We start from the raw sequence: 71,577 nt of genomic DNA on the forward strand, positions 1-71,577 counted from the left end.
AAAACTTGAAATATTACCTGGAGGTGTTGCTTATGTTCCTCTAATGAATTAGAGTAGATGATAATATCATCAAAGAACACTCCAGTGAAGGTTCGATGAGGTCTGAACAGCTTCTCCATCAAGCGGTTAAATGTGGCTGGTGCATTAGTCAAGCCAAAAGGCATGACAATGTATTCGTAAAGACCAAATGTAGTACGAAATGCGGTCTTTACAATGTCTTGATCAACTATCCTTATTTGATGATAGCCACTTTTTAGGTCAATCCTACTGAAGTAGGTCGATCCTTGTAGCTTATCAAATAGGTCTTCTACCCGTGGAACGGGAAACCTATTCTTGATAGTGATCCTATTTAGTGCTCTATAGTCGACACACATACGATATGTGCCGTCTTTCTTTTGCACTAATAGCACAGGTGAGCAAAATGGAGATGAGCTAGGCCTAACCATGCCCTTCTCAATTAACTCATGCACTTGCCGCATAATCTCCTCTTGTTGAGCTTGAGAAACTCTATAAGGAGGTTTGTTAGGCGGTGAACTTCCTGGAAGAAGTTCAATTGCATGGTCGTCATTACCTCGTTTAGGAGGTAGCTCACAGGGATGTCGTCAATAAAGACATCTTGAAACCCCTTGAGAAAATTGGATAACTCTAATTCCTTTTGGTTGCTTTTATTTTCTTTTGCTAAAGCATTAGGTTCATTTTGAGAATCTTTAACAAAAATCATGTACACGGAAATAGAGCTCTTTATTGACTTGTTGAAAGCTGGTGTATGTACAATGGGGATGGTGTTACCCATCTCCCTAGCATCTATATACATGTCCTTTTCCCTGAACTTAAAGGAGATTCTCCTTTCAGGAAATTTAACATGGGCAGCCAAACGGTCAAACCATGGTGCCCCTAGGATTACATCCTCATGCTTGAGAGGAGAGATAAAGAAATCCTCTTTGTCCACATAGCCTTGGACATGAAGCCTCAATTTCCCGATTAAGGGAGTGACTGAAGCTTCTTGCCCCTTGAAGGCACTGTCTGCGGGTAGGATATCTCCCATCTCGTAGGATTGTATGCCTAGCTTGGTGGCTAACTCCATAGATATGAAATTGTGAGTAGAACCAGGGTCAAAGAGAATAAAAGCATCATGTTCTCTTACCTTTCCCCAAGCATGGCATAGAGGAGATCCTTTGTGGTGAGTTTGGTGAATCTCCTCCTCTTGGATTTCAACCAAAGAAGCTCTAGGAGGATCTTGGCGGTTGTTCTTTTGGGGACAAGCGCGGTACGCATGCCCTTGTTCGCCGCACTTGAAACACCGGTTATCTTTACGATAACGCTCAAGCTCTTCAGGAGAGAGTTTTTTCTTTCCTTTGTAAACTCCCTTCTCTTTAGCTTTGTTGGAATTGCCCTTAGGAGACTTTTGGACATTGTCCTTCCCCTTAGGCTCATTGGAACCTTTGTTTTCCGGGGGCTTATTATTTCTTTTACCCCCCGTTTGGAAATTGATTCGCGAGGCCACCATAGTATGGTGTATTACCGCCGATATGGTACGTGGCCTTTGGGAGTTGACATACTCCGCCATTTCTTCGGTTAAGCCCGCACAAAATTGTTGCTTTTGCTCTCCAAAATCCAACTTTTTGAAGACAGTGGCTTTGAGTTGTAGGTCCCAAAACTTGTCTACATATTTGTGGATGGATTCATTGGGAGAGAGCTTTAAGCTTCGCCATTCGGTGAGTACTTTGTCTTTGGCATCGGTGGCCAAAAACTGCTTCATAATGGAAGCTCTTAAAGCCTTCCATGTTCGTGGAGCTTCACCGTTGGCTCGTAGGCTAGACCACCATTGTCTGGCGGACTTTTGAAAGTGCATAGCTACATGGCGTAGCTTAGAGGACTCCGTGAAGCCCTCATCTCCAAACGCCGCATCGAATTGCTGGATAAAGGCCAAAACTTTGTCTGTAGCACCGAAGGTACCATCATAGGTAAGGAAAGAGATGCTCTTCCCTCCCTCTTTGAATTTCTTCAGCTTGGACGACCTCTTCCATGCGGCATAGGATTTCCTATGGCCTCTTCTTTTTGATGGTTCAAAAGTTGCACCATCACTTTCTTCAGAAGATGAAGAATTTGAAGAAGGTGGAGAAGAGGGTGACCTCTTTCTCGCCTTTTTCTTGTCTTGATCTTTGTCGTCTTCACCATAGCTTTCATAAGAGGAAGAGGATAAAGAAGATGGAGAAGAGGGTGTCCTCTTTCTCGCCTTTTTCTTCTCTTGCTTTTTATCATCCCTCTTTGAATTATGGCGTGGAGAAGAGTGTGATGGTCTTCTCCGCTTTGGTGGTGATGGAGAGCGTTTAGCCCGCCGTCTTCGTGGAGCCATCTCCGCCGAGGTGGCGGGAGACTCGCTTCTTTCTCGTTCCTTCGGTGGAGGCTCTTGAGTTCTCCTTTGGGAAGGAGATGCATCATCAAGAAGTAAGTTCTTGAGCCCTTCATATGGATTCTCTTCTTCTTCCCGAATCGGAGAGAGACCTCTTTTGGTAGTCTCACAAGGAGGCTTCCTAGGTGTTCTCTCGTCATGGTGATGAGCTTGGAGAATCCCGTGAGCACGGAGCTGCCGTTGCACTTCACTTTGGAGAGATGGATTGCCCATGGCTTGTTGAAGCCTAGAAACAAGATAATTAACAAGCATTGAAGCATCATTAGTAGCTTGCTCATGAGCAAAATCAAAGTTATCAACATTAATTTCACTCTCTTTAATATTGTCAGCCATTCTAACAATTTTTAGGTGTAAACTTTTTAGGTGTACTTTGGCACTTCAAGCCCTAGTTGCTACTCCTCTTTACCCCTTTAGAAAAAGCACTCAAGCTACTGTACCCGCGGCTCGAATACCATTAATTGCAAGGAATAGAAGAGAGGGTCTTTCGACACCAAAACAGCACCGGCTCCTGTCAAGCTTCTAATAGCTCAATAGTGGTTAAGCCGTAGGCAAGCCCCGTAGGACTCCACTATTAAGACCATAGCTCTCGACGGTGATGCCCCGTTAACTGCACAAAGGCAGGCGCACTGCAAGGCTGAAAAATCCCTATTCTACTTACTCACAGGCAATTAATAATACCAACCATTTGTAGCTAGCTTGAGGACCTCCCTTCTTGAGCAAGAAAAGAGAAACCTTGAGCTCTGATACCAATGTAACATTTAATGGCCTAGAATCTTATTTGTAGCGGAAATTAGCATGAACATAGTGGGCATTTCATTAGAATAGATTCCTAATGATAATTACAAGAGTGCTTGGGTGGAGAGAGCAACAAAAAGCATAACACCTAGTTAGATAGCATCGACAATACTTTCAAAAGAGAGAGCAATTAAACTATTGACAACAGTTGAGGACCGGATTTGCATGGAGCCGGTCCCCCCTCCAAAAGGCTTTGTATTATGGTTTCTCCCATCAAGAGAGACATTGTACAATACAATTCTTTGTGTTCCTTCAAGACTAGCTAGTGCAATGAAGATGGAAGCTTCATACACCAAGCAAAACACTTAATCAAACACAACTTGAATTATCCCCGTTCTCAGACCCAAGACCTCACACACCTTCGAAGATGGTGAGAGCTAGCAGGGTATGAGAGTAGATTGAGAGGAAAAAGAAGTATCTTACGAGAAAGAAGTACATCTCCTCACATAATCACTCATATTAGCATAGCTTAGCTTAGTAATTAGCTTGGTAGAGAAGATGAGCATGCATTGAAGCTTGGCTCTTGGTTGGATTTGCATCCACATGCCAAGAGAGTGTTGATGTAGGCTTCTATCTCACAAGCTTGGAGTAGGTGATGAGCTCTCCATTAAAGCTTGGGAGGAGATAGAGTGTTTTCCCTTCACACATGGTCAAGTGTGAGAGTGTGAGAGTGAATGCCCAGCAAAAATCAGCCCCCCCTCTCTCTTGGGCGAGCCCTAGCTGCTAAGTTAGGCTGGCTTTTTCCTCATTGGACCTCCCCAGGTCAAGCCAATAGGAATTAAGCAGCATAAGTGATAGCCTTCTGACATGTGTCCCCCTTTCCCCTTTTGTGAGAGCTTTAGATAATTAAATAATTAAACTAAACTCTCATTGGACCCCTTTGCCTCCTGGCCAATAGGAATCAGGCAAGCCATGGGGCTTCTGAATGCTCATTGGACCCCTTGGGAGACTGCCCAATAGTCTTCTAGGACACTTAATTCTTATTGGTTTCTTTTATTAAATGTTTTTAAATTAATTAAACTAGATTTACTCTAGCTTAATTCTCATTGGTCCACTTCAAGGGTCTTCCAATAGGAATTGGGCACACCTTGTGGGCATCTGGCCTAGGGAGCTGACATGTGTCCCTCATTCCCTTTGTGTAAAGGGAGCCTGTGTGTGTGTGTGTGGTTTTCTCTCTCATCCCCTAGCTTTGGGGCTCGCCCCCTCCCATGTAGGGATGCAGAAAGACTTTTTGGGCACACACACTAAGCATCCAATTTTCCCTTAAGGTTGACCTTTGGACACAACCTTTGAATTTTGGAACCTTAGCATTTTGGAAGTCTTAATGGGCTGAACCTTAGGGTCTTTTTAGCCCGTTGTTTCACATGGCTCTTTTGCAGATGGCCCCCCCTTTGGATCCCTATTTTCCCTCCTTTGGATCCCTACTGTGGCCGGTCTGCTAACTTAACCAATATTCTAGCTTTTTCTCCCTTGGCACTTCCCCACATTAAATGATCAGTTTAATATGAGAAAATCATTTAGGAGAATTAGATATTGATTATTATGACACATACAAACAACAATTAAAAGAGCAGACCTAAGAGTTTAGAAGTCTTGTGAGGAAAGCAATAAGCAAGCTAAAGAGGACCTACTTAAAACCTGAGGTGGTCAATCAAGCACAATTCTTTAGGGCCATCAAACCTAACAGATGTCGGGGAACCATCAACATGCTCACGAATGAAGGTACTGTGATGCGAGACCCCAACGGTATGTCCAAGATAATGTTTAATTACTTAAGCCATATTATAAGACAACCAGAAACCCGCTCTAGAGAAGTGGAAGATGCGGGAGCCGCACTTTTCAACACTACTAACAGAACTGTAACACCTTCAGAAACAAACATACTAAAAAGGCCTTTACCAAAGAAAAATACACACTTGCACTACACTCTTTGAGCAAAGAAAAGTCTCATGGATGGGACGGCATGGCAAATGATTTTCTCAAGGAATGCTAAGCAGACATAAAGACTCCTATTACACGATTGGTAAACAAAGCTCTTGCCGATGGGTGTTGTGAACAAGAGTGAAAAAGGGTCTCATCATACCTATCACAAAGCTTCCCTATTGTTCTTATGTCTAACGCTAGAGATCGATCACAATGATGACAGTTGCATATAAAATCATTGCCAAAGCAATTTCCCTTAAGCTACCTCCACTATTTAATAAACATTCACTCCCCACCAACACGACTTCCTCAAGGGAAGACCAATTTATGATAACATAATGGAAACTATGATTAGCATCGAGCATGTTAATTTCACTGATCAAGAATGTATCCTTTTATAGCTTGACCTAGACAAAGCGTATGACCAGATCGTTCGGTTATACGTAGACGATGTTATGAAAGTGTTGGGCTTCCAACCTTGAATATGCCAAATAATATGCACCCTAGGAGTTGGAAACCTTTCAGAGAATTGTTGTTTGATAACAGAATTTTGGGAGCCTTTCAAGTTAAAAGGTCAACCAAAAAAGGTTGCTCACTAGCGCCAGTATTGTTCGCAATCAGCTCTCATCCGCCTGTCATAATGTTGGAGGCAAGCATTGCAACAAGCGAAATTCAAGGGTTTGGGTTGAAGAAGGCTCTAGAAATTATCCAAACGTTTGCCATTGCCTTTAGATCCAAGTGTAATATGGAGAATTTGAGACTGATTTTACTGACAAAAAATGACTCGGTTACCCCTTTGAGTGGTCAGGAGAGGTTGTCTCAAAAGGAAAAATCTCCCACCATCTTGGAGCCCCCTTAGGGGTGAGGACTTCTCAAAAAGGTTTCAGTGGGCAATGGACAAAGTTCAAAGCAAGATGCGAAGGTGGGCATATGTCCTCCTTTCATTCCACAACAGAGTGGAAGTGATAAACTCGTTTTTGCTCCCATATCTTTCCTTCACATAATGTGAGCATAGCTAAAAAAAAGTTTTGTTATTTTAGAAAGCTCGTGTGAGTAAGTCAAGCAACTCTCTCTCTCTCTCTCTCTCTCTCTCTCTCTCCATATATATATATATATATATATATATATATATATATATATATATATGTGTGTGTGTGTGTGTGTATGTATATATATATATATATATATATATATATATATGTATATGTATACGACCTACATAAGGGCTTAGTAAACCTTGGAATTCTTAGGAGCAATTGTGGACCATTGGACAAAGCTTGTAGATTCGTGCCACAAAGTAAGCTTTATCTTGTATTCCTTGCTTGTATGAGGGCTTTAACTAAGCATTGCCTTCTGCATATTTAGACCATGTGAGAGATAGTTGATAGTTGTTTTCCTATTTCTTAGTTGTTCCCTATTTCTTCTTTTTTAACAGTCTGTGAAGCAATGAGCATCAACTAGTTCTACGGGATTGCACCCTCACAATGACACCCATGTCGTAGAGGTTGAACCATAATGGTTGCGCTTAAAGCCACACGTCTTTACAGCTATGCCAACACCCCTTCATTGTTTTGTTTTCTTATTTCATAACAGAGGGACATTCAGTAGTGGGTCACACACACTCTTTTTTTAAATCCTCTTATGTAGGCCATTGTGATTTTTCACCTTGTTAGAATGGTGCATACAGTGTTCATGTACTGCGTTGTCACAAGAAGTTTTGGACAAATTCTCACAATAATTCCCACATTGTGACTTACCTCAACATCATGACCTTCTGTGAGGGAGGGCACCGCATACCTAGCTAGGTACGATTGGGGGCAGGGGACCGCCGGCCCGGTGGGGGGGGGGGCACCACCGGGCCGGCGGTCCCCTGCCCCCAATCATACCTAGTTAGGTATGCGGTGCCTCTCGAGCAAAAGCTCATGATGTTATTCATTGTATGCAAAACACTGGAAAAGACACCGTTTTTCTAAATGAGAAAATTTCTAAATCTTCTCGTGTGTGTGTGTGTGTGTGTGTCCACCCCCATGAGTGAACGTGGATGCCGAAGTTTGTACTAGAAAAGCTTAAGCCTGCTGGAGGCCATGTTAGAGGCCTACAAAGTGAGTAAGAAAAATCGAAGTGCTCTCAATGTCAAGCGAAAGTGTCACAATGCAAATTCCTACAGAGAGAAAAGTAGCGCTTACTTACTTCACCAAATGCAAATAGGCATAAATCAAATCCTATCCTGCTTCAGTAGTGGGGCTTTTACATATAAGAAATGCAAAGAAGTGCCATAGCCTTTTAGATGGGGTAGGCACGAGCATGACTAGAAGTTGTAATTTTTTGGTTCTACAAATACAATATAATTGACTCACAATTGTGAGTTGTGCCCCAAAAAAAAAAAAAAGAGTGACATAGCCTTAGATGGGGTAGGCAAGATGGAAACAATTGCTCAAAATCACAAGGCAAGATTCTTGTGTCATTCCTATAAAAGTGCAACTTGCTAACACAACATACACGACCACCATCTTTTGGAAGCATGGCTAGAGCTAGGATCCATGGATCCATGAAGAGCTTCTTCTTGCATTCAAGAGAAAGCATGGCCTTGGTGCTTGCCTTCATGGTGGCAATGTTAAGCTTCAAAATGGTTTCCGCAATTCAATACACGGTGGGAGACTCCGTCGGATGGGGCCTAGGCAATGATTTACAAAGTTGGTCGACCCAATTCAAGTTCTCTGTGGGCGATGAGCTATGTGAGTTCTCTCCTTCCCTCACTTTGTGTCCCAACTCTCTCTCTCTCTCTCTCTCTCTCTCTCACACACACACACACACACACACACACCACTTGCACAATCTCTCTCCCTCTCCCCAAACAATGGTTTAAGTGAGTAATCTCTAGATTTTACAATTTTGATTTAGAATCAGTTGATTGGAATTATTGGCAGAGTTGAAACCATTGAGCTTGCTTTGTAGTTTCCCTCATAAAAATAGTTTTTCCATCTCTAGAGGGGTGTGTGTGTGTGTGTGTGTGTGTGTGTGTGTGTGTGTGTGAGAGAGAGAGAGAGAGAGAGAGAGAGAGAGAGAGAACAAAGAAGCATGAGTGGATGGTAACTAGGATAGTGAGCATGAATTGATGAAGAATTCTTTTTTGGTTCCTACAATGTAGATTTTCCATATCCGGCTGGCCAACATAGCGTACTATTGGTGACCGAGGAAGACTACAAAGGTTGCAACATCAAGAAGCCCATTACATCAGACAATGGAATGGGGAACATGGTGATCACATTGATTAGTGCAGAGACATATTATTTCATATGTGGTGTCCCAGGACATTGTGAGCAAGGGTTGCGCTTGAGCATCGCGGTGGAGCATGAAGCACCTTCAACAAGTGACACAACATCGCCTCCTAAGGAAGTTGACAATGATTCACCAAAAGTACTAACCCCCCCTCTTGATTCCCATTTAGATGATCCAACCCTTAATAGCGGCAATAATTTCCGTCGAAATTCATCATCAAAACTCTATTTCAGCACCCCAGTCTGCATAGCCTTGATGATCTTGTCCATATCTTGCACTCTTCGTTTGGTTTAGGCTCAGGCCATTTGAGCTACCCCTTGTACATATAGTTAGTATGCATGCTTTATTTAAAATGCTTTTGGTAGGAGCCACATTTTACTAATAAGAGAGACATTGGCACAATCCCTTGTACTCAAAGCAAAAGAAGAATTGGACATTAGACAGATCTCCAATGCTTAGAGATTTCTGGCTTTAGGAGCCCAAGAAGAAGAGGTTGATACATTTCATGATCCATAAGAAGAGGTACGCGTGCTATCTTAATAAGACGCTCCCAAAAGAACAGAGATTAGGGTGGTGTCTAGTCATCATTTTGTAAGAATAAATTTGTTCGCCGACAATTGGAGAAAAAAAATGTCAAGAAATTCGAAACTTGTTTATATCATGGTAGCATAAAGTTGTAATCTCAGCATATCTCTCAAGGATTGTGTGATTTAGAGCATACAAAATGGTTTAGGTTGTTTATTTTTTAGAATGGACAATCTTGTCTCAATACTTGGCTCACTAAATCTGTAACAATCTTGTCTCAATCCACTTCTTTGGTATGCACAATTTGTGGAAGGACTTGCAGTTTTTTGGTATGTACAATTCATGAATGTAGAGCGTGCGCAACGCTCGTGAAGGCCTCCATACACTCTCTCACTCTCTCTCTCTCTCTCTCTCTCAATGTTGACCTGGCATGCTAAAACATGCCTTGGAGAAGGGAGAAAGGCATACAAATTTTGGTTTGAAAATGGCCCCTTCATTTAAGGCTTCAAATGACTTTCTTTAAGAGAAATGCCAACTTTTTGTTATGGGACCTTTCACAAAAGGGCCACATTACCTAGAGCCCCAACCTCCATCATAGCAAGAAATTAACCATAAACAACCCAGCCTCCGACAAGGAACAAACCACAAAACCATAGCAGATAGAGTTGCTAACTACAAAGCAAAAGAGAAGTACCATCGCATACGGGGGGGACTCTGGCAACTCCATCATCGAGAGAGAAGCTTCATCCATCCGGACCACAACCATGCAGGGTTTTTCATGTAATTCTTTTTTGTTTTGCTAATTCTATCTAACTCACTATTGTGACTTTTTTTGTGTGGGGGGGGTGGGGGGGAAGAATAAAGGGCCACATTACCTTTACATTTTGCTAGATCGTTTTAGAATGCCTTAGGGTAGTGTTTGAAAAAAACCACCATAACTTTTTTATTATTTAAATACTTGATGAGGGAGACATTTTATACCGAAAGAGTTTCACATCAGCTATCTTTTGACATCATGTTGATTCAAAATCATAGCATATTATGGGAGATTGAATTAGAAAGATTTAAATTTCCTTGAATTGGTGCATACAATTTGAGCGTCTCTAAACCGGGTCCTCTACCCTAAGTGAGGCTTCACCTTGTTTTATAAGGTAGGGAAGCATCTAAAACTAACCTCACTTTCTGCATGCTAGACATGGGCAAAGGCATACAAGTCCAAAGTCTCTTGACATGTATGTATTGAATTTATCTATTTGCAAGCATGAACGCTAATTGAGGCTAGCTATGGCTATTCTTTGAGTGAGATCGTTTGCAAGGCATAGGCAAGGGGGCTATGAGGGCCCTTTAAAGGTGCATGTAGCCTACAATTGCATGTAGCCAACTTTTAAGATCTTAGTGTAGGGTAATCGCTTATGAAACCATCCCATCCCATCTCCCCCCCCCCCCCACACACACAAACCACCACCAAAAAAACCCACCCAAAGGTCCATTTTGTTGGTCCAAACACTAACCGAAGGCGGTCTGCCCTTGTCGATTATTGGGTTGAATTCCCAAGACTCCCCATGCACTACCCATCTCATCTAGGTTTTCAAACTGGGTAGATTTTTAGGGGGAAGACCTAGTGTAGAGTATATTCCTTCTTTTTTAAGAAAAACAAGAAATGTTAAATTAGAAAGGAAAGATTACAATGTAACCTTAAAGGAAGGGAAAGAGGCTTTGCAAGGAAAAAGCTATCGTTTCTCATGATACCTCTCTCTTTGGAGTAGTAGTTGAGCATGGCAGCACTCCAAGCTTTCCAACTAAAAGTTCTCTAATGAAGATGAAGGGGACCAAAAAATACATATTTGATAAGATGAAGACTGCAATCAACAGTTCTTTTGCGCTCCCTAAGAAGAAGATGACAGTAGACTTGAAGTTGGTTGCCAAACAAGGTAGCATTCCTTTGACGCAAGTTGAACCACAAATATTTGATTTCTGCAAATGCTCCATAAGGGGATATCAAGGTGAAAGCATTCTCCCAAAAGTAGCTCTTTGAAAGTAAATGGTTGTGGGTGAAGAGTTTGACAACAGTGTTGAAGGACCTAAAGAAGCTTCCTTGATTGGGGCCACTTGAGGAAAATATGTTGAATGTCTTCATTCTAAGCACATCTATGGCACTTCCCATGACCTATATGGGCTTTGAGAGCTCTCTGTATAGTCCAAATACCTTGATGGAGAATACCTTGAGAGCTCTCTGTCCAAATACCTTGATGGAGAATGAGCCAACTCAAAAAAGTGTGCTTTATTGGTCCAAATACATTTGTATCTATAAGACCATTGCTTGGCACTCCACTGGACTTCCCATTTGAGGTTAAGTTTCTTCTTTAAAGCTTCTCAAAAAGGTGGATGTGTTGAGAAATTCTAATATGCCTTCAATGCAAGAGTAGACAAATTCCAGGCTTTCCTTGGTTTCCCACTCTTCAGGATTTCTTTCATCCCAACTAGCCTACATAGACGTCTTGGCCAGGATCTTTGATCTTGAAGAGGGAAGTAACCGACCCCATACTGACAAGTTGGTCTAGACCTTGTAATCTTGCAAAAAGAATCTATGGGAGTGTCTCTTGATAAGACACGCCCAAAAATCAATAAACGAGATGGATCTAAGAATCCATTTTGTTGCCAATTTGTTGTCCATCTTCTCCATTGGGTAGGCAGCATACATCCCAAGCCACTTTAGGAATTTTGGGGACTTCGTCAAGCCCTCCCTAAATGAATCTTCTAGACAAAGTAGTGATTTTCATAAGTTGGCAACATACATCCCAAGCCACTTTAGGAGTTTTCTAGACTTCATCAAACCCTCCCCAAGGGAATCTTCTAGACAAAGTAGTGATTTGCATAAGCTAACACTTTGTCAGTTTCCAACGAGAATGGAAGAAGATAATTGAGGGCAACATAACAAAAGTCCTTGAGCCTAGTTTTGGGTGATAGGATTGCCAAGAGAAAACCTTTTTCCTGAATTTATCCACTACCCATTGCCTCCTTTGAGATAAGCTGACTTTAAATCCCATAGGAATCCCAAGGAACCTGAAATTTTGCCATCCTGTAAAATTTGACAGCCAGCAGGCAGAGACCTGCGCTAGAATATTTCCATCAGATCCCTGAAAGCCATTTTAGGCATGATTGATTACAAGACTACTTGCTTAATAGAATATCTGAAGACAATTTAGAAATGCATCAGTGCATTGAGAATGAGCTCTAAGCAATGCATTTGTATCATATGCAAACATTTGTAAACATAACTCTTTGTCTAAGCCTACAATATTGAGTCCCTTAATCTGACCCTATTGTTGCGGACGTTTGGGTATGTGCAAGATCAGGTGTACCTAGTTTTGGCAGTTAGGTGGAAAGTGTGACACTCAGGGTTTTTAACACATTTATCTACACCTCGTATGCTAGCATGGCCAACTAGGATTGACATGCTATAATATACCCTTGGAGAATGAAAAAAACTCGATTTTTTAATCTTTGATAAAATTTTGACCCTAAGATGTACACTAAGGATAATCTAAAGGTTGCACATAAGTAAAATGGATAAAAGATAAGCTTATGAAGCCTAACTGCACACTATATTTTTTCTATGGGCTCCTTGTACCACAAACTATAATATATATCAAATCCATGAGAAAATATTAATTATTTTATTTATCATATTTTTTATAAGAGTTTAATTTCATCTAATGTATTCAATGTAAATTTTCCAAGGAAAATCTATCAAAATTCAACTGTTAAAGTATAGTTTTTTTCGTCTCACCACATTCCGCATAATTATATACGCACATGACTGTAGGATCTTGAGAAATTAGCCTTGCATCTATAGATATCTTGTGTAGAAATAGTGATGTAAGAATTACTAGAATTTTTCACAAAGATAATTACTAATAATTTAAAGAAATGAGCAAAAAAACTCCAATAATTCCAAATATTCTCTTTAAGCATATGCAAGATTCATGTGCAAGTTTAATTCAAAATTAAGTGAGTGACAAGAGACTTATAAAAGAATTTATCTTAAGATCACAATGTTGTGACAGGGCATAACAGGTCAAACCAACAGATTCCTTACACACAGTAGGTACTATTTTCTTTAGTTTGTTTAGAAATCAGGCCTTTTTGGTGTGTTAGTACATATGGCTTTTATGTGACCACCAATTCTTGGCTCTTAGAAATGAGTATAGCTAGGGTATCATGCAATAACATTTGCATAAAAAGCTTTCTTTTTTGCACTCTAAAGTTGCATAAACTACCAAAACTGGGTACATCTGATCTTGCATACACCCGTTTCTTGACTAGCCATCCCAAATCATCTCAGGAGATAGCATAGAGGAGGAGGGCTAGAGGGCAACCTCGCCTAATGGATCTCATCAGTTTAATAAGATCAATGAGTTTTCAATTAATAGAGATCTTAGCAAAGGCATTTCCAAATAAATGTGAACAAGACTAATAAAGTTTTTGCCAAATCCAAGATCAAACAAAAACTGCAAAATAAAATCCCACTTTACCCTGGGCTTTATCAAAATCCACTTTAAAGAAGTAGAAAGCCAGTTGCATGCTCCATACCCTCACAAAGAGAAATTGTGGCATGTAGAATAGACCTTCCTTTAATAAAGCCCCTCTGCTCTTAAAGAATGATGTTATCCATGATGGGGCTTGATCTTCTAGCTAGGGACATAGCAAAGATTTTGTAAATAGAAGTCAGACAGGTCATGGGCCTCCAGTTACTGAGATCCTCCTTGGTCTCCCTTTTGTGGATAAGCTTGACTACCCTAGTGATAATGCTAGCAGGAAGAGCTCATTTTCTAGTAACTTCTTCCCAAACCTTGAGAAAGTAAGGAGCCAAAAATTCTTGATGAAGAACATAGGAATGCCATCAATGCCAAAAGTTTTACCAGCCTTGAGTTTATTGATAGTTTCTCTGAGTTCACTTTCATACTTTTGATAATTTCATATTCACAGTCAGAAGAGTCAGATTTAGTATTTACTCCATTGACCTGATCATTGGGGCTCGCAGGAGGTTAAGGAAGAGGTTCTTGATGATCTTGAGAAGCAGCTAAAGGAAGAGGTTGGTCCATTGGTGGAGAGCCATTAATATTTGAGGGGGGCTGAGAAGAATCTGAAGGAAGAGGTTGGTCCATTGGTGGAGAACCATTAATATTTGAGGGGGGGTTGAGGCTCAGGGGGAGCATCGGTTTCAAAGGGGGTCAATCTCCCTACACCCTATTTCCACTGTCAAGCTAAAGGTAACTTTGCTCTGCTCACCCCTCCCCCCCACCCCAACAAACCCCCCACTTCTCCTTCCCAAGAAGCACACAAAGGTGGACAAGCATCACATGATTTCTAAATAGCTAAAAACTCCTTAAATTAATGTAGCCCCAGAGAAGAAAAATGACCAAAAACCCCAACATATTTTAAATCCTAGCTACTCTCCCAGTTTTTAAAGAAAGCGAAGGAGCTAGCTTCTAAGTCTCAAATTTTGATGAAGTTGAAACTAACTCTTCAAAGCTCTCAAGCAGCAAGTTAACATGCTTGATGGGGAAACATTACTTGATCTCAATGAAGCTTCCCCTCTCCTTGACCAAGCCAACAAGGAAATTATTCCTCCCCACCAGTTACCCTCCCCACCCCATGGATATTCATAACGACAATAACGAGCACATGCATCAGTCACTCAGATCACACCCAAGAACAAAAAAGACAAAAGGTCTAATAGATGAAGTTAGTCTCATGGAATGTTAAGGGTCTCATTGACCTGCCAAATCCAAGAAGCTTCAAAGGTTGGCTTATTGGCAATCTCAACAACAATGTGGCACTTCAAGAAATTCACAAGAAGATTTTCTCGTGTAAGAAAATAGAGCATTTTTCAGTGTTTTTCATACAATGCATAACATCATGAGCTTCTGCTCGAGAGGCACCGCATACCTAGGTAGGTACGATTGGGGGCAGTGGACCACTGGGCCCCCCATCGGGCCGGTGGTCCCCTATCCCCAATCGTACCTAGCTAGGAATGCAGTGCCTCCCTCACAGAAGCTCATGATATTGGGGACAGGGGACCGTCGGCCCCAATCGTACCTAGCTAGGTATGCGGTGCCTCCCTCGCAGAAGCTCATGATGTTGGGAATGTGGGAATTATTGTGAGAATTGTCCAAAACTTCTTGTGAAATCAAAGATATGGGTGAAGACTTGATCAGAAGGTTATCATAAATCTCCACCCTCCATTGTTGGTTCTCCTCTAACCACACCTAGAGGTTCAAGGGGTTCTACCATTTCTCTTGGGACATGTAGCAAGCATTGGTGTGGTATTTTTATTTTCAAGCCCTTGCCTTGTTATGTAGTCTCTATCTATGTGGCCGGCTTTGTCAATTGATAGGAAACAATTATGGGAGGATCTTCATTGTGTTAAGAAGCATAGTAGAATCCTTAATGACAGGTTCTTAGGGATGTTAAGCTTTCCAACAAGCCCTCGTTAAATTCAAAAGGTAGGTTGTTGATAGCTCCTAAAGTTGAGATTGCTCGATTCGAAGGATCTTGCAAATCAAGCTCTCTCCCTTTTCAACATCAAGCTAGCCATTGAAGATCTCAAAACAAGTAAGAATCCAGGAATCAATGTTCTTCCTAGTCGGTCCTTCCACACTCTCGAGGACATCCTTGCCCCATTGCTTCTTTAGATGTGGGAAGAGGCCCTCAAGCACAAAGCTTTGCCTTGCCTATTGCTATCAATACATGTGTAATTAAATTACTCCACAAGAGGGGGCATAAGGGGGAACTTTCAAACTGGAGACCCCTTACCATGCTTACCACATTGTATGAAGTTTTTGTCATGGTAGCGGATTTCCTCATAATGCAGCAATTCATGTTCAAAGGTTAACTAATAACCATGCTAAAATTGGTATCAGCTCCTCTCAATCTCCCATCCCCCAATGGCTTTTTGGGCAAGATTGCAAAGCTATCAAACAAGGTGGAGTCTCCACACTTCTCAGCATTCCATTAGGATTCAATGTATCTCTTAAACAAATATGGGAGTGGGTAATCTCTAGATTCAACAATAAGTCGACCAGGTGGATTCGAATTCTACTTTTTGAAGCCTCTTTAGCAGGAGGAGCTCTTGTCATTAATCATTTTCTCTCATTGTATGTTCTTTATTTCCTCTCACGCTAGTGTCCTCCTGACACTCATCTCAATGGTATCACCAGTTGAGCAGCGAACAGCTCTCAGAATCGAAACAAAAGGCATTAGATGTTGGATATGGAATAAAAGTGAAGGCAAATGGTGTCAGATCATGAGCTACTCTAATTTTACCCTCTATAGCATGAGAAATCACCTATTGCACAACAAAATGAATCCCTTTCCAGAAGAGCAACTTTAGCAATTGAACTCTAGGGACATTGCCTCCCCTAATGCCTTGGGGGTTTTCTTTTCTTAAGAATCCCGAATACCCCTTCGCAGATCTTTGACCCCCCCTCTTCATGACAAGCTAAATCATAGATAGAGAGTTCTACTGGATAGGATAAAGTGGCAATTCATGTTTAAATCAATCTATTCAACTGAAAAAGTCAATTCTTCTCTGGCTTTTAAATTCTTCCTCACTTGCCTTTAAATTGTTCTTTTTCAAATTCAATTTTGATACCTCTCAAAAAATCTGTAGGTTTTCTCCTACTTGGAAGCAAATGCTACTAGGAAATTCAACCAAAGCTCTTTCTGAACAAGGCCCAAACTGAATTCCTTTGGTTAGCAAAGCAATAACTATTTTTTGAGAGGGCTTACCAAACTATGAGAAGACCATTTACTGGTGTTAAGCACTAGTTGAGATTTGAGTAGCTTAAAGTGTATGGGGCTTGGCTTAGTGTCGTCAGTGACACGTGTGCTTACTACTGTTTGACCAACATCAACAAGCAACAAGAGATTATCATGAATGGCTGGTTATCCAATGCTTTTTGTATGGCCACTCCAAATGCTTCTATTTATCTAATACAATTCCAAATGCTCTTAGCAAAGTCCCGTTCACTGAATTGCTTAGCATACAACTAGAGCTCTTTGACCCATGTGCTTAGAATAGCGCTCAAATGAAAAAATAGGTTTTTACAACCATAGGCTTGGCATTTGTCTTTGTAACTCATTCTGTAATCGTGCTTTCCCCTAAGTAACTCTTGTTCATACAAGCATCTTTGCCGTCTTTGAGGCATCACCGAATATTGGAGGTGCTTTAATTCGCCGAGGGTTTGTTATTGTGCTAACTATGATATGTGAAGCTAAGCACATGGCATAAGGGTATTAGAACTCATAGTCCACAACCTAGGCTTGCACCTCATGCTTCCTAACTTTTTAAACCGATATCGCCATACCTAAGCTAATTCTAGGCAGGCTGGTGATTTTCTAACACATTTATATCCGCTCTCAATGCAAACTCATTTGAAACATGGACCTTTGGCTTTGATAATCCAACTATGGATTATCAATTTCTAAAGGATGGATCTTTGGCATTTGACTTATTGGATCCATAGGTGATACTACCATGGTATATGGCTTAGCATTCCCCAAGCATAAATGCTTTTGGGATAGGCACCTGATGGTCCACGCAGAGTGTCCTGATTCTTCCACTTGTCTGAAATCTAGGTCAGCGCTCATTAGCAAGTCTCTAAACGTCTGCATAGTGTTTCTTAAATATCGGTTCCTGGACTCATCCTACAGGTTTTGAAGGGGTAGCTTGCATTTGCTGTGTTCTGCTTTTCCAAACTACCGTCCTTCAGAACGTGATTGAGCTTTACAAACCCTCCCTTGGAGGTCTTCATTACTGGCATGGTCAACAATTTCGTTCGCTCGATTCTTATGATATCCATACAAGTAATCCTCCTCATTATCCAAAGAAGTTGAGAAGGAACATACATCCCCTTCATTCAAGGTTGCATTCCCCTTCAATTTACATCCCCTTCATTCAAGGTTGCTTTCCCCTTTGTTTTTGGACTTTACACAATATACTGTACTCCACATTCATCACAATATCTGCTGAGATAAGGCCCCATTTTCTATGAGTTGAAAAACTATTGCCTCCATTTTGGATTGGTACTAGTGATCACAATTGGTTTGGTGCTGTTGATCAGTACTTTTTAGTGTACCATAGGCACAAAAGCACAAACAATGATGAACGCAATTGGTTTGATGCTGATGATCAGTACTTTTTAGTGTACCATAGGCACAAAAGCACAAACAATGATGGTCGAGATCTTAACGCCAGTTAGAGGTTTTTCTATATTTCCATAGTTCAATTTTCCCCCTCCCAAGACCCTACCAAGTCATGGAGATGGTTGCAACCTTAATTCTTATCAGCATACGTATCTTATTCTAAAAGCATTCTTGAGACTGACCAATTGTCCGATTTCTCAAAATCACATCATCCTAATGGCTTGTGATTTCCTTGTCGAGACGCGTTGAGCTCCAGTGGAGAACAATGGACCTCGTATAGAGCCACCCCAAAAGAAAGCAGTATCACTAATTTCTGTCTTCTCTATTAAATCCACATCAAGCATACATCATCAATCAGAGAAACAAAAAGAACGTCTACTCTGATTCGCTTTGTACCACCAATGAGGTGCAGAGACATCTACCACACAAGTTTTATATGCGGATAATGAGAACTCAAATCAGCATGTTTCGATCAATCTCTCTGAGTTAGTTTATCATCACAAAAAAAATATTCTCTCTTGATCCCTCAGTGAGAGAGCATAAGGGCTCAATTAGAGCTTACACTCTAGCTTGAGCTTTAGGAACTCTTGAAGCTGTTAGGCTTCCACAAAGTCATCGACTTGAAGCACAGCTGAGGGGCCACCATTTTGAATGAGTTGATTGTGTGCTATTTCTTGCAAGAAAGTCCTTGAACCACCTCGCTGAGGCTTTCGGATACCTCTTTGACGTGGTGTAGTCCACGAAGTGCAGACCAAATCGTAGTGTATATCCTGAAACCCACTCAAAGTTGTCTAGAAGTGACCAAGCAAAATAACCCCATACATCGACCCCTTCTCTGCAATCAACATGTCAAACATGTTTTATATGCACTACTTCAAATCTTCAAGACCTGCCTGAATGCCTCTTTACCTAATTGCTGCTGCAAGGTAGTAAAGATAGTCAGCATGAAATTGGACCCGCTTGAGATCCTGAAGTGCATGGTTTAAAGGCAAAGACCCGTTATCAGCATCGTCCATTCCTGCATCATACAAAGAGAAAAGCCCTCAGTCTTTGATTCAAAAAAACCATTATCTGTTCAAGTTGTGCCCATTCCTCACCATTCTCAGTTATAAAGATTGGAAGATTGTACTTGTCCTTGACGTACTTCACCACATGGTAGATTCCTGACGGAATGATGTACAGCCATTCAGATGCTGCCTGCATTCATTTACTGCTGAGACAATCTTATTTCTATGTATTTAGTAAGAAAAAGAGTTAATAAAGCTCTCAAAACTTGTAGGCAAATGCCCACTGTAGTCAATAATAAAAAATCTCACTTTGCCGTTTATTTCAACACTCAGCTTTGCAATGATATTTGATGGACAGAACAAGACCTACTGAAACAAGCACACGGAGTGGATCTCCCGGCTACACGGACCACCTACAGACACACGTCGGACAAACCACCCGACCATAGCCACCATCCGGCAGCTCCCCCATGTTGGGGCTAGCGTCCGAGGACATAGGCGTGCACCTGTAAGACCGAGCATCCCATACCACCCAGCCTCAAGCACACAGAGTGGATCTCCCGGCTACACGGACCACCTACAGATACGCGTCGGACGAACCGCTCGACCATAGCCACCATCCAACAGCTTCCCCGTGCTGGGACCAGCGTCCGAGGACATAGGCGTGCACCTGTAAGATTGAGCATCTTATACCACCCGGCCTCACCTCCTCGAGGTGACCTCGTGCACTCCTAGCCTCACAACCACTGGCACTCTGCTAGTGGGGGTTGATAACTACAAATGAGGCCTTGGCCTCCCTTTTAAAATAATGGCCGGCCTCACTGGCCATGTTCACACTACGTTCGCCCGAACACTGGACGCCCATCCCGACGACGTCTAGGCAGATCCCCTCTCCTGTAAGCGGGACATAACATACTTCCCCCCTTAAGAACCATTGATGTCCTCATCAATGAAGTGGGGATATTGAGCTTTCAAAGCTCTAACCGATTCCCAAGTAGCGAACCTTTTAGATTGACCCTTCCATTTAATTAAGTATTCGTCATATGTCTTTTGGCGCGAATGACGGGTACGATGATGTAAAACCGCCTCTGTTTTGGAGGAATGCACTCCGTTTGCATATCTTACCATATATTTTCCTCTATAGGCACAACCACGTCAGCCTCACCTAGTTTTTCTTTAAGGTGGCTCACATGAAATACTGGATGTACACTAACATCCGAAGGAAGAGCCAGTTTATACGCAACTTAGCCAATTTTCTTTGTGATCAAGAATGGACCACAATATCTAGTTGAAAGCTTATAATGCTTCCCCATTCGCATAGTCTTGAAATCCTTGGGTATCCTCAGATAGACCCATTGTCCCACATCTAGAGTCCTTGGAGATCTCTTTTGATTAGCATAAGTGGTGACTCGATCACGAGCCGTTCTTATACTATCCTTAGCCAACTCGAGCATTTCTTGCATGTCATACAAGAAATCACGAGCTTGGCGTTTCTTGACTTTCTCTAAGCTAATAGCAATCGGAGATTTAGGCTCAAATCCATACATTAGCATGAATGGGCTAAATCCAGTAGCAGAATGCTTGCTACTATTGTAGGCAAACTCTAATTGTGGAAGATATCTTTCCCAATCAAACTACCGGTGAGAGAAACAAGCCCTCAACATGTCCTCTAACGTCTGATTCATCCTCGCAGTTTGTCCCTCGGACTCGGGATGGTCAGAAGACGACATACTCAACTTCGTCTGAAGATGAGCAAACACATCTCGCCAAAATCGGCCAATGAACTTAGTATCTCGATCACTGAACTTAGCCTCTACCTTATTGACCTGACACTGAGCACATCCTTGGCCAATAGAGATCAAAGCCAAAGTTCTTTGGATGCCTGGGTGGGTGCCCAACGCTAGAAACATCGTGGCCTTCGAACAAAATCCTTTATCGAACCTAATCAACTTCCGACACGCAAACTTTTCCATATTTGAACAATGGTACACCTCTAATGGAAATTGTTGCTGTCTCGTCTCTCCAGCACGACTCACTTGGGTCTCCAGACCACCCAAGGTTGTACACGAGTCATGCCCCGCTTCGACCTCGTTCCATATCTTGCCAAAATAGCTATCGAATCGACATAGCCCTCAGAGAGAGCGATAGAAATCCGTCGAGATTTCAGCCATAGACAAGGCATTAACCTCAAGAATCCTGCTAAGTGCATCAGTAACTTGATTGTTGGATCCTTTTCTGTAACGGATCTCGAAGTCAAACTCTTTCAACCCATCTAGCCTTTCAGCCTCTAAGGTCACCCTGATCACAGACATAGCGCAAGGAGTGATGATTTGTCCATGCAACAAACGTAGAGCCATACAAGTATTGCCGCCATTTTCTCAAGGCGTGGACTACAGCGTAAAGCTCCTTCTCATACGTTGGATAACGCATCTCAACATAAGAAAGTTTCTTACTTTCAAAAGCAACAAGACGTCCATCCTGATACAACGCCCCACACCAATGGCATAATCACTAGCATCCGTTTCAACCACAAACGGTTTGGTAGGATCCACAATGTGCAATATTGGTGCAGTAGACACCAAGTGCTTTAGTGTCCGAAAGCTCTCGTCAAGACGCTCATTCCATACCACAGGGGGGTTACCTTTACGGTGAGGACCCGAAGTCTTCGATCCCTTCACCCCTCCTTTTAAAAGTTGCGTAAGCGGAGCAGCAACTTTGGAGTAGTCCTTGAGAAATTTGCGAAAGAATCCTGTAAAGCCTAAAAAGAACTTTACTTGGCGTACATTCTTCAGAATGGGTCAATTTCGCACTTTATCCAACCTCAAGGTCCACGCGATGGAATAATGATGTGACCCAAATACAGAAGCTCTTTCTTGAAGAATTCGCACGTAGAAGCGTTAGCATAAAGCTTCTCAACTCTAGGTACTTCGAGGACAGCTCGTATATGTGCTAAATGCTCAGACAAACTTTGGTTGTAGATCAAGATGTCATCGAGAAATACAACAATGAAGTTGCCTAGAAACGGTCTCAGCAGATCATTCATCATATGCTGAAACATAGCGAAAGCATTAATCAAACCAAAAGGTAAGACCAAAAATTCATAATGACCATAACGCGTATGGAAGCATGTTTTAGGAACATCTTCTAGTTTGATATGTATCTGGTGATAGCCTGATCGCAGGTCTATCTTTGAAAAATACAACGCTCCATGGAGCTGATCTATCAGTTCGTCCATACGCGCGAGCGGATACTTATTCTTGACAGTGGGCTTATTCAACTCCTTGTAATCCACGCAGAAGAGCATAGTGTTATCCTTCATTTGAGAAAGTAACACTAGCACTCCTCACGGGGAATTACTTGGCCGAACAAAACCCCTGTCGAGATAATCTTTTAACTGCCGTTGAATCTTGACCTCCTCGGTTTTACTAGACCAATAGGGTTGCTTTGAGAAGGGCCGACTACCAACCACCAAGTCAATGCCATGATCTACTCCTCTCGAAGGCGGCAAGAGGAGATAGATCGTCAGGAAAAACATCCTTGAAGTCAGTCATGATTTCTCGAATCAGATTGGATTCGTCGGAATCATGAAGTTCAACAGAAGAGCATGAAACATTTTCAGAAAATTCAATGACAGAAGTACAAAGCACTAATGAATCAAACCAAGCAGATGGTACACATTGATAAAAGTCAACATCAAATGACTTTGTATCCTTAAAAATTTCCAAAGCAGTAACAACTGGTATTGCAAAACCATTGTTTACAGAAGTCTAATTACATAGTGAAACAGATACATGAGGCATGCCTGTTTAACAAAAACAAGAAAGTGATGTACATAGCCTATATACAATGAGTCTTGTTTATCATAAAACCATGGAATTCCTAAAATAACATCTGCTCTATCCAAGTGCATGATGTGGAAATCCAGGTTCTCTTTGTAATCAGCTAGCTCGAGCGACAAATCTGGAACCATCTGATTCCATACATCTGTATCCTCGCCACGAGCCATCTTCACGTGATACTCATGGTCATTGCACCAATTTTGCATCCACAAATTGTGTGAGCTTCCATTATCAAGGAGTACGGTCACGTCGTGACCATTGATCTTCTCACAGAAACCGAAAAGATCGTGCTTATCAAACACTTTGGTGCTAAAAGTACAATTAGTGCATGAACTGTGTGCTAAGTGATGGATTTCAACTTGAATGACAACAGAGTTACCTAAGATCTCGTGAATCTTAACCAAAGGACGACCCTGCGGCTTCTTTGTCTTCTTCTTGGGGCAATCCTTGATTTGGTGACCTGTCTGGCCACATCCAAAGCAAGCCCCCTTCTTCACTGCATCAGCAACTGAAGCATTTTTGGCTTTCTTCTTCTCTTGAGAAGGTCTCGACGGCGATTTGAATCTTTGCTGGAATCGGATCGCTTCCTCAAAGCGCTCTCACCGGATTGATGGTTTGAACTTCTTTTCTTCTCATAGTTCGCTCCATTTATCAAATGAAACGTCCTGGCCTTTGCCACTGCATTCTCGACCTCACTGGGGGCTTTGTCCTTGATTAAGGCCCAGCCGTAATCTTCATGTAATCCAGTAAGTACATGTGCACAGCGTGCGTGGAATCCACCTTACGAAAGGTGAGTGCTTCCTTGAAAGCTATCGTATACTTGTCAAAAGATAAGAGTCTTTATCGAAAGACTGTGCAATTTTGCGTACGCTTTCAAGGGAACCATTTTGGCGAAGTCTTTCTTGAACTTCACACAAAAATCAACCCACGTCATAGGCTTATCTATCATATCGCGCCACCAGGTAAGCGCATTGCTGCGTAGATAAAGAGGAATCGTCTGAATCCTCCGTTCATCATGCTCCCCATGGAGGTCGAAATACGTGGTCACTGGTGAAGCCAGTTATTTACGGCCAGTTCCGTACATTCCTTCTCTCCTGAGACATTTGTAGTTTTGTACAGAATCGTGGCAGTTGGACCACCTTGTGAACGCCCAAAAACAACAATCTGCATTCGCAATTATTGGAGATGGGTTTCACTCTCGAAAATACGCGCAGTCATCGACTGAGCTGTATTTTCCAGAGCAGTAAGTCGAGCGTTAAATCCCTGCACGGACCCTTCGAGAGAGGTCAAGCGAATGTTCGTCTAAACGTTCGCGTTTTCCAGAGCGGTAATACGCTGTTCGAAGCTCTGGAAGGTGCCTGTAATCGATGTGTATAAAGAATGCGTGAATGGAATTTGAATGTTACCTACCGCGTCGTCGCAGCTGGAGGAATCCATGACGAAGTCCGTGAAAAACTAAAAGTTTCACGCGAAACCGGGGCCTTTTCGATCGCGAAAAGTTGTACTGTGAAGAGCTATACACGTCGGAGTGAGCGTCTGAAGGCGAGCAAGCGATGGCGGAAGTACGGGAGCGTGAGCAAGTGAGAGATAGGAGCGATGGGAGAAAAGAAAGGGAGAGAGAAATGAGCGTTTGAGAGTTTTTTTTCAAGTCTCTGGAATGAATTCTACGTGAAATGCAGGTTTCACATTTAAGTTGGCCAAGTTTTTAAAACTTGAGCCAAACTGTAAAACATTTATAAAATGTTTACCTCTTTAAAATATAAGCAATCGAAAAGGCTTTTCTTTCAGCCCAACTGCGTGTCCTGCATCTCACGTTTCCGCGTGTCCACACACACAGATAAAATTGAACGCGCTGCTCTCTCCCCACGTGCAAGGGCAGCTCTCTCTCTCTGACTCCACGCTAGCGCCTTCTCTCTCGCTTCTCTTTCTCCGCGCTAGCCGATTCTACGCTAAGTGCCCGCAAGAGGAGTTCTCTCTGTACAATCAGGTGACTGTATGTTTTACACACACACTGTACAGAGTACGCTTGCCCCTCTTTATAATTAGAGAAATAATCTCTCTCTTTTTTAAGTCTCTCTCTCTGCATCAGCAAGGAAGAGATAAGTTTTGAGTCAATCAGAAATGAGCAATTTTCTGGACTGTGCGTAAAAAACAGTTGTATCCAAACCTCTGTCTTTTGCACAATTTCACAAAATTAGAGAGATTATATCACTAAAATCTGCGAAGTCGCAGTTTGCAAGTTTTGATTTTTCCTGAGAAAATCAGCAAAAAGCAGCACTGCAGTATGCAAATTTCTGATTTTCTGCCAAAAAAAAAAAATCAATGAAAATAAAGCATCATCTGTAGAAGTAAATACGAGAAGAAAAACAATTTGTCCCCAATCAACCGTTGCTCCATAGGTGTGCACAAGGTCCAATTGGTAACCAAGCAGGCTCTGATATCATGACATAAACATGCGGAGTGGATCTCCCGCCTACACGGACCACCTACAAACACGTGTCGGACGAACCACCCAACCATAGCCACCATCCGACATCTCCCTCGTCCTTCGGCCAGTGTCTGAGGACATAGGCGCGCACTTGTAAGACCAAGCGTCCCATACCACCCGGCCTCACCTCCTTGAGGTGACCTCGCGCACTCTTAGCCTCACGGGCTAACCATTGGCACTCTGCCGGTGGGAGTCGATAACTACAAATGAGGCCTTGGCCTCCCTTTTAAAGTTATTGGCCGGCCTCACTAGCCATGTTCACACTACGTCCACTTGAACACTGCACGCCCATCCCGTCGTCGTCTAGGCTAGATCCCCTCTCCTGTAAGCGGGACATAATACCTACAATCTATCCCCATCATATGAGCCACAGAAAAAGGAGAAGCTTTAAAATTCCTTGATAAGGGTCAATAACGGCTTTCACAAGAAGTCCAGCAAGCAATATACAATGACTAAAGATAGGTTCCTTCTGATAGCATTTATTCAATGTGGCTTGCTTTTCTTTTGCATAGTTGTGGTCGTGCCAATCATCCAGTTGAACCATGTGGTTGTGGCAGTTGCAATCCCAATAAAGAAAACAGAAGAGCACAAGAATGAGAAAAGAAAGGAACAGTACCCTCGGCCCAATTGGAGTTCCATCACGCTCCGCTGCATGATCCAAGAAAAGTAGCATAATATAACCTATAGCCACTGCCAAAAATAAACTCGCCTAACAGTTCACAACTTACATGATAAGCTTGTCAGACTGTCCCTGAAGTAATCAGTGTGGTTACTATCCCAAGTTAAATTTATAGCAGCCGTGTAGGTTGTTGTATAATGATTAATGCCAATAAAATCGCATGAATGTTTTAAATTGTTCTTTTGCTCCTCTGTAAAACTGGGTAACCTTTCTCCAACAAGTTCGTGCATTACAGCTGGGTAATTGCCCTCCGTCAAGGGATCTAGAAACCTAAACATGAACAAAAATAGATTAAATCGATATGCTTAAAGCTTGTTTCTTAGTTGCTGTGTACATCTCTGATATTACGAAGAACAACCAACATGCTATTAGAAAGATAAAATACTGACACTTTTCATATCCACTTTGGACGAGTCGTCCGTTGAACAAAGAGCACATTGCTCATTACTTTTGACAAACACATCAGTACTCACCATCCAAGCTGAAAGGCAAAAATCCTTTGAACTGCATTGGCATCTTCATCTGTGTCCCTCAAGGGAATATACCAATTGACACTTATTGAGATGCCAATACTCCCATGCTGTTTCATCTATCATATTTAAAAGAGCTTTTAAAAAGCTGCAGTCACCTATTCCGCATCACTTACACCTATTGATCATTTTTCCTATATTGTAAAAAACAGGAGGAGCATGATCATATTTCATTACGCAATTGAAATGTTCACGAATTTGATATGCAAGCACATAGTGGAACAGCAATCATCTCAAATTGCACCCTAAAAACTTCTCAAGTGCCAGGAAAAATGGCGAGCAACTAAACATTAGAGAAGAATATTGGAATCATCTACAGATGAAGTACGGCATTCTGTTTGTTTGTTCAATCTTAAAACAGCCAAACAACCTCAAAAGAAAGTGGAAAACTTCTAATGAAATACCTGATACTGTTTTCGATAGATATCAACCACTGCAGCATGAGACAGGAGAACATTGTGTGCTGCAATGTACGGTTCAGTTGCAGAATTTCCTGCATTGCAATCCTTGATCCACGAGGAGCATCTTCGCGGTGCAAAATTCCCAAGATCATATCCCATTTGAATAAATATGTTTGGCTCATTGAAGGTTATCCAATGTTTCACGCGGTCACCAAAAAGCTTGAAACAAGTGTCCGCATAGACTGCAAAATCATCTCTGTAATGTGTTTGAAACAAGACAGATGAATAAAACAGAAAGCCCAAATTTTTCTTAAAGGTACACACTGACACACCCGGCATCACAAGAGGGGGGTAGGTGCCATTATCCCCATTGACAGCATTATTACTTGCCCACAAAGGCACCCCCCATAGACTTTCTTCTTAAGACAGAATTAATGGGAAACTTCATGCTGAAAACAGCAGACAAATCATCAAGGAATCCTCCTCCCAGTTGGACCACCCAAGCAAGAGGAGGTTCATTCGAGCATTTGAGTGTAAGAGCTCTAGCATTGTAAATACAAACTCTTCAGAAAAATTTGGATTAGAAAGCTTTGCAGGAAGCCTATCATGACCACTTTACTCACATGACTGAAGAGCTAAGCCAGCCTCCATAAGCATCATGTAGAGCTTGTGGAAGATCCCAATGGTACAAGGTTACATAAGGTGCGATTCCTATTCCGGATCAAAGTGAAACACGAAGCTCGCCCTTAATCGATAAGTTTCGTGTTTATGCAACTCATTATGTTTCTATCGACCAGCTGTACGTATAAACAACAGCTTATTAATCTCCAACCTGCTTCCACCAATGCATTGATGAGGTTGTCATAGTAAGCAACTCCAAGTTTGTTCAGTCTTCCTCTTCCCTCTACAGTTAGCAATGTCCGTGAATCAGTAATGCTCTAAAGAATGCTAGAAGGTGAATTCAAATATTTATGATACTCAGATCTCAAACCTGGAAATAATCGTGGCCAAGATATTGAAAATCTATATGCATCAACTCCCATATTTGTCATCAGTGTAATGTCCTCCTACAGGAATCAGAAAGCCATCTGTAAAACAGAGAAAATTGGACATTCAAGCACCACAAAGTTAAACCCCAACTTTTAAAGAATGAACAGGGTTTTGGAAGCAGTCCTAGCCAGCAGCAGGATCCAGGCTTCACCAACGGAAGGTGTGTGCGCGGAAGAGGGGGGGGGGGGGGGGCGTGTGTGTTTGACGAGGAGAGAGTAGCGCTTGGTGGCTGGCCCAATTTTTCGTCTTTGTTGATGCATAGCCTTTCTTCCACCTTCTCATACTGAGGATCTCTTCACTGTTTGTAGATACTCCAATACCAGCTCACCAGGTTTTCTCTCGTCTTGGTCAAGTGATGGTTTTCAGTGCTAATGGGGATTATTTCAGCTAAAAGAAAAATTCTGCAGGGTTCTAGAGTGCCTTTTGGTGAGAAAAAGTGCAGAGATACTAATGTGCATTCTGAAAGCATACAAACGAATGTATTCTTGAAAAATATCCGATTATGAACACAGAAAAGCCATGGAGTCTCAGCTACCTAGAACGATGCAATTATCTAAGATATTTGCTGGAAGATTTTCAAAGTGCATGTGATGGACAAGATCCTCACTTAAAGTTCAAAATCCACTTTAAGAATTGATGGATCATGTAATGAGATATGTTTCGAATGTTGTCATCATCTTTGATAGGTTAAGGAGGAAAGAAAAAGCAAAGTAGCATTCATAATTAAGAAAGCATAATCACCCATAACAAGAGAACGAAATGGAAATGGAAACTTGATTATTGAACTACTAGATAAACAGACGCTCTCTTCGTAGCCTTGAGTTAGGCATCTCATGTCTCATACCATATCATCATAAGAGGAGGTCATAATTTAAAGCCCATTCCCGAGAATATTAATGCCCTTTGCAAAGATGTTGCAATGTGGGCCTCCTTCCTACTCAAAGGGCAGGCTGTTAGTTGAGAGTGTTTTCATGGAATGGATTTCATGCAAGAAATTAGCTATTGGAAATGTCATCTGATTTTGAATACTTAGATGACAGGCGTTTTGTCTTAAACACTCACTAAGGACTATCGAATTTAGATTAAGCATAAATGTCTTGGTTTGGACAGAGGTTGATTGTTTTACACACCCTTGGAATTTGCTTCCACTCTTAGCTGCACAATTGGGGAGATTCATTTGTCCATCCAATTTGGATAATAAGACAAACAGATGTTGTGGGTTACCGGGTCGCAAAAGAGCCTGCTAGTCTGGCATCTTCATTAACTCTCGGTGACCCCTTGGTAGGGAGGCGTTCCTTTAAGCTCAAATGGGGTAAGTTGCTTGTCCATGCTTTTGTCATGAAAGGGGTCGTCAAATGCAGTCCGATTAGCCTGAGGCTATCTAGAGACCGCACCTTCTACAATGCGGCTAGCGGAGACTTAAGCATTGACCAAATCTATGCCAAATGCTTATGTAAATAAGGCCAAATAGTCAGCTCTTATTGACAATCAGTCACCTATGCATGATGAGGGTAAAGGAAAACAAGAAGTTAAGTCGCTCTTGCATGGAAAGGAAAGAACTTTGTGATGACACTAAGGCAGATTGACAATAACCTAAGAAGCCCTTAGAGCAGCGCATATGGTTAGTTTTGAGAATTTTTTTATACACTTCCAAGATGGCAAGGCCCATGGGGGATCTCAGATTCGTTGTCATGCTAGTGGGGGATCTCAGATTCGTTGTCATGCTAGCATGACAACAAATCCATTGCCGATGCTTAGAATGTGATTCATGTGCTTAGACGCATCATCTCAGATTTGTTGTCATGCTTAGCATGGCAACAAATCCATTGCCGATGCTTAGAATGTGATGTACATGCTTCATGTGCTTAGACGCATCATCCCTTCAAATCCATGATATACAATGTTCATAGACACATCATCCCTTCAAATCCGTGACATACAATGTGCATGATTGTGTGGCTAACAGAAATGGCACTTGTTAGTCCCTCGCCGGATCCACCCTGCACGCAAGACAAGGCACAAGCCAAACTCACACCTAGACACACGTAGTGAGCAGACATCAAGCTCACCTCCCAGCCATAGAGCCAATACGGGCTCACCCCCGAGCCTGGGAACCTACAACCAAACGGGCAAGCCTCTACCACAAGAGCTAGCGTCCCATACCACCAAGCCCACACCAACATGTGTTTGGGTAGAGCTACCAAGGGCCTTGAGTCCGAGTGTGGTGATCACACAAGATGATCTCACAAATGAGGCTCAAGTCCTATTTATTGGACTTTATAGCCAGGTTCACACTGACTGGACATACTGCAGACGCCCATCTTGATGTCTGGGGATGTAACACTTCCCCCTTATTTTTAATTGTTGTCCTCGAGGAGCGTAACGGGTGGTGTCTTCCAAGTTGGGAACTTGCTTAGGAGGAATCACTAAGTCATCCTGCCCTAGCCGTTCCTTTAGACTACTTACATGGAGCACGAGATATACAGCAATGCCTTGAGGCAGTTCCAACTTATAAAAAATCCCACTTATCTTCTTTGTGATTTGAAACCGACCAAAATAACGACAAGATAATTTCGAGCATGGACCAATTCGAATCGTTTCGGAATTCTTCGGTACCCCGAGGTACACCCACATGCCCTCTTGGAGTTCGCGGGGTTGTCAATGTTGATCAGCGTAAAAAGTAGCACCATCTTGTGCCGTCTTTATGCTCTCTTTTGCGATCTAGAGCATTTCTTGCATGTTGTGTGAGAAATCGGCTATTGATCGCATCATGATCCCCTTGAATCCGGTAGCGATGGTTGGTTTTGGCTCATAACCGTACATAAGCATAAACGGGTTGTAGCATGTAGCCGAGTGCGTTGTACTGTTATAAACAAACTGAATCTGCAAGAGATAGCGTTCCCAATCACATTGACGACGGGAGACATATGCTCGTAGCATGTCCTCCATAGTTTGATTTGTACGTTCAGTCTATCCATCAGTTTCAGGATGATCCAAGGACAACATGCACAGTTGGGTCTCCAATTTCTGGAAGACCGTTTGCCAAAAATTGCATGTGAATTTAGAATCACAATCATTGACAATGTCATCGGGCAAACCATATCCAAGATTGTCGCAGCAGATGTTCAGCCATTGTCGCAGCAGATGTTCAGCATTTTCAGCATTCCACAACAGTAGCAGATTCAGCCCTAGTTGGTTGCAGAAGATAGTCATTTTCAGCCCTCGAAAACGCAGCCAAAACAGTCATTTTCAGCCACCGAAACAGCCCCGAAATTCAGCAGATAGAAGACCACAGATTTCAGCCCTAAAGTCGTCGTCGTCATCACCGTCGCCGTCATCGGCATAGTCCTAAGTTGCATCAGTCTCATGCATACCATTTGTACCAGATTGTGCAATCAAAAGTAGACCACTCTCGCCGACGAGAGTGGGGCCTTCGGAGGAGGGTTTTACAACGTCTCTGGTGTCGTATCTCTCTTCTCTCTCTGTCTCTCAGTCTTATACACTTGCACGCACAGTGTCCATTCACTTTGTTTGTGATCATAGCACTTTCCATTAAGAACGGAAGGCTCTCCCTTTCATAAGAACTAAAAGGAACCTTGAGCACGGTTCGGAGCACTCATCTTGAGCAAAGCGCAAATAATCATTCCGCTGCACCTAACAGCTCTCATTTGCAAGCTGTCACAGGTTAAGAGCTATTGACTGCAAGCTTTCCCTCTCATGTACAGTGTGGTGCAAGAAGTCATGTCCTGCACACTTCACACTGCTCTCTCTCCCCCCTACGTGCAGTAATGTGATGCCCCACAAGAGGGCTCTTCATTTGACTCATGTACAACTGTGTGGTTACATGCGTTTTTGCTAAGGCAAGAGCCTCTCTGAGCAGCTAGCTGCTGCTCCAAAAGCAGGTACCAATGAGGGTGATAACCTCACCGTACAGGTGACTTTTCAGTGCTGGTTATGCGCTGAAATTGGACTGTTTTTCAGCCATACAGATGCCAGAACCATTGGGAACAGTGCCCCACTGCTAGAGGTCAATTCAGGGACTGTTTAGGGCTGAAAACAGGGCAAAAACCAGTAAATCCAGTGTGCTGAATTTACTGTTTTTGGGCGGAAATCAGAGGGTTTATGTCAGTGGAAGTGAGTTCCAGTAGGGGAATTGGTTTCGGGCAAGTTTTGGGACTATTATGCTGCCAAAATTTTGCCAGAACAGGTGGTATCTAGCTAGATACATGCAAAGAATTCCCATGACTCTTCTTTGTAATTACCCTCTTAAAGAATAAAGAAATACCGAAAGGGGCGCCAATTTTGGGGCCTACAGGTTGTCGCTCTGAGCATTCTAGCTTCCGAGCCATGTGTGTGCTTAAGTATTAATTCCTGTCGCAGGTCACCTTTCCAAAGTGCTCTTTGTGTGTGTCTAAAGTAAAGAATTTCGGTGAAAGCCAAAGCCAACCGCCCCACGGGCCAGTTTCACGTGCCCCTTTCTTTCAATTGGGCCGACTTCCAAGACAAGCTCTAGGCGCGGTTTATGCCACCTCAGTACATAGCACGGTTGAAAGAAGATTGGCATAGTCTCAAACAAAACGGTATGCCAGTTATGTCTTTCTCTAACCGTGTTGTGCAGCTCGACACCCAATTACGCAAATCGGATGATGAGCGCAAAGAGGCATTCCTTTTCAGGTTGCAAGAGTATTTCAAGCATGATGTCGAAGTACTCAACCCCGTGGATCTCAACAAGGCGGTAGCAATTGCTCTCACACAGGATATGATGTCACGTGACACATCCAACCCTATTTGTCCGTGGACAACAGCATGATCAAGGTTCAATCAGTTCAGTCAAGTCTAGATTAGCAGTGATCTAGCACTTTTGTGAGTCTATTCGTAGACCGTGCATGCCCAGTCACTTAGCATAGATGCATATCCTCTGGTTGCACGCAGTATGATCATTAGTATTCCCTTCAGAATCCATCAAATTCAGTCAGGGGAATTTTCCAATGCATTTAGCCTATTTTCCCTATTTTTGGTATTTTCACTTATTATTTTTAAGTGACTTCCCAACAAAAGTAGGTAGGGCAATTTTGCTAAGTTAATATATAAGCAAACCCAAGTTAGCACTAAATGGCAGAGGAGGCAGCAGGAGCACACGCTCAACAGGCACCTTCTCAGCAGAACCCCCCAAGTGACCTAGCGTTTTTGCTCCCAAGCAATAGCCTAGTGTTTTTGGATCAGATCACTACAGACCCGCCAGCGTTTTGCATTTGCAGAGCCACGACGACAAGACCACAGCAGATCAGCCTAGCATTTTTGCATCTGCAGAATCCCGACGACAGAAACACTAGAATTCAGCCCTAGCGTTTTTGGTTGCAGATCAGCCCCGGCGTTTTTGCACCTTCATCGCAACGGAAAGTCAAGGACCATCAGCGTTTTCAGTTTTCAACAGTCAGACACCGCAGATCAAGTCCCGAACCTAGCAGATCTCACCTTCCCGCAGCAGTTCCTCGCCGCACGATCAGTTTCCGCAAGGTTTACAGTTTCAGCCCGGAAAACGCAGATTTCAGCATCTGCGTTTTCAGCGCGTCGTCATCGCATCGTCGTCATCGACATAGAGTCAGAATTCAGCAGATAGAAGATTAGCAGATTTCAGCCCATAGAGCTTTTGGACAGCAGTAGAGAGACCACAGATTTCAGCCCTAAAGTCGTCGTCGTCATCACCGTCGTCGTCATCGGCATAGTCCCAAGTTGCATCAGTCCATTGCATCGTCATTGTACCACTTTGTGCAATCATAAGTAGACCACTGTCGCCGACAAGACTGAGGCCTTCGGAGGAGGATTTTACGTCGTCTCTAGTGTCGTATCTCTCTTCTCTCTCTATCTCTCAGTCTCATACATTTGCACGCACATTGTCCATTCACTTTGTTACTGATCATAGCACTTTCCACTAAGAACGGAAGGCTCTCCCTTCCATAAGAACTAAAAGGAACCTTGAGCACAGTTCGGAGCACTCATCTTGAGCAAAGCGCAAACAATCATTCCGCTGCACCTAACATTGGTATCAGAGCTTTGGTAGTGTTCTGTATCACTCAACGAAAGAACCACAAGAACCACAGAAGTTTTTTTGCTTGTTGAGGTCGCACGAACCCAAGTTCGCTTGGGCGTGTCGATTCCTAATCATGTTTGTTGAAGAGTGACAGGAATCCCAAGAAAGAAGGGCTTGTCCAGCCTCCCCTTGTGTCTCTTTTCACTCATTGAGAGCGGACCGTGCACTTAGCGGCCGACCAATCGACGTGAGGTGGGAAAAGCAACCTTGGTGTGAGCGCAAGGCCGCCAAGGGGTGCGCCCGCAGAAAAGAGTAGAACTCGGGTGAAGAGAAGATCCTTCTCAAACACGGTTTGCAAGCGAAAGAGAACCTCAAGAAAACCTCAAGAACCTCAAGAACCCAAGTTCCTCGTGAACTTAAGAACCCACAAGAACCCACGACTTAAGAATGGTCATCACTCGAAGCGGAATGGATACTTCGCTTGGAGGTGATGAGCATGAGAGAGGCGAAGAAGAATTTTCCCCACCAGAAGGTTTTTCCGACCCTTCCCCATCTACGACAAGGATTGCACTAACTCCTATGAAGGAGTTGGACCAAGAAAGAGAAGCAGAAAAAAAAGCCTACGAAGAAGACATGGCAGCCATAGAGCGCCAGTACCAAGAAAGAATGGCAGCCGTAGCGCGTGAGAGCGAGCAAGCACACTTGGAAGCCAAAGCAAGAGAAGCAGAATTTGATCGTAAGAACAAAGCCCTCAAAGAAAGGAGCGACCACCACAACAAAGAGTTTTGGCGACTCTATTCTCAAGTTCAGGCACAGATGCAAGAGATTTGGGGAAAGGAGACTCTCTCAGTGTCACAAGGCGGGCACCACGTGCCAATAGAAAAGAACAGACTGAACAACTTTAAGCACTTCAAATAACAACTGAACTGAAATGGAGAGAGAGAGAGAGAGACGACACGCGACACGGAGTGGCGGAATTCCACCCCAGAGAGTATTGGCCCCAAACCTTGGTGCCCCTTTCAGTATTTCTTTATATTGCATCAACACAGTACAAGCCGGTACTCCAGACTCTGCACCTTCGTACTGAAGCATGCCAGAGAATGAGCCCTAGCCTCATATTTAAAGACCCTTGGCCTAAAAAGCAGTTTATATGAAAAGCTTTCAAACTCAAAAGCTTCTCGTCCAAAAAGCAGTTTACATGAAAAACTTTCAAACTCAAAAGCTTATGGTCCAAAAAGCAATGCCAAAAGCTGCCAGCGTAAATCACGAAAATCCGTACAACCTGCCACGTCATCATGTCAGCGCAATTTTCGGAATTTGTCTGTTGCCTTAGGGTTAGGGCTTCTGGTAGAAATTAGGGTTTGCAAGTTTTAGGGTTAGGGTTTCCAGAATTAGGGTTTCAACAGTTAGGGTTTTCAGAATTAGGGTTTCTGGTAGAAATTAGGGTTTGCAGGTTTTAGGGTTAGGGTTTCCAAAATTAGGGTTTCAGCAATTAGGGTTTTTGGCAGAAATTAGGGTTAGGGTTTTCTGCACTCGGGCAACCACGTCATCACTCTGTGACACTTCCTCTGTTGCTTGTTCTTCTTAGGGTTTAGGTCCCTCGACCGGTAGCTCCGTTCTTTAGTAGGTCGACACGTCAACAGTTTGTTACATCTCCCCTTCTTGAAAGAGAGTAATCGTCCGCGATTACAGCATATCTGCAAAACAACTCAAGTTAGCTCAAAAATTTCCGAGGGACATTCCGAGGGACAATCAGTTTGCTCTTTTTATAAGGAGTTAGCTTCTCCTTTCTGCTCTTTTGATCAAGGAGTTAGCTGCTCCTATCGGCTATTTTGATCAAGGAGTTAGCTTCTCCTTTCGTCCAAATCGGAACTCTTGATATTCCGGCGTAGTAAAATTAGCCATCACACCTAGACCGTACTGATCTTCCTCGGGTGTCTTGATGCACTAAAATTACATACCCAGGCAATCTCATCCAATTAGGAATATTCAGTGGTTGGCACATCACAATGCAACACAAATGCTCACATATGCATGTTACAAGACATAGAAACATAAAGCGGCCGATGAACACTCCCCCCGCAAATAACCATCCAGGTCAGGGCCATGAGTTGTTCAACGACTCCCTCATCACTCCTCCCGCAAATAACCTAAAAAGGTCCGGGCCATGAGATATAGAGGCCTTTTACAACCAAACGCCCCCCAAACCGCAGCCTGCGTCGTTTGGAGGTGCTGAGAGTAACCACTGCTCAGACTTCTTAATACTCCTCCCGCATAACCATCCAGGTCCGGGCCATGAGTAACAACAACAATACTCCCCCCGTAAATAACCACAAGGGTCCGGGCCATGAGTAACAACAACACTTTTCAATCATTCAATACTCCCCTCGCAAATAACCACAAGGGTCCGTGCCATGAGTATGAACAAGCATTCTCAAATATAATTTCTCACTACTCCACTCGGGAGTAAAATCACCAATCATTGAAACCAGTATTAAAACCAGAGTCAAACAATTCAAATCGGCACCAAGACAGGTTCAAAACAGATACCATCCATTTCAAACAAATTTCAACCAGGATCACCAAACAAGTTCTCAAACAGATTTCAAACTTAAAAACGCAATCTCGACATCAGTCGAGCTGGAAAATTCGACGGACTTTCCATCCTGGAACCTGCACCAAAAATTAGGGTTAGGTTCATTCCGTAAGGCCGTAGCCGAGCACAGCATGGTCCATCAGCTCTTGGACAGACAGTGTTTCTTTGGCAGCGATGGTAGTCCCAAGATAGCAATCGCACCGAATCTCCAAGGTCATCTGCTTGTGAAGAGACATCTACTGAGAGATGTCGAGAAATTTCAAGTTATGATCTGCTAGGGTTTCCATGGCAAGAATTTCAGGATACCCCACTCTGCTAGAAGTTGCACTCCGAAGGAAGATGTCAGAAACCATATAACTTCGGGCAAATATTTTCTTGAAAGCTTGCCAAGTACTTGGAGTATGCTGCTTGGTAGCTGTAGACATCAACATCTGCATGACACCGCTTCTGAGAAAAAAAACGGTGACTTGAAACAAATCTGGATCCTTCTCTTGCAAGTGATCTTAATTGGCTTATGCCCTGTAAGACACTGCGGTGAAGACGGGAGCGCGCCCGATGCGCGATGAAGTAAGGGTGGGAGTGGCTAATAAGTCCGGGTTGGGCTAATAAGTCCGGGTTGGCGGGCGAAGATACCTCGAATCAAATTCCAATAGCTCTGTCTGCTCTTTTGTAGGACCGGTATGCTTTTAGAAAAGCACACGCCTGATGCTATGATACCACTGTCACAAGGCGGGCACCACGTGCCAATAGAAAAGAACAGACTGAACAACTTTAAGCACTTCAAATAACAACTGAACTGAAATGGAGAGAGAGAGAGAGACGACACGCGACACGGAGTGGCGGAATTCCACCCCAGAGAGTATTGGCCCCAAACCTTGGCGCCCCTTTCAGTATTTCTTTATATTGCATCAACACAGTACAAGCCGGTACTCCAAACTCTGCACCTTCGTACTGAAGCATGCCAAAGAATGAGCCCTAGCCTCATATTTAAAGGCCCTTGGCTTAAAAAGCAATTTATATAAAAAGCTTTCAAACTCAACAGCTTCTCGTCCAAAAAGCAGTTTACATGAAAAACTTTCAAACTCAAAAGCTTATGATCCAAAAAGCAATGCCAAAAGCTGCCAGCGTAAATCATGGAAATCCGTACAACCTACCACGTCATCATGTCAGTGCAATTTTCGGAATTTGTCTGCTGCCTTAGGGTTAGGGCTTCTGGCAGAAATTAGGGTTTGCAGGTTTTAGGGTTAGGGTTTCCATAATTAGGGTTTCAGCAGTTAGGGTTTTCAAAATTAGGGTTTCTGCAATTAGGGTTTTCAGAATTAGGGTTTCTGGTAGAAATTAGGGTTTGCAGGTTTTAGGGTTAGGGTTTCCAGAATTAGGGTTTCAGCAATTAGGGTTTCTGGCAGAAATTAGGGTTAGGGTTTTTTGCACTCGGGCAACCACGTCATCACTCTATGACACTTCCTCTATTGCTTGTTCTTCTTAGGGTTTAGGCCCCTCGGCCGGTAGCTCCGTTCTTTAGTAGGTCGACACGTCAACAGTTTGTTACACGCGGTCTCTTCTTCTCCAAAGCATGACACACAGAATTTGCATGATTATGAGAAGCATGATGATTTGAATGATAATGATTTGCATGATGGTTTGGATGATAAAGAAAAGCATGATGTTTTGCATGATCAAGATGTGATTTCTCACAAGCATGATGAGTTGCATGAAGATGATGTGATTGTTCACAAGGATGATGTGTTAGTGGATGCTTTTTCTAGCGAAGCTAACCTCGTTGTAGATTCGATCAATCACGAAGAACCGATCTTGGCTTTCGAGTCGAGGTCCAAAGAACCCCCACAGGACGATTCGATCATTCAAGAAGAACAGATCTTGGCTCTCGAGCCTAGGTCCAAAGAACCCTCACAGGAAGTATTATGTGTTCGCATGATTGATACGCACGCATTGTTCGACTGTTTCATTCGTGATTGTTTCCTGTATTTTAGTCGGCATCGTTATGTGATCCCTTTTCCTAGGCATGACATATTGTTTGTTGAACACGTTTCTTTCATGGATGAGCACGAATGTATGCAAAATTTTCATGAAAAGCTGAAAAGTTTGTATGTAAGAAAGTCACATTCCATATTTCTTCCTTGGCATGACCCAGTTGTAGACAGAGCACATGAAAGTATGAGCACCCAGCATCGGCATGTCCATTGTGTTTTGCCACAGTTGATTGCCCTCGATCATAAGAGAGAGATTCGATCTCATTGTTTGCATGTGTTTGATGAACGGGTTGTCACTCCATCTCTATGTTCATGTACATTGCATACACAGTCTTTAGAGAAGACAAGATTTTTTTTCTTCACTTTACATGGAATGGGTATGTTCATGGTTTTGTGTTGGAAATGGTTTCAGGAATTTTCAGCCATGGAGATTCTTAAAGACGAAAGAAGCAGATCTCTAGACGAAGTTGACGCAAGGAAGGAGATTCAAAAGATTTTGTGTCGCTTTCGGCGCAACCCAAAGAAGCAAGCGTTGCAGACCTTTATGAAGTTCAAGTACCGCACAACCCACATATCAGAGTGGGTCGGCGAAGAGTCCCTTCCAGAATTCCGGATGCTATTGGCGATCTCCCTCGACGCCATACAATTCGGTACCAGTACCTCACTTTGAAAAGGAGGGGATGTCACGTGACACATCCAACCCTATGTGTCCGTGGACAAGCTACAGCATGATCAGGGTTCAGTCAGTTCAGTCAAGTCTAGATTAGCAGTGACCTAGCACTTTTGTGAGTCTATTTGTAGACCGTGCATGCCCAGTCGCTTAGCATAGATGCATATCCTATGGTTGCACACAGCATGATCATCAATATTCCCTTCAGAATCCATCAGATTCAGTCAGGGGAATTTTCCAGTGCATTTAGCCTATTTTTCCTATTTTTGGTATTTTCACTTATTATTTTTAAGTGACTTCCCAACAAAAGTAGGTAGGGCAATTTTGCTAAGTTAATATATAAGCAAACCCAAGTTAGCACTAAATGGCAGACACCTTCTCAACAGAATCCCAACAGAACCCCCCAAGTGACCTAGCGTTTTTGCTCCCAAGCAACAACCTAGCGTTTTTGGATCAGATCACCACAGACCAGCTAGCGTTTTGCATTTGCAGAGCCACGGCGACAAGACCACAGCAGATCAGCCTAGCATTTTTGCATCTGCAAAATCCCGACGACAGAAACACCAGAATTCAGCCCTAGCGTTTTTGGTTGCAGATCAGCCTCGACGTTTTTACACCTTCATCGCGACAGAAAGTCAAGGACCATCAGCATTTTCAGTTTTCAGCAGTCAGACACCGCAGATCAAGTCCCGAACCTCGCAGATCTCACCTTCCCGCAGCAATTCCTCGCCGCACGGTCAGTTTCCGCAAGGTTTACAGTTTCAGCCCGGAAAACACAGATTTCAGCATCTGCGTTTTCAGCGCGTCGTCATCGACATCGTCATCAACATAGAGTCAAAATTCAGCAGATAGAAGATTAGCAGATTTCATACCATAGCGCTTTTGGACAGCAGTAGAAAGACCACAGATTTCAGCCCTAAAATCGTCGTCGTCATCACCGTCATCGTCATCAACATAGTCCCAAGTTGCATCAGTCCATTGCATCGTCATTGTACCACTTTGTGCAATCATAAGTAGACCACTCTCGTCGGCGAGAGTGGGGCCTTTGGAGGAGGGTTTTACAACGTCTCTGGTGTCGTATCTCTCTTCTCTCTCTATCTCTCAATCTCATACATTTGCACGCATATTGTCCATTCACTTTGTTCGTGATCATAGCACTTTCCACTAAGAACGGAAGGCTCTCCCTTCCATAAGAACTAAAAGGAACCTTGAGCACAGTTCGGAGCACTCATCTTGAGCAAAGCGCAAACAATCATTCCGTTGCACCTAACAAATGAAGCACAACAAAGGAAAGCCTAAGGAAAACAAATCTTCTCACAGTACCTCTCAGACTCCTTAGAGCCCACAGAATGGTAAGAACGGTAAGAATGGTAACTCTTCTAGCCCATCTTCCTCTAATCCTTCGGAAAAGAACTCTCAAAATGAATCTAAGGATAAAGCTAAAACACCTGCTAAAACTAAGCTTAACCCCCGATGAAAAAGCTGCACAAGGAATCATAGGAGGATACATAACACCAGAAGAACAAGTCATTTATGCTAAGGAAGGTCAATGTTATCAATGTCACGTCAAGGGTCATATAAAGAAGGCTTGTCTAAGACAGCACCACCTAGAGAACCCAAAGCACCAACAACTACCACAAGCACTTTAGTAAACCAATATGATTCTCCACATGTTTCTGACACACATATTGATGAGTCTCTCTTAAAATGTTATGGTCATGTAAAGGGTCAACGTTTTGTCATATTGTTTGATTCAAGCAGTATGCATGATGTGATTGGTGACTCTCTTGTAGAGCGAGCCGCCTAGACGACAACTCTCGAGGTGTCGGGCTTCGCTCCCGGTATGGACTCTCTCATTACGCAAGAGTGCCTTGATGTGTCATTCATTGTTCAACAAGCTTCCTTCCAAGAAAATTTGTCGTGTCTCCTCTCTCAGGATGTGATATGATTTTGGGCATTCGATGGTTTCATGAACATAACCCTCTCATTGATTGAGCACACAATACGCTCACTCTAAATGCCAAAAGTGACTCTCCCATGATCATGCGTGGTGAGGAGGGTCTACATTCTTTACCTCTCATTTCTCATGTGCAGGCGAAGCGTGAATTACGAAGAGAAGCACAAGCGGCATTCATCTATGCTTCTCTAGTTACCCAGAGCATTCAGACTGTTTGAGAGCATTCAGACTCCAAACAAGTATTCAACTTTGTTTACCAATTTTAAGCATCTCTTTTTGCACGATGATCTTCCACCCCGTCTCCCAACCGAGCGGCCGAAGGACCATCGCATCGAGCTTACGGAAGGGACACAGCCTGTCAGTAAGGCTCCCTACCGTTTGAACAAGACACAGGAAGAAGAGTTAGAGCGACAACTCGGAGTTGGTGGCCAAAGGATTCATACACCGTAGTGTAAGTCCTTTTGATGCTCCTATCTTATTTGTTCGCAAGAAGGATGGTTTGTCTTGTTAGTGTGTTGATAACAGGGCTTTGAACAAGATGAACGTCAAGAACAAGTTTTTGATGCTTCGCACTGAGTATATCCTCCATAGGCTCAATGGGGCAAAGGTTTTTAGTAAGGTCGAGCTCAAAAGTGGATACCATCAGGTAAGGGTATTCAAAGGCGACATCTACGAGACCGCCTTTCGCACAGAGCGAGGGCAATGACAGTATGTGGTTATGCCTTTTGGATTGACAGGTGCCGTGGGTACATTTAACCGCCTCATGGTAGGTCGTTTTGGCGATATGATTGGCGAGTGTGTTTATCTTTCTTGATGATATTCTCATTTCTTCTGCATCGTGGGAACAAACATTAAAAGGATGTAGAAAGGGTTTTAGTCCGTTTAGAAGAGCGCCAGTTGTACATTGCAGCTAAAAAATCTGAGTTTTATCTCGCTGAAGTTACATATCTAGGTTATATCATTACTGCAAAAGGTGCCAAGCTCGATCCCGCGAAGGTAGATCAAGTTCGTAATTGGAATTTGCCCAAAACTGCATATGATGTGCGTTCCTTTCTTGGTTTATATCAAGCATATAGTTCGCACATAGAGAATTTTGCACGCATTGCCGCACCCATGATAGATGTTTTGAAAGGGGTAAAAACTCGTCGACAGCGCGTGGTTTTGTCCAAGGCAGCCGTTGAGGCTTTCACAGCTCTCAAGATTGCAAGTGACAGAAGCGCCGTGTCTCATCCTTGCCTCTTGGGACGACCCCTTGGAGGTGTGGACGGATGCGAGCAATGTCGCCATAGGTAAGGAAATATAAAAGAAACCTAACAGTCACTCAATAGAAGCAGGAGAATCAAAAAGAGCACAGGCAATCTTGCAACAAGCCCTCTAGCGTTTCTTCCTCGGCAAGACCCCCCCTCGGCAAGACTTCCCAACGTTTTCAGCAAAGCTTCATCAGCCAGTCTCCCTCAGCATTTTCAGCCAGCCATCAACAGCGATTTCAGCCAACCAGCATCAGCGTTTTTAAACCAGATACCAGCAGCGTTTTCAGCCAAGGATCAGCAGCATTTTCAGCTTCAGAATTCAGCCAGGATCACTAGCATTGTAAGCTTCTAAATTCGGCCAGGCTCCGGCCCTCTGTTGCAAAGCAGATGGCGTTTTTTGTCAGACTCAGCCTACAGCAGAAATCTCAGATTTCAGCCTTTAATCGTCACCGCCGTCATCATCGACTTAGTCTTCCCTAGCATCATAGCATTAAGTCCATTGAATCAACACCATTGTACCAGATTGTGCAATCTATAACATAGACCTCTCTCGCATTGAGAGAAGGGCCGTTGGAGGAGGGTTTGAGAACCATCTGGTGTCGTATTCTTGTCTCTCTCTTTCTCTCAGTCTCAGCACCTTCATTCACAGTAGCATTCACTTTGTTCGTGATCATTGCACTCTCTCTCTAAAGGAATGGAAGGCTCTTCCTTCCGTAAGTAAAAGGAACCCTTGAGCACAGTTCGGAGCACTCATCTTGAGCAATATCAACATTCACTTCCGCTGCACCTTGCAAGAAGATGGTTCTTTCAATCTTTTTCCCTCAACTCGTCTCTTCACTGAGACAAGCTTTGTAAACTAATTATGTTTAGGTAGAGTTGGAAAACAGTACCAAGTGGCATCTGCTGGTTTTAAGTGGGTAGATACTAGAGAGGCCAAGCTAATGAAATGCCCCACATTTGGTTCGCTATATGTAGATCATTATACTCCTTTCGAGTTGAAATTCCCCTGGGTCAACACCATAACGACTACTTGCTTGAACACTTCCGGGATGTTAATGGGTGAATCTCTTTGAAAATGTAAAACATGTGAGATATAGTTTCATCAGCCATAAAAATCCTTGTCTATGGGTCTGAACAACGTCACTTTAACGCTTACACCAGCAAAGGTCTGAAAGTGATTGAAACCAAAAACCAAGAAGCTTCTCAGTACAGTGGAGGAACGCTCAAGCTTTCATAACTACTTTGATGAGTCACGCACAAAAAATTTATGGTCGCCTAGCCACAAGCAAGAAGAAACTTAAAGTGTTGCAAAGTATATCAGAACCCGAATAAACCATGCTACCTTGTACAGATGATATTGATCGCATGAAACATCTGCATTTGCTCCATCCAGGATATTTCCTACAGTTGATCTCACAAAGATTTAATTAAGTAATGTCATAATGTGTAGCATTGCTTCTGATAGTGGAGATCTATATGTTTCTGTGTATCTTCATACATTCATCTATCCGGGCGATGATACTCAACTATTACGTTGCAGGTTTACTCAGTGCAAATGAGACTCGACCATCACAAAATATATAACCCTTGGAAAAGAATTTAAAATAGGATTAAAAATTGTTGGGTCTGTGTGCATGCGTGTATAATGAGACACAGCTCACCTTCTTTGCGTGAAAATGTATCCCAGATGCTTGGTCCTCGCCCATCAACACCTGCAGCTCCTTCGTACTGCAAAGCCCCAATAACCACCTGAAACCAGATCTTCTGCAGGGGAGGGGGACCGGGGGTTTTTTTTTTTTTTTTCGGGGGGGGGGGGGGGGGGGGGGGGGGTGTTAGGAGAGAGACCTGGAAAGCGGAAGAGGCGGTGCCAAAGATGAAATTACGTGGGAAATCTTGTCTGGAGAGGATCTGAGCTGCGTCGACAGCTTCGTGAGGGGGCAATGTGGGTGAAAATGAGACTGTTGTCGAGGGTTTCGGGGTGCAAGGGAAAGAGGTGGGAGAGAGAAGTATGAAAGCAAGCAAAGCTGATGCAAAAATGAGTAGAGGCAAGCAGCAGAGACGCCCATGCACATGACGTACACGCCGCTTCAACCCCAATACCCCCATAACTTGGCTCCTTCGGAAGCTGGCGTGCCAATGTAGCACAGATAGCAGAGAAGTGTACGACTTTGAGTCAGGAGCAGCGACTTGAATCTGTTCGTTTCTATAATTTTAAGTAGGTGATTCAATTAATTTAAATGAAATTGAGAGTGGAATCAAAGGCGATGGTGTTATTTTTAGTGACAAGTCCCGCCCGTCGCCAGTTATGAACGTGAGTTCGCGCCGCCAGAAGCTGAGTTCGCATGGGTTAGGTTGGCGACCTGCATGCGGTGATGCTTTTAATCCAGCGCGTGGCAGTCGCTAGCGGCAGGCAGCCAGAGTCCCGCCAGGGGTCGCACTGTTGCGCAGCAAGACGTCAACGCGTGACAGTCGCTAGCGGCAGGCAGGCAGGCAGGCAGTAGCGGCATAGGTCGCACTGTTGCGCAGCAGGACGTACGGTGGGCGTGGCAGTTGATAGCGGCAGGAGGTAGTATGTGTTTCGTCCAGTTCTGTTTCGCCTGTGGTCACACAGTAGGTGATTATTTACCTGCACACACATAGGGTGATTGAATTTATGTAAAGGAAATTAGTAGAATATCGTCGCAAGCAGGTAGGTGATTCAGTTTTGTTTCGCCTGTGGTCACACAGTAGGTGATTATTTACGTCCACACACACAGGGTGATTGAATTTATGTAAAGGAAATTAGTAGGTGATTCAATTAATTTAAATGAAATTGAGAGTGGAATCAAAGGTATCGTCGCAAGCAGGTAGGCAGTCTTCGTGTACAGTAGGTTTTCAAATTAAACGATACTGTATTTGCCTGCAGTCACATCAAGGACAGTTGGAGGTGTTTCACATAGAGTTACACGGAAACGAAAGACGGCATGTGATTCAAACAGCGGGCAGAGATTAGTTGCGGCATCGAGAAAGTGGTCTGAAAGGTATAATTTCATGAAGTAGTAAAATCTCATGCTTGGTTTAATTTGTGAAGCGTGGTGTGGTTCGATTGGTTTGTGTTCATGAGGGTCCAATGTTGTAGGTTACCATGGTGAGGATGAAGAAAGCTGCACGTTCGGTTGGCGCTAGCGGGGATGCATCTCCCTCTTTGGTCCGTAGGGGTAGACCTAGGAAGACCGAGGAGGAGCTGCTCGCAGCTGAGAGTAGGCGTCCAAAGAGGCTTTTCGAGCTAAGTATCACTATCTCTGTTGGGGGGGCGGACGTAGACACTGGCTTGCTTCTTGTGTTGAAAGAATTCCTAGAGAAAGAGACTATTGCTGGAATGTGTTCCATCGAGCGTGGCGGAACGGTATTCCACTTGCACTTCCAAATGGTTGTGCGTATTATGTCCACATCTATTATAGCGGTCAACAAAAAGGTGAAAGCATACTTGGGATGGGATAGAGAATCGCCTGTAGGGGCCACTGTTCTTTGCAGGGCACTAAAGCAAAAGAACATGCACACGTTTCAAGGAATGATTGGTTACTGCTTAAAAGATGTAGGTAAAGATCATTTTGAGAATGTTGGCCACAACATATCTCCTGATGACATTAATAAAGGGATTGAGCTTTACACACTTCATGGGGCAGACGACCTGAGAAATAAAGTATGCTTGACGAACACTAATGTGTTTGATAGGGATTTCATGTATTGGAAAGATAGTTTGAATCACCCTTTTGGTCATGACTTCCTCGGTACTTTGCACCGCATGATTAAGAGCGGTAAGTACTATTCATCGTCCAGTTGGATTACACCTTACCAAGGGCGTGGAATGGAGCAACGTAAAATTGCTGTTGTATGGAAGTGCATGGCATTTCCGAGTACAGTGACGTATAACGACATACTCGACATTTTTGTACTCCAAGGTGCCACTCACCCGCGTCTGGATTGGTTCCTGAACAGATGGCAAAACACTGAAAGGTATTCCATTGACTACTATTATTTGGTGACGGCCTAATTATTTGGTGCTATTATTTCTGTTTATGAACCACAGGGAGCAAGGGGAAAATACGGCAACGAAGGAAGTGGTAAACATATCTGATAGTGACGATGACGACGTTGACATTGTCATTGGAAGTGACTTCATTCCCCTACCGAAGAGAAGTAAAACTGACGTTATTGCATGCTAGGTATGTTGCTAGAATTTTCTTCTGCTGCATTTGCTCTGTTTGTCGATGGCTTCTTATTTTATATGATGGCGCTCGTAGGTGCGCGACATGGAGTCAACAGAGCGTGCTGTGGAAGCTGAGGGAACGCAAACGGATCATAGTGAACATGATAATTTAGACGACGTATTATTCCAAAGACTAGAGGATGTACTTATGCAGATCTGGCAACAGCTCCATGGTGCCAATGCAGACGACAATGACACTCTCTGTGCTTGCATAGTCAATTGCACACAGAGTGTCAAAGACATGTTGCAGGATGTGCAACTTAATGCTGTTGATGTCCAGGTTGCAGAAATGCAACAGCAAATAAACGCTTTGTCGAGGGAAATAGTTTCTTTCAAGTCACAACTGAAAAGGTTGAATGCAATAGTTGTCAGGCTAGGAAACATAGCATCTAGAAATTTCCGTTTGTAACACCTGCAATAGATTTTATAGCAATGGGACATTCGTAATTACATTTTTTATCTATATTCTCAAACTTATTGACACAAGAAGTTATTGTAATTGTTGTGGTTATGAATTTTAAACAAAAATGCAGTGTTCATGTCGTTTTGTTTCGAGAAATTAAAATCGCCTCGCGAATCGTTCGTATGGGTTGTTTTCTCCTCTTTCTTAAAAATTAATGCAATTTTCTATGGTCTGCTGCTTGGATTAATGATGAGAATCTTTGAAGATTTGAATTTCTTTTACGCGGAGCGAGTAGTGCCGATAATGGAAGGTGAACCACAGTGGAAAAAGAGAAAATGACCCCTCACGAGATTCGGCGGGGACACGGGAGCCACCTCTCTCTCTCTCTCTCTCTCTCTCTCTCTCTCTCTCTCTCTCTCTCTCTCTCTCTCTCTCTCTCTCTCTCTCTCTCTCTCTCTCTCTCTCTCTCTCTCTCTCTCTCTCTCTCTCTCTCTCTCTCTCTCTCCCCCCCCCGTCCAAGGTAGTTGAGGGAGCCCTTTCTCTCTTACTGTGCCCACATGCATGGCGCCGATGGCTCAACGGTTGGGTCGTGAACGTCACCCACCTACCGGCGAGATGCGCACATGTTGCAGGCCAACCACTATTCAGTTCTGAAAACGCGAGTCAACTCCTACGTGTCGTGTTGTCCTTCATGTCGCAACCAGTAAGGTTTCTTCCCTCCAAGTAAACGGCGGTCACCAGAGATGACCGTTTAGGCTACCATTGTAACATTGCGATGACGCCGGTGAGAGTCCCAATGGCTAAGTGCAGGGGCGTGTCGGGCCTGTGGTGGGCTTAGAACACTTTTTCGCCAGGAGCAGCCACCGCTCCTATGCATGTGCGTAGGCTATCTGACGCAGCGATGGGCATTGTGGGAGCAGGCAAGGAAGAGCGCGAGCAGTGACGGTGGGGAAAAAGGCAATGGGGCAGCAAGCAATGCATCGCGTGAGCAGAGGGGCAGAGCCTAAGGCGTGTGGAAAAATTTTCTATTTGGGGAGGGGGGGGGGGACAAGGGAGGCATCTTGTTATTGATGGGAATTTATTTCCATCCAACCCATTATGATTCAATTGAAATTCAGCACAGGAATGGGGCCATTGCCAGTGCAATGTTTTGAAATTTGCAACCCAAATGTGGCTCTTGACTCTTGAGTCTTTATCTTGGTATGAAAACTAAACTAGTTTTTAGGCACGTTTTGTTGGAATTAGGGTTGCAGAGAAACACACACAGCTTGGAGAAGACGAAGGAAGCTCAAGGCACACAATAGAGAGTGTGTTACTTAGTGTGCTATGGAAAGATAGATAGCCCTAGAGTGATGGGCGTATATACAATGCACGGGGGAAAAACCTCCTAAAGAGGGAAAAAATGCCCCGGCGGTCCTAGTGTGTTCACACACATCACTACCACATGTATATGGTAACAAATCCCCCCTGGAGTGATGCGGTGAACGAGAGCTGGCACATGAGTAAAGGGAAGTGCCATGCCCTGAGGACAGGATCAGTCCACAAAGGGGAGTAAGCCCAAAGCTTTGCGGAAAGCTTCAAGCTTCTCACGAGACAATGCCTTTGTGAAAAGATCTGCAAGTTGTCCTGTGTTGGCACATAAGCCAAGCTGATCTCTCCTGCTGAGAGCCTCTCCCTGACATAGTGGTAATGCACCTCAATGTGCTTTGTGCGAGCATGAAAAACTGGGTTCCTCGCAACTGCCAATGCGCTCTGACTGTCAGTGTAGATAGTGTTGGCAGTGTCCTGTCCAACACCCAAGTCAGCCATAAGGCGTCTGAGCCATACACACTCAACCGTAGCTGTGAAGACTGCCCTGTACTCAGCCTCACAACTCGAAGTGGCCACAGTAGGTTGCTTCTTGCTCAACCATGATATACATGAACTGCCAAGCATGAAACAAAAACCACTTGTGGACACTCGCGTGTCAAAACAACCAGCCCAATCTGAGTCCGAAAAAGCATGTAAGTCTGGCGGCAATGATCCCCCCTTGGGATAAAACAAGCCAAGATGTAAAGTGCCACTAAGGTAGCGGAAAATCCTCTTGACAGCCTGCCAATGCTTAGACCCTGGGCTATGCATAAATCTGCTGACCTGCGAGACTGCAAACTGAATATCTGGCCTCGTGTTGCATACATAAATGAGGCAGCCAACAACAGTTTGGTAAAGAGTGACATCAGCAGGATCGCCAGCATCATGTAGACTCAACTTCAAACCTGTTTCCATGGGAGTGGCAATAGGTTTGCAATCCTCAAGTCCAAACTTACATAGCAATGTCTCTATGTAACTTTTCTGACACAAGGCAATACCACCATCACACTGCTTAAATTGTATACCCAAGTAATGATGCAACAGCCCCAAATCTTTCATCTTGAAAGTAGCATTCAAATCAGCCTTAAATTCAGCAATATGTCTCTCATTTGGTCCAGTGATCAGCAAATCATCAACATAAAGAACCACAATGAGAAATACATCATCCTCACGCTTTACATACAATGTGCTTTCTGTTGGACTGTTACGAAAGCCTCGTTTAACCAAATGAGTGTCAGCTTTCTCATACCAAGCACGAGGAGATTGCTTCAACCCATACAAAGCCTTCTTACATTTGCACACTTTGTCCTCTTGTCCTTTTATGACAAAACCGCGAGGCTGCGTTACATAAACTTCCTCAAATATGTCACCATTCAAGAAAGTAGTAACAATGTCTGATTGATGTACATCCCAACCAAAATGAGCTGCCAATGCACATAGAAAACGCAGAGTAGTCATACGACAAGTGGGAGCAAAAGTCTCTTCATAATCTATGCCTTTTTGTTGTGCATAACCCTTTGCAACAAGTCGAGCCTTATGGCGATCGATCTCACCATCCGGCTTGCGTTTCAACTTGTAAACCCACTTCGTACCAATGGCCTTTTTGCCAGGAGGCAAATCACATAAAGTCCATGTGTCATTCTCTATAAGTGCATCATATTTTGATTTCATGGCAGCAATCCAATTTTCTGAATTTTGTGCTTCATCAAAAGACAGAGGCTCCTCAACATCATGTAAACTAGACACAGCCAAAGCATAACAATCTGATGCATAAGATGCATGGCGAGAGCCTGAACGAGTACGACTAGATAAAGGTGCATCCAATTTACTATCACGCAAAGTGTGCACCAGCCATTTTGGCATACCTCTAGCCTGCTCATTTTCAGCCCTTTCCTCATCAAGTACATCATGTACATCTGCATTAGTGATAGGCTGTTCTAAAACATTTTCAGAAGCCCCCATAGGCTGTACATTTGCCTCATTGGAACTTACATTCGTATTTCCACCACTGAAAAGAGGCAACAAAGTGTCATAAATGTCCTGTGAGCTTACATTACTGTCTCTAGTACATGACAGCAAGGGCTGAACAGAATCTTCCACAAACACTACATCCCGTGAAACCAGAATACGTTTTGTTTGCGGATGATACAACCTGTAACCTTTGCTTTTAGCACTATAACCAACAAAAATACATTTGACAGCCTTATCATCCAATTTTCTGCGCTGCACTTGTGGCACCAAAGCATATGCCAAACAGCCAAAAACACGCATGTGCTCAATAGAAGGCTTTCTATCATGCCATGCTTCATATGGAGTAATAGACTGCAAAGCTTTCGTAGGACACCTGTTAAGTACATAAGTGGCACACATGATGGCCTCAAGCCAAAAAGAATGCGGCAAAGCTTGACTTTTGACCATACATCGTGCCATTTCCGTTAGTGACTTGTTTTTCCTCTCAGCAACACCATTTTGCTGAGGTGTATAAGGCACTGTACATTGGTGTTTTATCCCACGACTAGCCAGAAATGCATTAAATTCATGAGACATATACTCCCCCCTCGATCGGAACGGAGGGTGCCCATAGTACATTTTGAGACATTTTCAGCCATAGCCAAAAATTGTTTGAAGCACATAAAAACTTCGGACTTCGCTTTAAGCGGAAATACCCATGCATGCCTGGAGTAATCATCAATGAAAGTCACGAAGTACAGGTAATTGCCCAAGGACGGAGTTTGCATGGGCCCACAAACATCACTATGCACAAGCTGCAACCTGCATGTGGCCCTAACTGAACCATCCTTTGGAAACTTAGAACGCTGCATTTTACCCAGAATACAGCCTTCACAAACATGTTTGACAGGTGCTTCAAGAGGCGGCAAAGAAGCAACCATATCAGATTTCTGCAAACGCAGCAAACTGGCAAAATTCAGATGACCAAAACGTGCATGCCAAAGTTTTGCATCTGAAATATCCCTTGAATCTGCAACAACATTTGCAAAATTTTGTCCACACTTGTCATACAAAGTGAGCTTATACAGCCCACGGCACAAAAGCCCAGATGCAACATTTTCATCACCAAAACTGAGATCATGAACAGTACATCTGTCATCCACAAATTTGACTACAAGTCCAAGTCTAGCAAGTGCGGATACAGACAAGAGATTCTTGTTGATCCCAGGTACATAAAGTGCATCAACAAGTGTGAAGGAACTGCCATTAGCAGCAGTGAGCACAATCTTTCCAACTCCCTGAACTGGATAAGAGGCGTTGTTGGCACAAGTGACTGAATTCCCATGAGGGACAGACTCGAGAGAGGTAAACAATTCACGATGTGAGGTAATGTGCTTTGTAGCACCACTATCGAAATACCACACATGTGAATCTGCAGCAACTGACAAGCATACATCATGGACAGTAGGATTGTAAGTGCACTCTGCGCTAAAAGCCCATTCTGCATCAACATCAGCATCATAATCTCCTTTCACAGAAGACTCAACAATGGCTGCATTTGTAGTGGAACCAGCATTTGCAGTGGAACCACCCTCTTTCTTCTTAGCCTCTTTGGCCTTCAACTTAGGACACGACTTGATCAAGTGATCATTGGCTTTACAATAATGGCAACGCATCTTCTTTTTGCCCTTATCACCAGAATTTCCAGACGAAGTGCTGCCACCAGAAGGATTAGGAACAGAATTTTTGCCACTCGCAGCAGAACCATAAGAAGTGGCTGCATTACTGTTACCACCCTTTCTTTGAGAAGCAATAAAAGCCTGTTCAACTGCACGCTGCCTAGTCCTGTTTTTTCTAGAAAGTGACTCTTGCAACAGCAATGTGCATAATGCATCAAACTTGACAACTTCAGGATTTCCTTGGGTCATGAGTCTCCAAGTACTAGCAAAAGTCTGGTAGGAATCTAGTAAGGCATCAAGAACAGTCTGCACAAGGGAACTGTCCGAAATGACTTCACCTGCAGAAATGAGTTGCTCATTGATATCCTTGACACTAGCAAGGAAAGTGTCCATATCATCTTCCTCATGCATAATCTTCGACTCTAGCTCTTTACGCAGCAAAGCAATTTTAGCCTCATTGCGGCTTGCATAAAGACCTGCTAGAATATCCCAAGCCTGTTTTGCAGATTTTGCTGAACGGATGTGAGGAATAATGGTGCGCTTCACAGACAACGCAATCAATGCATGAGCCTGTGCATCCTTAACATCCCAACGAGCTTGTTCTGCCGTAGGCAAAACAACTCTAACAGCTGCAATCCTTGCAGCAAGACCTGCAACATCCTCAACATCGCCTACATCTTCAGAACCAGGACGTACATCAATGCCCTGCACAATGTTCCAGACACCTTTTGACACAAGAACATGTTGCATCATATAAGCCCACATAGGGTAGTTGTCCCCATCCAACCTATCCTCAGCAGCAAACATCTTGAACACATTTGTGTTGTTGTTGTCAGCCATGGTAAATGCTGCACCTGATGTGAAAACTGCCCGAAAATAGGAGAAATGGAGCGGGAACAACTTGTGCTATATAGCACAAACCGTAGAAGACTATAAGGCACCTGTTATGCAAAAAACGGCACTGACAGAAAATCTGCACAAAATGACGAAATAGCCTGTGCAGTACTGCCCGTAGTGGAAACGGAGGCCGAAATGAGCCCAAATCAAAATTCGGAGCAGACCTAGCTCTTCGAGCTAGCCCAAAATATTTGTCGACCTGCGAACGCTTGCCAAAGCTCACTGAAATCGGAGAAAGTGAGCAGGCATGTGCTGGAGCAGCTGGAGACTAAGCCCGGGAGGACGTGACCTGCTCTGATACCAATTGTTGGAATTAGGGTTGCAGAGAAACACACACAGCTTGGAGAAGACGAAGGAAGCTCAAGGCACACAATAGAGAGTGTGTTACTTAGTGTGCTATGGAAAGATAGATAGCCCTAGAGTGATGGGCGTATATACAATGCACGGGGGAAAAAACCTCCTAAAGAGGGAAAAAATGCCCCGGCGGTCCTAGTGTGTTCACACACATCACTACCACATGTATATGGTAACACGTTTAATGTTGTGGTCACATGAAGCATAGTTATAGTAACATTTATTGATGCAGCTTTGCCAAAATTGACATAGTTACAAAAGGTATTGCATGGTTGCATAATAGACAAATAATTGGTGCATGTGTGACCATACATGAGGCTCAGCTATTTCAAAAATAAAATGATAACTATGCATCGCGTGAACACCCTAAGGCACCCAAGCTAGGATTGTGTGGAAGAAGTCTAAGAACATGATCCCATGTATCCATTGTATAGCCTTGCTACCCCTTTTCCCGATTCCCATTGGGTGCATTAATTACCATGAATAAGGCTAGTCAACAGCAGTGGGAGAGGGACATGAAAACAACCAATCACAATAGCAAGGCTATTGCCCAGCAGCTACATCTACTCAATGTCTTCTCAGTGAACATTACCATAGTCAAACAACCTCTCACTACTTTTGAGGGTACGCCGACAAAAATTTTCACCCTTTCATGAGATATGGCAGAGGTGTATGCCATATTCTCTCGCTAGGTGATCGGTTGGTGACCTGCTGAGAGGCAACATACCAGACAATTCATTCGAGTCCAAAATGATGATGGGTATTTGGTTTGAGTTGTTTCTCTCAACTCAACACAATAATTAGTTTTACAATGATTACCTATATATGAATGCTTTTGATGGTATTTCTTTTAAGATATTTTTTGTGGGGGTTTTTAAGCCTACGCAAAGGGCAAAGGCCATAGAGATGCCTTCTCTTTTCCCTGGTAAAAATATGATTTATTAGTCTCAAATTGCAAAAATTGTTCTATTGGTGGTCTTTTACATTATTACTAAGTTCATAATATGAACTTGTTGGAGTGTTGTGGACGTGTTTGACTTGCACTTATTTTATTTTTGGTGGAAGCATGCGAGAAGCATGCCCACTATCATAAATGATGGCCAAGGTTGAGGCGTGCATGTCTCATCACGAGTTTTCCAAGGTTGAGGCGGGAACGCCCTGGGAAAGTTGAGTGATCCGATAGACTTCAAGGAATCTGCATTGTCCTTGAGAATTTCTCAGAAATTTTCAATGTTGCTTGTGTTAAAGTTGTCTTGCACGTTTGGCCACCAAGTTGTCTTGTTCTTTCGGCCACCAAGCTCTTTTTTGGACGGTGGCCACACATCCGTAGGCAGACTTTACTCCATGCTTTCTTCCATCCTTCATAGCTCTAGTGTTGTTGAGGCCTACGTCAATGTCTATAGCTCAAGGCTCAAGTTGATGGACACACCCTGAGAGAGAGAGAGAGAGAGAGAGAGAGAGAGAGAGAGAGTCCCCTGTCATCCTCTTCTACCCTCGGGCAATTGTTTCATCAATAGTTCCTTTGGCATCTGCAACAAGTCCATACTCACCACTTGTTAAGGATTTTTACCAATGCCTTTTGCCTTTGTCTTTATCACTCTCTACCTCATCTGGGTCCCATCTCCTTTCTTTTTAAAAGGAAGTGGGATCTTTACTAGAGGCTCTATCATGTACCTTGCTATTGCTCATCGTATGAGTAAGGAAATAATTATTGTTGCTTTTGCTAGCAAGAAGATAAAGGTAGTACCACCACCATAGAAAAATATAGCATTAGGATGGTTGAATGCACTGCCGCACCTCTCAATATATTTTAGCAAGTGTATAGCACACAACTTTTCAATTTTCAAGAGTGTTTCAATATCTTCTATATTGCTTATTATGTCATAAAATCTAATATCTAGCTTTACCCAAATGATTTTCTCATGTTAAAATTATCATTTAATATGGGGAAATAAAAGGGAAACAAGAGTTATAACAAAGATATGAATTTTTAGGCCAAGCTCAACACGGGGCCAAAAGGAGATGGTTCCCTCTTAGCAAGGGCTCACAAGGAGTTGGTCTACTGAAGAACAATGTTTGCATAATGGAGCTTGGAAGACCTTAGGGCTAGTTTCATTAAAGACCTCCAAGGGTTAGTGTAAAAGTCCTTAGACCTTAAGTTAAACTAGGTTCGTGTTTTAAGTATTAATAATTAAGGTGCTTGACATGCTTGATAGCTAAGGTCCTTGACCAAGCTGGCCTTGTGCTTGAGGTGTCCAAGTCCAAGTCAAAGTTGAGCCCTACAAAGAGGGGGGGCGAGCCTACAAGCTAGGGGCATGAGAGAGAGAGAACCCATGCTCATGCTAAGCCCGTACCTGCCTGACTAAGGTGCTTGAGAAGCTTTCCATGCTTGGAGGGTATGGTGCTTGAGGGGCTTGAGTCAAAGAGGTGCCTACAAAGGAGGGGGAAACCCCCAAAGTTAGCGACATGTTTGACTTAAGCTCTCAGTCACCCAAAGGACACCCCTTCCTCAAGGGGCACAAGGAGACATGTCAGGTTCTTCCTATGCTTAGCCACATGGGGTGCTTGAATCCTATTGGCTAGGCTAAAGAGGGTCCAATGAGCATTTAGAATAATTAATTAAATTGTTTAAGCATTTATCAATCCCTCTCTCTTAAAGGGGAAAGGAGGGCACTTGTCCTAATGCTAGCATGGTTGCTTGATATGCACTATGCATGTGATTGGCTAGGATTGCAGGGGTCCAATCAAATGCAAGCTCGATGTCATAATGACTATTATCTAAATCTCCTAAATGATTTGCTCAAGTTAAACTAATCATTTAATATGGGGAAGTACCAGGGGAGAAAAAGCTACAATATTAATTAAGTTGGCAGACCGGCCACAGTAGGGATCCAAAGGAGGGAAAATAAAGATCCAAAGAGGGGGCCATCTGCAAAAGAGCAATGTGCAACAATGGGCTTCAAAGACCCTAAGGTTCAGCTAAGGTTCCAAAATTCAAAGAATATGTCCAATGGTCCAACCCTAGGGAAAATTGGATGCTTTGAGTGTACACAAAAGTCTTTGCAAGCTCCTACATAGGAGCAGGCGAGCCGTTTTAGTAGGGGATGAGAGAGAAACACACACACACACACACTCATGCAAGCCCCTTTACACAAAGGGCATAGTGGACACATGTCAGCTCCCTAAGCTAATTGCCCACAAGGTGCACTCAAATCCTATTGGATGGCCATAGAGGTGGACCAATGAGAATTACGCTAGAGTAAATCTAGTTTAATTCATTTAAAAACACTTGATAAAAGAACCAATAAGAATTGAGCTCTCTAGAAGACTATTGGACAGTCTCCCAAGGGGTCCAATGAGCATTCAGCAGCCCAATGGCTTGCCTGCTTCCAATTGGCCAGAAGACAAAGGGGTCCAATAAGAGTCTAGTTGCATTATTTAATTGCCTAAAGCTCTCACAAAAGGGGAAAGGGGGACACATGTCACAAGACTATCACTTATGCTTCTTAAACCCTATTGGCTAAGCTTTGGAGAGGTCCAATGGGAAGCCAGCAAGAGGATTTAGCAAGAGGGGTTGACCAAGAGACAGAGGGGGCTGATTTTTCAAAGGCATTCTCACACACACACTCACACAATCTCATGTGTGAAGCAAGAAGTCTCTCTCTCTCCTTCTCAAGCTTTAATGGAAGCTTATCATCTACTCCAAGCTTGTGAGAAGGGAGGCCTACACCAACAACTCTTGGCTTTGGGATGCAAAACCAACCAAGAGCCAAGCTTGAATGCATGCTCATCTCCTCTACCATGCTAATTACTAAGCTATGCTAAGCTTTTATGAGTGATTATGTGAGGAGATATACTTCTTTCTCGTAAGACTACTCCTTCTTCCTCTCAATCTACTCTCATACCCCGCTAGCTCCCACCATCTTCGAAGGTGTGTGAGGTCTTGGGTCTGAGACCGTGAGGGAATTGATGTTATGTTTTATAAGTGTTTGCTTAGTGCTTGAAGCTTCCATCTTCATTGCACTAGCTAGTTATTGAAGGAACACAATAAATTGTATTGTATAATGTCTCCCTTGATGGAGGAAACCTATAATACAAAGCCTTTTGGAGGGGGGACCGGCTCCATGTAAATCGGGTCCTCAATTGTTGTCAATAGCTTAATTTCTCTCTCTTTTGAAGTATTGTTCATACCTATCTAACTAGGTGTTATTCTTTTTGTTGCTCTCTCCACCCAAGCACTCTTGTTATGCTCATTAGGAATCTATTCTAATGAAATGCTCACTATGTTCATGCTATTTTCCGCTACACACAAGTTATTAGGCCATTAAATGGTACATTGGTATCATAGCACAAGGTTTCTCTTTTCTTGCGCAAGAAGGGGGGTCCTCAAGCTAGCTATAAAAGGTTGGTATTATTAATTGAAATTGAGTACTAAGTAGAATAAGGATTTTTCAGCCTTGCAGTGCGTCTGTCTTCGTGTAGATAACGGGGCATTACCATCGAGAGCAATGGTCTTAATAGTGGAGTCCTACAGGGCTTGTTGCCTACGGCTTAACCACTATTTAGCTATTAGAAGCTTGACAGGAGCCGGTACTCTTTTGGTGTTGAAAGACCCTCTCTTCTATTCCTTGCAATTAATGATATTCGAGCCACGGGTACAGTAGCTTGAGTTCTTTTCTAAAGGGGTAAAGAGGAGCAGCAACTAAGGCTTGAAGTGCCAAAGTGCACCTAAAAATTGCTAGAATGACTGACAATAGTAAAGAGAGTGAAATTAATGTTGATAGCTTTGATTTTGCTAATGAGCAGGCTAATAATGATGCCCCTATGCTTGTTAACTACCTTGTTTCTAGGCTTCAACAAGCCATGGGCAATCCATCCCTCCAAAGTGAAGTGCAACGGCAACTTCGTGCTCATGGGATTCTCCAAGTTCACCACCATGAAGAGAGAGTACCTAGGAAGCCTCCTTGTGAGACTTCCAAAAGAGGCCTCTCTCCGATTCGGGAAGAAGAAGAGGATCCATACGAAGGGCTCAAAAATTTACTTCTTGATGACGCATCTCCTTCCCAAAGGAAAACTCAAGAGCCCCCACCAAAGGAACGAGAAAGAAGTGAGTCTCCTGCCACCTCGGCGGAGATGGATCCATGAAGATGGCGGGAAAAACGCTCTTCATCACCTCCTAAACAGAGAAGGCCATCGCACACTTCTCCACACCATAATTCAATGAGGGATGGCATAAAACAAGAGAAGAAAAAGGCGAGAAAGAGGTCACCCTCTTCTCCATTGTGCGCGTATGTCGCACGTGTCAATGCAAGGAACTTGCCGATACACCGTGTGCGAGCCACAAATGGCTCCAAGCACACAAGAAGCCTAAACTAGTAAGCTCAAAGAAGGCGATGGTGTGTCACTCACCGCTCTACGCTTGCTTCGTGGAGGATTCCTCGCCGCCAAGAAGAAGGAGCCACCGCTTCGCCGCGCTCAACCGCTTCGCCGCCGCCGTGCCGTCGTCGCAATGCTCGATCGCACACTCTCTCTCTCTCTCTCACGCATACACACACACACAAGGAGATGAAGAAGAAGAAGATGGAGATGGAGCAAGAGCACTCTTCTATTGCACAAATGAGAGAATGAGTGAATTTTAGGTTTAGTTGACTTTTATATGAGCTCGCCCCATTCACACTTGGGCGCCCATGCTTAGCCAACTAATCCCTTGAATGTTCCAGTTAGAGTGCGCCTCTCATCGGCGATCACTCTTACCCTTTTCCTATTGGACCGACAAGCCCGGTACCTGACTCTACCAAATAAATAATACAATGTCCGCCGTAGGTTACAACGTCCATCATAGGTGATAGGGTGTCCGTGAGCCGTGAGGGTTAGCATGCCCCCCTTCGTGATGTAGATTCCGTCCTTGGAAGCTATTGAGTTGAAGCTCGTTCGTCGAGGTGGAATAGCATTTGAGATGAATGTCCTTAGCCTTCTTCAGTCACTGCAAAATCAAACAACATTGGCACAGTAATTGCATTCTCATAAGCGATTAAAAAGCATAAGCAATTTTAGGCAGACAAATTGATTGGTAACAGAATTTTAAACAATTTGTCAGCAATAAACATTAAATTGCAATATAATCAAATGCATAAACAAATGTAAAGGTAAAAAATTAAACAAGTCTAGGGTTGCTAATTTAACGATCGAAAGGCACTAGAGATCGACTATTAATACCATGGGTAAGCTTCTTAATTTTTTTTTGTCAATTAAGTTGTTTAATCGCGAGAGCCAAGTATTTCATGTTCAAGGGCTGACTAGAGGCTATACCTAGAAGACGTTATAGTTAAGCTACGATAAAAGGAATTGCTCATGAAATCATCGCCTGACTTATTTCCTTTTCTTTGACCCCCCAAAGTCTTTTCACAGTGATTCAATTTTGATGTGTGTGCTTATTTTGTATGCCTTGGGTTTTTTGCTTTTCAAGGAAAAGCGCCAAACTGGGAACCTCTAGGGCTCTAGTACCATAGGTGATACATGTGAGTGAAGTACCAAATCAAGTTGAGATTTCTCTTCCAGCTTAAGATTTTACATTGTGGCACTTTGATTTGTTTTTGTTTGTTTGTTTTTCAACATTTTAATTTTGTAACTTTTGGGGGGTCATATAACACTGTTACACCTCCCCAGGCTCATCACACTAGTAAACTCCCTTTATAATACTTAAGCTAAAGGTCAATAGGGACTAAGCCCACTAGAAATCCCTAGTACATTTCACACAATGCTGCCTAAATCGGATTAAGAACCTAAGTAACCATTAATTATTAGGAAGGCATTCCCCATGGTATTAAGAGAAGATCTCTAACGCCTAGCTTGGTCAAACTAGCTTAGTCGGACTGCTTGATTTTTAAACCTAAACAAGTGATTATGACAAAAAATTACATCGAGTTTAATGTTTGGTACTAAGCAAATGCGTTGAATATTATGCTACCAATCACAATCAAAGCAGACAAACATGGATGCAAAAAGATAAGGGGCAATGCTAATGGACAAGAAACACCTGTTTGTGTTGATGGTCGCGCTTGATTTGAAGTGTGAATGAGAGAAAGATCCCATGAAGGTCCAAATCCTAAAAATAGCAACACGTTCCTGTACACACGAGGAAACACAAAGAATACCTCTAGGAGGCACATCAGTGGGAAAAAGGAACTTTACTAATCACTCAACTCTAAAACAGAAACACTCCTATCGTACTAATTCTACCTACCCTCCATCACTCGAGTGATGAGGATCAAAGGTGTTTGATGACATAGGTTTCTGTTTCAGTGTACCGGATGTGAATGTGTAGGTCTGGGTCAATGTTTTGACTTTTGTTGTGCATACTTGTTTGCTAATTGCTCTTGCTCTTTATTATTTTTGTTTTTTGTGAGTATAAGGCTTTATATGTACATTCCCTAAGATTGGTGATTGAGAGATCAGGGAAACAAGGTTGAGAGGGAAGCAAATGAATGATGACTGTCAGCAAACAGTCCCCCCTTCCTTGGGTAGATCATAGCGTTTGAAATGAGCTTGTCACCCTTTGAAACCAATTGCTCCAGTTGGTAATAGGTGGGGATTTTTGCCAGTAGTTTTCTATTACCTTAGGTGCCTTGTCGAGTTGCAAGGGTGGTAAGGTACTCTCCCAGGATCGAACTTGAAGTGGTTCATTAGGTGATTCTTGAACACTGGGAGGTGTGGATTCCTTTGTAGCTTTATGGAGGTCCACTATTGTAGGTGGAGGATGTGGAGAAGCTTTTACCTCTATGGATGCATTACATGAGGAGCTAGAAGCTTCATGGGACTCCCCCCTTCCTGAGCTAGGTGGAACAAATTGTTCTTTCTTCGGTACCCAAACTACCTCTGGAGCGGGTGTGTAGCATTCTGTGAATTTTTTTCTTTCCACGATTGTCGATTCGTTTTGGAGCTACAGGATTGGGCTCACATGGGTCAGGTGACATGTAAGAACACAATCTACATTTTGGCACCCAGGTTGATCATTTCCTTGATAGTAGCCTTGGACTTCCAATAGTCGTTTAGGAATCCATCGTAACATTTTCTTTCTTTTCTTCGGTCGAGTGGGACGTTTCTTACAAGGCTTCTGTTTTTTAGCACTAGATATGATTGCTAAAGAAGCTTTAGGGACCCACTTGTATGTTTTCTTCGTTATATTAGGATGAGTCTTGTCAAAAGCTATGTGCATTGCTTGTAGCATATTTAAGGGTACAAGTGGTGGTATTTCATCCCCCTCAGGTGTTACCCAGGTCGTCCCCCTATTTCCCCAAGTGTCTTTGGTTGGTGCTAGGTGGACCCAATCCACATTGTCGGACTCAGTCATCCCAGGTAGTACATCCATATAAGGAGAATCTTCCCCAACATCAGTGTCTGCTTTATACGTGTAACAATACTGCAATGGGACCGAGTGAACTGTGGTGTCAGATCTATGATCAATTATAAACCTGTTTCCTAGAGGATGTGCTCGACCTGTCACAAGATCCACTCAAATGACAGAATCTTGGAACTGCAGGTAGACATGGTTTTTGGACCAGTCACGCACCATTTTTGCTTCCCTCATGAAAGGACGTCCTAAGATCATCTCCGATGCCATAGTGTGTTTGGAGAAATCCATAACAATAAAGGTAATCCTTATTTTATGTCCAAAGACCTTGATCTTGAGATCTTCTAGCATCCCAATAGGTTTAACAATAGACCCATTGGCCATCTTCACTACTATGGTTGTGGTCGCAAGGTGAAGTCTTCCCATAGTTTCCCAATAATTTTTAGTCACAATGCTAACCCCAACGCCATCATCAAGGATTCCCTTCACAGTTAATCCCTTAGTAGTGATTGGTATGGTCGCATTGGATTCATCACCCTCAAAGTATTGTCCCAACTTGTTAACAGGTATTTCTATAACAAGGTTCTCATCTAGGTTGGGTTGTGGATCTATGTGTTCCTCCTCTGATGGCATCTCCCCAGCTCCATCCATCTGTGAAAATTGTGGTAGCCCAAACTTCAGTTCTCCATTGAGGAAGGCTCGAAGAGCTGAGACTAGCTCAGGGTCTTTATATAGTTTGGACATGATGGTGGTTCTAACTTCTGAAGACATGAAATCCATTAATTTGGCAATGTTTAACGGCACCTTTTGGCCTTGAGTCTCTTGACGCGGGGAAGATGGGATCTCCATTTCTTCGATAGGATCAAGTAGTCCCTCTGTAAACATTCTTTCCATCAAGAAGTGAGTACGCCCACTTTCCCATGACTTTAAGTCACTTTCTTCTTGGATGACACTAGGTATGGCTAAGGGTCTATGGTCTTGGTGAGGTTGTTGTTGCGTAGGGAACACGGTGTCTATAATCTGGATCTTCCTAGGTGCTGGTTCTAGATCCCTTTGGGTGTCTTCTACCAAACTCCTTAATTGCTTGACTCGCTCAATCTCCTCTATAGGGTTTGGATAAGTTCCTATCTTCTTCTTGGATCCTAGCCATTGTGGCTCATGAAGATCTTCCTTGTTGGTTTCTATCTTAGTGGTCGTTTTGGTCTCCATGGTTTCACCTGAATCAGAATCTTCTTCAGCGTCGTTCATATATATGGGGTCGTCACCAGTCCCTATGTTGGTCTTTGAACTGGGGTCTGACTTCGCTGCTTTTTGCGATCTCTTTCTTCGTGTTTTCTTCTTTTTCTGAGATTGGGCAATTGATGCCGTGTCTCTTTCCTCAAGAATATAATTTTGTTTTTGGAGCATCGATTGTGTGAGTACGTTTACTGGTACCACGGGTGTACTTGGTGATGGCTCCTCGGTAACTTCAATCAAGTTTAATGGCGTGATCTTCGATGCATTTGGATTATTTGGACATTGGGCAATCAAATGATCTATGCCACATCGATTACACATGAGTATCGGCATTGTAGACGTGCTCGCTTGATTGGTTTGCATTAGTGTGGCGTTCTTTTGTAGCCTAATAGGACACTCGGCTACACGATGTGGACCTCCACACTCATAGCATTGAAGAGGTGGTCTCTTAGCAGTGTAATTGATATTTTGGCCTCTTGCCACAAGAGCATCTACTTGATATACAGGTTTGACTTGTCCCCAATAGTCCTCCATGTAGTATTGTGGACTTTCTTCAAGCACATCCATCCCATAGGCGATATTAGGATCTATATCTTCCTCACAGCCTTCCAAACAAGAAATAGATGACTCACAACCCACTTGATTCACAAAAGTGATTCTCGGATGTGGTGGTTGCGGTCCTAGCACTGGAGGTGGTAAGGGTGTTGTTTGAACAACATTTTGGGCCCTAGGGACCATGTGTTGTGATGTTTGTTCAAGAGGTGGGGTCGGCATCAATGCAGGCACTCGAGGTGTGTCTGTCCATGCTAAGGTTGGTCTATTGGCCATCGCGCTTAAATACTATGCAATCCTTAGCTTGATGACCATACCTTCCACATGCATTGCAGTTCCCATTGAATTTTACTCTAAAAGTAGGGCATTCACTGGTACTATGCGGTCCATAGCATACTGAGCACCATTGTTGCTCCCTTCTTGGATACATATGATTGTTTTGCGGAGCACAATTGTCTCTAAGACTCTCTTGAATAGCCTTGGTGAGATCTGCTAAAGTCATCTCAGATATCTTTGGCTCCTTAGCAATAGGCTTTAGGGTCATTGGCTGATGCCATGATGCTTGTCAGCTAATAGATTTAGACTCAACAGACACTCTTTCTCCTTGAATCATTAAATTATCCTCCAATTGGATCGCATTGGTGGTGACTGCTTCCCAAGTGGTGATACCTCTAATGACTAGACCATTGTAGATATCCTCATGTCGTAATCCCCTAATGAATCTATCAAGCAATTGGTTATTGTTGAAGCGCTCATTTGGATTACAACGAGAATTCAAATGCTTCAAGCGACTTATAAAGTCTCTCACTGACTCTCCTTCCTCTCGTTGGGCTTTCTGGAGCTGAGAGGCTACACCCCAAAGTACTCCCTCTCGTATGTATTCTTTTAAGAACAGTCTCTAAAGAGTAGGGTAAATCGTTTTTTCTTCCACCCTTAGGGTTCTATACCAATGCCCAGCCTTTCCACTTAAGGTTAGGCTTAAAGCATTACTCTTATGTAGGTCATTGTGTTCTCATGAAGAATCGCATATTTGTTCAAACACTTCGATATGCTTTCTCACATCCACGTCTCCACTAAGTTTTTGTGTGAGCTTGGCTATTTGTACTGCTTTACTTCTAGGCTCTCTATCAGACGTGTTATGCATATTCTCAGCAATAGATCGACCTATAGCTTGAGTAAATGTTGCCAAGTCACCTAAGTGAGCAGGTACCGTGGGTGGAGGTGCTCCAGAGACTACATGTGGAGTAGGTATTGGCATTGGGCTTGGCGCATAGGAAGCCCTTGGGTTCCACGTTGGGTACGATGTTGTGCCATGTGGTGGTCCATAGTTCATATGTGTGGCCCTACGCATAGCAGACCTCGGATGTGACATGCTAATGCTAGCCGGTATAGTCCCATGGAAATAAGAACTTGGGTGTTGTGGTTGTGGAGCATAGGTAGTTGAAACAATGGGAGGGGTAGGGACTACATGAGTACGAGGACCCATGGGTGTATACGATTTGTACACACTTGTAGGTACTGTTGCAGGCATTGAGCTACCATGTATCGGTGCTTTACTAACAAATGAGGTCCATGGCATGTTTCTCGGCATGCCCATCATTGGGGTAGGCATGGTAACCGTGGTGTCATCAAGGGAAAGATGAGCTAGACTTGGAAAGATGAAGCTATCACTTGTGGGCTCAGATTGCACTAAGACCCCTGGAGAAACAACATATGGAGGATCCATCGGACTTATCGAGGGAGTCTCCATTTGCGATAAGGTCGGTTGTTTAGCCTTTCCTGTATCCAAGAATCTCATGAGACCCGTTGAAGGCATATTGATCCCCTTGTTTCGTCTCTCTAACTTGATAACCCTATGGATGACTTCACAAACTCTTTGTTGTTGATCCTCCACACTAGTAGCGCCCATTGTGGATTGTAGGATATCTAACCAACCCACGTGATAGGTGTGACCTGTGTATAGGTTGGTCAGAGTTTCCGTTTGTAGTTCGTACTCCCAGTTCTCATTTAGGAACACTCCATCTAGGATTGAGGTGCTAGAGGTGTCCTTTGAGCTATATGCAATGTTTCTTTCTAGGGGTTGGCCCTTAGCGGTTGCTAAATCAAGAGCACTTGATTGCTCTCTTAGCAAGGATATTGACATAGGAGCTTTCGCTTTTAACTCTCTTCATTGCTCTGCCTTGCGTAAGCTCTCGACTTCCTTTTCCCTCGCTGCAAGGATATATCGCTCAACCTCTTGGACTTCGGCAAGGCTTCTACCATCGGGTAATATAACCTCGGAGGGAAATAACTCTGAAGAGTCAGGAGGTGCAGTGAATGAAGTATTCACGTGCACACATTCTCTAATGGTATAGGGTCTACGTTGGTCACGAATGGAGAATTTACTTCTCCACCCCCCTTATTTACATCATTAGCTCCATGTTCGGAGCGAGTGGCTCTACTAAAGGTTTCCTTCAGGCGGCTAAGCATGCTCGGCCCGGGCCGTGGGCCCATGGCATGCATGTCTTGGCTTGAGCTATCGGGATTAGGCATTGGGAAACCCTCCATGACGTCGTAGTCAGAGGAAGAGTCACTAGCCACTATGTTCGGGTCTTGGTTTGTATTACCTTGGGTCCCCGCCGAGGGCCCGGAACCTAAAGTAGGTGGATATTGAGAGCTTGCGTAAGTCAAAATTCTCTCTAGTTGCTCCGTCTCTAGCACACGACCAAAGCGCAGATGCATGTGCCTTTGGCACCCTTCAAGCGTCGGCGATTAACGTCGAAGGTTAACCGCTTGCTTTTTTAAGTGTACGTTTTCACTCGTGTTTTTTATGTTTTTAATGTTTTTTAATGTTTGATTTTTTTGATTAAAGTGTGTGATAGTTCGAAATGAGCGTATCACTTAGAGGGTCGCTGTGTGCTTACAGCCCAATTTTCGGGCATCTGAAGTTCTATTGGTCCTCAAAAATTTGATTTTTAGCTACGTGTGAAGCTAAAATTCGTTTTTTTTAAAAGGCGACTGAGGCCTAGGCCTGAGCGTGAGCTTGGGCTTGGGTCTGGGAGATATTCCCGATCCCGGTCCTACCTTTAAAATTTTTAATTTTATTAATTTTATTTTTTAAATTTTTTTAAAAAGGATAAGGTCGCCGCGGCCTGCGCGAGAGCACACACACACTCTATCTACCTACTTCTAACTAATACACCTACTATTATACACTAACACACTCTATTAGCTCTAACGGATCTACTTTCTACTCAATGTTATTTACTTTACACAGAAAATAACAACTATAATACACTAAGAATAAACACATACCTTTGAAACTCCCTTAACAAAGAAAAATAACACTTAATAACATAGTATAATAAACACAGTACCTTTGAAAACTCCATTAACAAAAAAAATACACAGTATACAACACCAAATCCTTCTTCTCAACACACACACACACACTCCTTCCCTACCTTTAATCTAACAACCTTAATACACTAAGAATAAACACAATACCTTTGAAAACTCCATTAACAAAGAAAACTAACAACCTTATACACATAGAATAAACACAGTACCTTTGAAAACTCCATTAACAAAAAAATACACAGTACAACACCAAATCCTTCTTCTCAACACACACACACACACTCCTTCCCTACCTTTCCTACAATTGAAATTACACCACAAAAGAAGCACAGAGTGCCATTCAGCTTAGTGTATGGCAAATCCTCGACAGCGGCGCTAAAAATGTGCGCGTATGTCGCACGTGTCAATGCAAGGAACTTGCCGATACACATGTGCGAGCCACAAATGGCTCCAAGCACACAACAAGCCTAAACTAGTAAGCTCAAAGAAGCGATGGTGTGTCACTCTCAGCTCTACGCTTGCTTCGTGGAGGATTCCTCGCCGCCAAGAAGAAGGAGCCACCGCTTCGCCGCGCTCAACCGCTTCGCCGCCGCCCCCGTCCGTCGCGCAATGCTCGATCGCACACTCTCTCTCTCTCTCTCACCATTCACACACACACACACACACACAAGGAGATGAAGAAGAAGAAGATGGAGATGGAGCAAGAGCACTCTTATTGCACAAATAGAGAAGAATGAGTGAATTTTTAGGTTTAGTGACTTTATATGACTCGCCCCATTCACACTTGGGCGCCCATGCTTACCAACTAATCCCTTGAATGTTTCAGTTAGAGTGCGCCTCTCATCGGCGATCAACTCTTACCCTTTTCCTATGGACCGACAACCGTACCTGACTTTACCAAATAATAATACAATGTCAGCCGTAGGTTACAACGTCCGTCGTAGGTGATAGGGTGTCTATGAGCCGTGAGGGTTAACATCCATCTTCTTCATCTTCTTCGTCTTATGAAGAAAGTGATGGTGCCGACAAGGAAGACCAAGGCAAGAAAAAGGTGAGAAAGAGGTCACCCTCTTCTCCATCTTCCTCAAATTCTTCATCTTCTGAAGAAAGCGATGGTGCCACTTTTGAACATAAAAAAGAAGAGGCCATAGGAAATCCTCTGCCGCTGGAATAGGTCTTCCAAGCTCAAGAAGTTCAAAGAGGGAGGAAAGAGCATCGCTTTTCTTACCTACGATGGCACCTTTGGTGCTACGGACAAAATCTTGGCTTTCATCCAACAATTCGATGCGGCGTTTGGAGATGAGGGCTTCACGGAGTCCTCTAAGATACACCATGTAGCTATGCACTTTCAAAAGTCCGCCAGGCAATGGTGGTCTAGCCTATGGACAAAGGGTGATTCTACGAACATGGAAAGCTTTAAGAGCTTCCATTATGGAGCAGTTTTGGCCATCGATGCCAAAGACAAAGTACTCACCGAATGTCGTAGCTTGAAGCTCTCTTCCTACAAATCCATTCATAAATATGTAGACAAGTTTTGGGACTTACATCTCAAAGCCATTGTCTTCAAAAAGATGGATTTTGGAGAGCAAAAACAACAATTTTGTGCGGGCTTAACTGAAGATATGGCGGAGTATGTCAACTCCCAAAGGCCACGCACCATATCTGCGTCATACACCATACTATGGTGGCTTCACAAATCAATTTCCAAATATGGGCTAAGAGAAATCTCAAGCCCATGGAAAACAAGGTTCCAAAGCCTAAGGGGAAACAATGTCCAAAAGTCTCCTAAGGAAATTCCAATAACAACAAACTAAAGAAGGGAGTTTACAAAGGCAAAAACAAACTTTCACCTAAGACTTTCCGTTATCGCAAGGATAACCGTTGTTTCAAATGCGGCGAGCAAGGGCATGCGTACCGTGCTTCCCCCAAAAGGACGCCCGCCATGAGCCTCCTAGAGCTATCTTGGTTGAAATCCAAGAAGAGGAAGCTCACCACAAAGGATCTCCTCTGTGCCATGCTTGGGGAAAGGTAAGAGAACACGATGTTTTTATTCTCTTTGACCCTGGTTCTACTCACAATTTCATATCCACGGAGTTGGCCACTAAGCTAGGCATCCAAGCCTATGATATGGGAGATGTCCTACCCGCAAATGGTGCTTTCAAGGGGCAAGAAGCTTCAGTCATTCCCTTAATTGGGAAATCAAGGCTCCATGTCCAAAGCTATGTGGACAAAGAGGACTTCTTTATCTCTCCTCTCAAGCACGAGGATGTAATCCTAGGAGCACCATGGTTTGATCGCATGGCTGCCAATGTTAAATTCCCTGAAAGGAAAATCTATTTTAAGCACAAGGAAAAAGATATTTACATAGATGCCAAAGAGATGGGTAACACCATACCCATTGTACATACGCAAGCTTTCAGTAAGCTCTATTTTCGTGTACATGATTTTTGTTAAAGATTCTCAAAATGAACCTAATGCTTTAGCAAAGAAAATATAAACAATCACAAAGAATTAGAGTTATCCAATTTTCTCAAGGGATTTCAAGATGTCTTTATTAACGACATCCCTTGTGAACTACCTCCTAAACGAGGCAATGATGACCATGCAATTGAACTTTTTTCAGGAAGTTCACCGCCTCATAAATCTCCTTACAGAGTTTCTCAAGTTCAACAAGAGGAGATTGTGCGGCAAGTGCATGAGTTAGTTGAGAAGGGCATGGTTAGGCCTAGCTCATCTCCATTTTGATCACCCGTATTATTAGTGCAAAAGAAAGATGGCACTTATCGTATGTGTGTCGACTATAGAGCACTAAATAGGATCACTATCATAGATAGGTTTCCCGTTCCACGGGTAGAAGACCTATTTGATAAGCTACAAGGGTCCACCTACTTCAGTAGGATTGACCTAAAAAGTGGCTACCATCAAATAAAGATAGTTGATCAAGACATTGTAAAGACCGCATTTCGCACCATGTTTGGTCTTTACGAATATATTGTCATGATTTGACTAATGCACCAGCCACATTCAATCGCTTGATGGAGAAGCTATTCAGGCCTCACCGAACCTTTACTGGAGTGTTCTTTGATGATATTATCATCTACTCTAATTCACTAGATGAACATAAGCAACACCTCCAGGTAATATTTAAAGTCTTAAGAGAGAATAAACTTTATGTTAATCGAAAGAAAAGTGAGTTTTTGTTACAAGAGATTCAGTATTTAGGTCACACTATCTCTCAAGATGGCATCTTAATGGATCCATCAAAGCTAGAGGTAATAAAAGGATGGCCTAATCCAAGGAATCTTCATGAATTAAGAAGCTTTATAGGTATGTGCGCATACTATAGATGCTTCATAGAAAAGTTATCACAAATTGCGGGACCATTACATGACCTAACAAATAAAAACGTTAGGTATACATGGTCTGCCAAGGAGAACAATGCTTTCAAAAAGCTTATCTCTCAACCTGTTTACACTGCCGGATCTCTCAAAGCCATTTGAGGTCCAATGTGACGCTTGTGGTGATTGCCTTCAAGCTGTTTTGCTCCAAGAAGGGCACGCCATAGCCTATGAAAGTCGAAGGCTCGACCCTGTTGAGCAAGCTCTAGGCATATATGAAAAGGAACTCCTTGTAGTTCTACATGCCTTAGAATCATGGAAGCACTATCTATTGGGGACTCCTTTCATTCTACGAACGGATCACCAAATCCTTAAGTACTTCATGACACAGACCAAGCTCTCCGACAAACAAATGAGGTGGGGAAATTTTCTTTCGCAATTTCATTTTCATATTGTTCACATTGCTAGCAAGCATAATCAAGTAGCCGATGCACTCTCAAGACGGCCGAGAGTGAATGCGGTTTCCATAGCAACTCACAATGATCTATCTTCTATGATAGATGAGTACGCTATTGATCCCAATTTTAGACATGTGATTTCAGCCCTTGCACTAGGGAAGAAAGAGGAACCATTTACTTTACAAGATGGTGTTAACCCTCACGGCTCACGGAAACCCTATCACCTACGAGACGGACGTTGTAACCTACGGTGGACATTGTATTATTTATTTGGTAGAGTCAGGTACCGGGCTTGTCGGTCCAATAGGAAAAGGGTAAGAGTGATCGCCGATGAGAGGCGCACTCTAACTGGGACATTCAAGGGATTAGTTGGCTAAGCATGGGCGCCCAAGTGTGAATGGGGTGAGCTCATATAAAAGCCAACTAAACCTAAAATTCACTCATTCTCTCATTTGTGCAATAGAAGTGCTCTTGCTCCATCTCCATCTCCATCTTCTTCTTCTTCACCTCCTTGTGTGTGCGTGTGTATTTGTGTGTGTGTGTGTGTGTGTTGTGTGTGTGTGTGTGTGTGAAAGAGTGAGAGAGAGAGTAGAGAGAGAGAGAGAGAGAGAGAGAGAAGAGAGTGCGATCGAGCATTGCGGCGGCACGACGGCGGAAAGCGGTTGAGCGCAACGTAGCGGCGTCTCCTTCTTCTTCGCGGCGAGGAATCCTCCACAACAGACATAGAGCGGTGAGTGACACACCATTTCCCTCTTTTGAGCTTACTAGTTAAGCTAGTTGTGTGCTAG

General features: G+C 43.2%; 3 protein-coding genes across 5 annotated transcripts; 2 read left to right on the forward strand and 1 right to left on the reverse strand.

Annotated features, from left to right (window-relative positions):
- Window positions 1-7,620: 7,620 nt before the first annotated feature.
- LOC147462347 (blue copper protein-like) lies at window positions 7,621-8,856 on the forward strand. Its single transcript, XM_086525986.1, has 2 exons — window positions 7,621-7,866; window positions 8,280-8,856. The coding sequence occupies exons 1-2, from the start codon at window positions 7,653-7,655 to the stop codon at window positions 8,702-8,704; spliced, it is 639 nt and encodes a 212-aa protein (XP_086382112.1). The 5' UTR covers window positions 7,621-7,652; the 3' UTR covers window positions 8,705-8,856.
- Window positions 8,857-18,448: 9,592 nt separating this feature from the next.
- LOC147462348 (beta-glucosidase 34-like) lies at window positions 18,449-44,742 on the reverse strand. 3 transcript variants are annotated; one of them, XM_086483624.1, is made up of 13 exons: window positions 44,480-44,742; window positions 44,296-44,362; window positions 43,977-44,035; window positions 28,081-28,156; window positions 27,922-27,993; window positions 27,713-27,800; window positions 27,093-27,345; window positions 26,632-26,747; window positions 26,208-26,428; window positions 26,096-26,127; window positions 19,243-19,342; window positions 19,055-19,163; window positions 18,449-18,980 (listed from the first exon to the last, which is right to left on the reverse strand). In XM_086483624.1, the coding sequence occupies exons 1-13, from the start codon at window positions 44,738-44,740 to the stop codon at window positions 18,758-18,760; spliced, it is 1,677 nt and encodes a 558-aa protein (XP_086339750.1). In that variant the 5' UTR covers window positions 44,741-44,742; the 3' UTR covers window positions 18,449-18,757. The 3 variants fall into 3 exon arrangements, with proteins under 3 accessions (XP_086339750.1, XP_086339753.1, XP_086339756.1); XM_086483627.1 differs by lacking the exon at window positions 27,713-27,800 and having other exon boundaries at window positions 27,093-27,331; XM_086483630.1 differs by lacking the exon at window positions 43,977-44,035 and having other exon boundaries at window positions 44,480-44,700.
- A 317-nt stretch (window positions 44,743-45,059) lies between these two features.
- Window positions 45,060-47,424, forward strand: LOC147462349 (uncharacterized). Its single transcript, XM_086483642.1, has 5 exons — window positions 45,060-45,200; window positions 45,540-45,654; window positions 45,753-46,630; window positions 46,704-46,824; window positions 46,918-47,424. Exons 3-5 carry the CDS (start codon window positions 45,759-45,761, stop codon window positions 47,290-47,292), a joined length of 1,368 nt encoding a protein of 455 aa, XP_086339768.1. The 5' UTR covers window positions 45,060-45,200; window positions 45,540-45,654; window positions 45,753-45,758; the 3' UTR covers window positions 47,293-47,424.
- The last annotated feature ends 24,153 nt before the right edge of the window (window positions 47,425-71,577 follow it).

Source organism: Adiantum capillus-veneris, chromosome 2 (assembly GCF_014529385.1).
Source record: "Adiantum capillus-veneris isolate H3 chromosome 2, ASM1452938v2, whole genome shotgun sequence".
In the NCBI taxonomy this organism is placed as follows: Eukaryota; Viridiplantae; Streptophyta; class Polypodiopsida; order Polypodiales; family Pteridaceae; genus Adiantum; species Adiantum capillus-veneris.

Excerpts from the sequence above, each read along its gene's own strand:
- LOC147462349 (XM_086483642.1), top strand. The coding sequence starts at position 45,759 with ATGGTGAGGATGAAGAAAGCTGCACGTTCGGTTGGCGCTAGCGGGGAT. Across the intron at positions 46,631-46,703 it reads AGATGGCAAAACACTGAAAG|GGAGCAAGGGGAAAATACGG; the intron begins GTATTCCATTGA and ends TATGAACCACAG. Across the intron at positions 46,825-46,917 it reads CGAAGAGAAGTAAAACTGAC|GTGCGCGACATGGAGTCAAC; the intron begins GTTATTGCATGC and ends TGGCGCTCGTAG.
- LOC147462347 (XM_086525986.1), top strand. The coding sequence starts at position 7,653 with ATGGCTAGAGCTAGGATCCATGGATCCATGAAGAGCTTCTTCTTGCAT. Across the intron at positions 7,867-8,279 it reads CTCTGTGGGCGATGAGCTAT|ATTTTCCATATCCGGCTGGC; the intron begins GTGAGTTCTCTC and ends CCTACAATGTAG.
- LOC147462348 (XM_086483624.1), bottom strand. The coding sequence starts at position 44,740 with ATGGGGGTATTGGGGTTGAAGCGGCGTGTACGTCATGTGCATGGGCGT. Across the intron at positions 27,346-27,712 it reads TGGCTTAGCTCTTCAGTCAT|AGATGATTTTGCAGTCTATG; the intron begins GTGAGTAAAGTG and ends AACACATTACAG. Across the intron at positions 19,343-26,095 it reads GAACTCCAATTGGGCCGAGG|GCAGCATCTGAATGGCTGTA; the intron begins GTACTGTTCCTT and ends AAATGAATGCAG.